This window comes from Neoarius graeffei, chromosome 2 (assembly GCF_027579695.1).
Source record: "Neoarius graeffei isolate fNeoGra1 chromosome 2, fNeoGra1.pri, whole genome shotgun sequence".
Classification (NCBI taxonomy): Eukaryota; Metazoa; Chordata; class Actinopteri; order Siluriformes; family Ariidae; genus Neoarius; species Neoarius graeffei.
In genome coordinates, this window is record NC_083570.1 from 11722334 (window position 1) to 11794422 (window position 72089).

The 72089-nt window shown below is 41.6% G+C and overlaps 2 protein-coding genes across 2 annotated transcripts in view; one reads left to right on the forward strand and one right to left on the reverse strand.

Moving 5' to 3' along the window:
* The window catches only part of xkr5a (XK related 5a), a 15654-nt gene extending 13009 nt beyond the window's left edge, over positions 1 to 2645 (reverse strand). The window contains exons 1-2 of the mRNA XM_060906568.1: positions 2534 to 2645; positions 993 to 1176 (exon numbers count right to left, since the gene is read on the reverse strand). Coding sequence (XP_060762551.1) covers positions 993 to 1176; positions 2534 to 2645 — 296 coding nt within the window. The remainder of the gene's footprint in view (positions 1 to 992; positions 1177 to 2533) is intronic.
* A 10997-nt stretch (positions 2646 to 13642) lies between these two features.
* prep (prolyl endopeptidase) lies at positions 13643 to 52700 on the forward strand. Its single transcript, XM_060913814.1, has 15 exons — positions 13643 to 13849; positions 20499 to 20573; positions 20718 to 20851; positions 25620 to 25750; positions 30208 to 30417; positions 30530 to 30651; positions 30747 to 30852; positions 37706 to 37897; positions 39471 to 39668; positions 39762 to 39865; positions 39982 to 40118; positions 40195 to 40289; positions 50193 to 50324; positions 50483 to 50639; positions 50826 to 52700. Exons 1-15 carry the CDS (start codon positions 13808 to 13810, stop codon positions 51118 to 51120), a joined length of 2130 nt encoding a protein of 709 aa, XP_060769797.1. The 5' UTR covers positions 13643 to 13807; the 3' UTR covers positions 51121 to 52700.
* The last annotated feature ends 19389 nt before the right edge of the window (positions 52701 to 72089 follow it).

Sequence of the window (72089 nt, forward strand, 5' to 3'; positions counted from 1 at the left end):
CACTATTACACACACACATGCAGACACAATTATATACACACAAACACTATTACACACACACACCAACATTATTACACACACACACACACACACACAATTATATACACACAGACGCTATTACACACACACACGCACACACAATTATATACACACAAACACTATTACACACACACACAGACAACTATATACACAGAAACACTATTACACACACACACAATTATATACACACAGATGCTATTACACACACACGCACACACAATTATATACACACAAACACTATTACACACACACACAGACAACTATATACACAGAAACACTATTACACACACACAATTATATACACACAAACACTATTACACACACACACAATTATATACACACAGACGCTATTACACACACACACACACACACATACACAATTATATACACACAAACACTTACACACACACACACAATTATATACACACAGACGCTATTACACACACACACACACACACACACACACAATTATATACACACACCCACACACCCACCCACACACACACAATTATATACACACAGATGCTATTACACTCACCCACACACACACACAATTATATACACACAGACGCTATTACACACACACACACACACACACACACACAATTATATACACACACACACCCACACCCACACCCACACCCACACCCACACACACACCCACACACACTTATATACACACACACACACACACACACACACACACACACACACACACACACACACACACACACACAATTATATACACACAGACGCTATTACACACACACCCACCCACACACACACACCCACACACACACAATTATATACACACAAACACTATTACACACACACACACACACACCTGTCCCACCACAACCTGCACATGCACACACACACGCACACACACACCAACATTATTACACACACACACACACACACACACACACACACACACACACACACACACACACCTTTTGAAGATGCCCAGGTGGAGTGTGTGTATCATGAGCAGGTGATATGTTCTCTGCTCTCCATCCGCCCGGTACCACATAAAACTCAACACCTGCACGATCGCCCCTGGCAACAACAGGGCAAAGGTCAGCCCCGCCCACAACAACTGCTCCTTCCACAGGTAGAAGGCAAAGCAGCAGATCACTGAGGAGAGAGAGAGAGAGAGAGAGAGATGATAATGCAGAACACACACACACAAAACATTATCTCACACACACACACACACACACACACACACACACACACACACACACACACACACACACACACACTATTACACACATTGCAGTCCCATAACCTGCACACACACCAACATTATTTTACACACACACACACACACACACAAAACATTATCTCACACACACACACACACACACACACACTATTACACACATTGCAGTCCCATAACCTGCACACACACCAACATTATTTTACACACACACACACACACACACACACACACACACACACACACACACACACACACACACCCTGACACTTCTTGGCCTAGTGCCCAGCGTCTAGCTGATCTACCTGTCCAGGTAAGCTGGTCATCTCTCTCCAACATGTGTGATCGCTATCCGTTACACGTCCTTTACATTTACACTCATGAATATTGAAACATTCCACAGCACTGACTAATGAATTCTGGATTCTGATTGGACAGTGGGTGTGGCTTTTCTAATTATCGTTTTTATAGTAACAGCTCTTTCAGAGGGACTTGTATTGGACGCTCTTAAAAAAGCGCCATCTTCGTTGTCGTTGTCACTGCGACGTTTTCTTTACTTAACCAGATGTTTATTTCACATTAACGGAAGGAGTCTCCGCTGTCAGACGCAAAGCTGGATGTTTGTGTTTTCCCACAGCGGCGTTTACACATTTTGCAACTTATTTCACGGACGTCCTACAACACTGAATGTAACTATAAACGGACAAAAAGCACAACGAATCTTCCGGGAACCCGAGGGGTAAGAGGAATAAAACGCTTCTGCATGTGCTGTTATAGGAAAGTAAAGTAATCAACTTCATCACAATGCACCATTGTTTATTATTATTATTATTATTATTATTATTATTATTTATTTATTTCCCCATAACAGCAATTCAATCAATACTGTTGTCACGACTCTATAAATGGTATCGATTTCCGACATCATTATCATATTCTAATGAACAGGAACCTTGCGCGCTATACCTACGTCACACACCCATGAGGGGTAGGGGGTGGGGTTACTCTCCAAGCTCAGTTTGACAACCACAACACGTGCAGAATACCCAGAATGCACTGTGTTGTAAGGCGTATGTACAACATATACAGTATATTTAGAGAAAAAGAAAAAAAGGTGTGCGATGATGATGATGATGATGATGTGGTGAGCTGGTCTCGTGCACACAGGTGATGCTTGGAACAACACCTGAACCTGCAACAGCTCACGTGCAGCAGAGACACCGTGAGTTACTATAGTATGTGTGTGTGAGAGGATTTTGCGGGGTCACTCACGCGCGGCTCTTTCCACCAGGATCACAAGCGCGGTCGAGCCAAACAGGAGCATCTGCCAGCACGCGCTCCCGCATCCTCCTCCTCCTCCTCCTCCGCACACCACTGCGGCCATGTTCACACTCTCTCTCTCTCTCTCTCTCTCTCTCTGACACCAGATTCACACGGAGGCGCGCGAGCAGCAGATCCTTTGCCACGCCGCTGTCATCCTCCGCACAGCCTCCATCACGGACACCCCGTTATACCCTTACCGACTCCCTCCCTCCCTCCTTCTTTCTTTCTTTCCTCCTGCCAAAAAATATCTGACGTCATAGAGCTGGAGTTTAAAGATACAGCACACAGTACAAACATACTCCAAGTTGACTTCAACGTGCGACCGGCCAATTTCATCTCATCTCATTATCTCTAGCCGCTTTATCCTGTTCTACAGGGTCACAGGCAAGCTGGAGCCTATCCCAGCTGACTATGGGCGAAAGGCGGGGTACACCCTGGACAAGTCGCCAGGTCATCACAGGGCTGACACATAGACACAGACAACCATTCACACTCACATTCACACCTACGGTCAATTTAGAGTCACCAGTTAACCTAACCTGCATGTCTTTGGACTGTGGGGGAAACCGGAGCACCCGGAGGAAACCCACGCGGACACGGGGAGAACATGCAAACTCCACACAGAAAGGCCCTCGCCGGCCACGGGGCTCGAACCCGGACCTTCTTGCAGTGAGGCGACAGCGCTAACCACTACACCACCATGCCGCCACTGGCCAATTTTTTATTTTAATTTTTTTTTTATTTCTTACTTGTACAGTGGTGCTTGAAAGTTTGTGAACCCTTTAGAATTTTCTGTATTTCTGCATAAATATGACCGAAAACATCATAAGATTTTCACACAAGTCCTAAAAGTAGATAAAGAGAACCCAGTTAAACAAATGAGACAAAAATATTATACTTGGTCATTTATTTATTGAGGAAAATGATCCAATATTACATATCTGTGAGTGGGAAAAGTATGTGAACCTCTCGGATTGGCAGTTAATTTGAAGGTGAAATTAGAGTCAGGTGTTTTCAATCGATGGGATGACAATCAGGTGTGAGTGGGCACCCTGTTTTATTTAAAGAAGAGGGATCTATCAAAGTCTGATCTTCACAACACATGTATGTGGAAGTGTATCATGGCACGAACAAAGGAGATTTCTGAGGACCTCAGAAAAAGCGTTGTTGATGCTCATCAGGCTGGAAAAGGTTACAAAACCATCTCTAAAGAGTTTGGACTCCACCAATCCACAGTCAGACACATTGTGTACAAATGGAGGAAATTCAAGACCATTGTTACCCTCCCCAGGAGTGGTCGACCAACAAAGATCACTCCAAGAACAAGGCGTGTAATAGTCAGCGCGGTCACAAAGGACCCCAGGGTAACTTCTGAGCAACTGAAAGCCTCTCTCACATTGGCTAACGTTAATGTTCATGAATCCACCATCAGGAGAACACTGAACAACAATGGTGTGCATGGCAGGGTTGCAAGGAGAAAGCCACTGCTCTCCAAAAAGAACATTGCTGCTTATCTGCAGTTTGCTAAAGATCACATGGACAAGCCAGAAGGCTATTGGAAAAATGTTTTATGGATGGATGAGACCAAAATAGAACTTTTTGGTTTCAATGAGAAGCGTTATGTTTGGAGAAAGGAAAACACTGCATTCCAGCATGAGAACCTTATCCCATCTGTGAAACATGGTGGTGGTAGTATCATGGTTTGGGCCTGTTTTGCTGCATCTGGGCCAGGACGGCTTGCTATCATTGATGGAACAATAAATTCTGAATTATACCAGCGAATTCTAAAGGAAAAATATCAGGACATCTGTCCATGAACTGAATCTCAAGAGAAGGTGATCATATGCAGCAAGACAACGACCCTAAGCACACAAGTCGTTCTACCAAAGAATGGTTAAAGAAGAATCAAGTTAATGCTTTGGAATGGCCAAGTCAAAGTCCTGACCTTAATCCAATCGAAATGTTGTGGAAGGACCTGAAGCGAGCAGTTCATGTGAGGAAACCCACCAACATCCCAGAGTTGAAGCTGTTCTGTACGGAGGAATGGGCTAAAATTCCTCCAAGCTGGTGTGCAGGACTGATCAACAGTTACCGGAAACATTTAGTTGCAGTTATTGCTGCACAAGGGGGTCACACCAGATACCGAAAGCAAAGGTTCACATACTTTTGCCACTCACAGATATGTAATATTGGATCATGTTCCTCAATAAATAAATGACCAAGTAAAATATTTTTTGTCTCATTTGTTTAACTGGGTTCTCTTTATCTACTTTTAGGACTTGTGTGAAAATCTGATGATGTTTTGGGTCATATTTATGCAGAAATCTAGACAATTCTAAAGGGTTCACAAACTTTCAAGCACCACTGTACGAATAACCTTCAAAATATACAGAACATGATATTCAAAATTACTTCCAAGGTGCTGACTGCAAAGTTGAATTCTAGTTCTATTTATATCGCTCTTGGAGTTTCGAGATTTTTCCCTGCTACACACACACACCTGTGTGTGAATGTTTTGTCGAGATAAAAAGCGTCCTGCATTTTACGATTTCGGAGATCGCCGAAGCAACTGAGCAGCAATATCACATCATGTGACCACCGTCTGATCTACTTTTAAGCAAAACAAGTTGGCATGGGCAAACATGGCGGACTCGGCTCTCCCGCCAGCGGACAAGAAAAAGAAAGCCTGCCTAGTGAGTGCAACTGCAAGATAGAGCAAGGTTAGATAACATGGACAGATAACTAAATCATTCTAGCTAGCATTTAGCCATCTTAGCCTTAGAACCCATGAACTCGACTCCACAGAAGTGAGTATGGCATTCTACAGCAAATGTTTTGATCTTACACAAAAAGAAATGAGAACACAAAAGCAGTAACAGAGAAAATATATAAATATTTGTCTTTTGTCTGTTTCACGGATCTATTCGCGAACATGAACCACGAATGATATCCCCGCGACTCAAAACTCTCCAAGGTCGATGTCGATGCGGAGTCTTGACATTTTGTTTTTTTTTCTTTCTGTACGTCACCATTTTGCTATGACGCAGTTCCATAGTTATGCTAATTAGTTAAAGCTCCTCCCTCACATTTGGCTAGTTCCTGTTTCATACTGTTTACCTCATGAGGTCCCAAAACGGAAAAAAAATGACCCTCAGGACATCAAAACACATGATTACATCTCATCTCCATGATATTGTTCTTGTGAGATGTCGGAAAATGGCATGCACAATAAATAATGTAAAAATTTCAGATGACTTTGCAGTCAGCACCTTTAAACCTTGACTTCAGGATAAAAAAGTATTACGTGGCTGAGAAAACCCGTTTGGAAAACTGACTTCCGCTCCGGAATGTCATTTATGTTGGATGCTCTGATTGGTCATTGTTAGAATATATGCATAAGCTGCTATGTTCTCGAGCCTGTGTACTAACCTTTTTTTTAACTGCTGTAACCTTTTGATGAACTTGCTGACAACTATGTCTGCACAACTGTTCCTGTTTTGCTGGAGGAAGTGCTAGCCCAATCCAGCTGACAGTGTCATAAGTAACCTATTGCACAATATATAGAATGCTCAAACCTTTCCATATAAGGCTAAACCCAGCTATGTGATATTTGCGACATCTGTATCCTGTCGCCTATAAAAATGTAACCTCTGTTCTTCCCTTTTGAGCATTGCTTCGAATAAACCAGATTTGATTTCATTCGTGTGGTTTATTCCTCGATGCTCCGGAGCGCTCCTATGACATCGACACATCAGGACACAGACGGGCCGTAAGAAGTCCCGTTTCTTACAGTCATAGACACCGTGTGTGTTTCTCAAGTCAAGTCAAGTCAAGTCAAGTCAAGTCAAGGATGTTTCTTTCTGTGTTGGATCCTTCAGAGGATCTTTCCGAGAATTCAGGGGACAGTCCACTAAGTGTACAGGTGTATTTTCATCTGTAGGACCAAGGTGTAATTACAAGCACGTTTAGTCATTGATTGTGTCTAAACTCAGCAGGCTATTTAACCCTCTGGGGTCAAGAGCTTCTCCGGCGAAGCTCGACAGGTTTAGAATGAGTAGGTCGTGTATTTAGATAAATATTTTTGCAAGTTTTTAATCATACAAGCATGATAAACGTATTGACAGAAACTTTATACTTTACACTTTCCTATGTGCCCACTGCCAAATAATATTATAGTTTTTAAATTCCATAAATTAGATTAAACATAAAACTTGTCAGAGTGCTGAGCGCGCACTTACGCATTCATAAAAGACTATTCATATGGTAATGGCATGATAATCACTTTCACTCTTTCGGTTTCGATTGGTTTCTCTTTCGCAGTGGGAACACCCACTGTAAACAGGATCGAATCTGTCAGCCACAGTTTAGGCTCCCTGTTTGGAGGTTGCGAGATGGCACGCAGATTCTATGCGCTTCAGATGATTCAAGACAGCGATTCGGTTCAATCTTGAGAACTGTGACAGTGATGATGAGCAGTGCCTTTTTTTTTTACTTCGACTCGATCCAGTTGAAGATCAACTCGAGTAAGTGTAAATATTTCTCCTATTTCTGATGAGCAGATTGGTTGATGTGCGTGCGCTATAGTGCAGACACAGGAAAAATGACTGAGCAATTTTTCCAGAGTTAAAAGTATTTTCCTCAAAAATAGTTTATTTTGCTCTATTTTGAGTTTAGAGAGTAAAATTGAGTTGGAGTGGGAGCAAACTTAGAGCAATTGTGTAACAGAGTTGGCTGTGGCTCTGAACTGAGTAAAATAGTACAAGAATTAATTTCAAGACCCACTGAATCAAGTCAAATACCAGATAAATGAAGATGTTGTAAAAAGCAGTTTTAGACCTGTGTTGGAATGTGTGAAAAAACATGACCTTACCCATTGGGACTTGACCTGATGGGATTAAGAGATGGCAGTGGGAGGTGTTTTCACTCTTCTCATTGAATGGAATGGAAATTTTTACACTTCTCATTGAATACCCCTCCCACTGCCAATCCTTTATCCCAAAACAATAGGACATACATTTTTTTGATGGCCAGTTAATTGTTCAAATCAGTGAAGCAGATTTAAGTTTTTGTGCTTAAGCCATTCCTCAGACTGAACAGAATCTCCTCAAGTGACCAAAACGGTTCGTCACAATGAGTAAGGTCATTTTTTCCCCCCACACATTCCAACACAGTTCTATAACTGCTTTTAACAACATCTTCATTTATCTGTTCTTTTTTTTAAGTACAATCATGACATACAGACTACAGAGATATTATTGTAGCTGAACTTGGGCTGAATACAAAAAAAGTCATATGACTTTGTTTGACTGCTTAGATTTGCAGAAATTGACAACAACTTCAGAGCACGGCAAAATCATTAGAGTGCCAGAAAATACCCTCAGACGCCAGAGGGTTAATGTCAACCTATAGATTTCACCACTTTATCTAGACCCTCTGTTTATTTTGTGCATATCCACTACATTCCAAAAAATACATTTCTGCACAATAAAAACATTTCCCAGACTGATGTTTTCCTATGAATCTTACTCCACATTTTCGTCTTGAGTTCCCTATACGCAGGTATGTTTGTGTGTCACTGAAAAGACCCAACGTTATACGTGCACATAGGATTGTGGGCGATTTAAGAACGCTGAGGATCCACAATGCAGCCAAGAAAAATTCTCTAAAAGAAAGACACGGTTGGTTCTTGGTGCAATTTGAAGCATCCTAGACATCAAGGAACAATCCTTCAGTGGCATCCTTGAAATCCAGCCTTTAAAGGCGTCACGCAGTGGCGATAAAAGTTGCATTATTCTGCACCAGAATGCTTTCGAGATTCGAAATAAATTGACCGTCGATTTTTCAAAAGCTTCCCGCGGTTGTAATCGGTCCTTATTTGGTCATGCCCATCACTTGAAATTTCCCGCGTTCACAGCGCCCCCTCTCGGTCAATGGAACAGCTGCGTGACGTCATACCAGTAACCACTCGGTGCAGTTGCAATGGCGGACACACCAGAAAATAGGAGCGATGCTGAGGAAATTAGCTTTGATTTTACCGATACAGAAGAAGAAAATGGCCCACAAGTAGAGATTTTGACAGCTGAATGTCCTGGTGGTATCCAGCCTTACAGATTTGAACCTGAGCGCTCATCTTCAGAAGAAAATGAGGACAGTTCTGACGACGACAGAAACGAAGACGAGAATGAAGAAGACCGGCGACTTGAAGACTTGTTTTGGTTGCTTTCTCTGACTAAATCACTACTTGTGTGTATTTTTAAAGACCATTTTCACTTGAATTAGAATGCTGTGTGATTAATCTATGATTATGTGTAATACTGATAGCTGTAGGGGGTGAAAGTATAGCTAGAAAGATTGAATTCTAGCAACTTGACAGCTTGCGATCTCGCGAAATGCAGTGGGCCTTCTGATACAGTAGACCCCTTGATATTCCAGTTTTCATCATTTTCCTTTTATTGCGGTTGATTTTAACTTGATATTCAGTATGTTATAGGCTGGGAGTATTGAGCTTTCTATTGTATTGCTTAGTAAACGTACAATCGTCAGTAATAAGTGATAATTATTAGTTAAAGGCAGCTCTGTGGCATAAATCTTTCAATTAATCTTCTGTCATCCATTTGCTAAAATTATGTGCCACATATGTTATCAAGACAACACTTCATGTGACAAAGAAAGATATGACAAATACATAAATGCATGAAAATCATTTTGTACAATTAATGATTGATACATAGAAACACTTAAAACATGTGTTTTTAAAAAAATATTTTTTTCTATCAATACCTAGCCATGACCTTGAAATCAGATCCATTGATAACAGTCACAAATAGTGTTCAGTGTTCGTTGTTACAGCCAAACACAATACACCGATTAGGCATTTTGTATCACAGAATATTAATACATCATTTCATAGTGTTTTGAGTGTTCAAAACTATCCACAAACTGAATAAATCCACAAAATCCGCAATGTAAACAACTCTGGTAAACGCACGCTATAGAGAAAACATGGGGACAGGCCAGCATCACCCAAGGGAGGTTACTGGTATGACGTCACACATAAGTTGACCTAGTTAACGGCTGGCTGCCTAAATTTGGCTGTGCGCGTCAACTTTAAATGCTTGTAGCGGGCGCATCGTGACACTGAGATCGCGGAAAACCGAGGGGCTTGAATAACCCACCAAACCCGACATTTTGACACATGATATAGCCTGATTGCTGAAATTACCGCACGACGCCTTTAAAGGAGCCGTCCTTCTCCGGGACACCTTGGATCCTGGGGGTGGAGCTTTATGAACATGGGCGGGAATGTGGGTGGGCTCAAGAAGTTGAAGAGACTTTAAAGAAATTGGAAGTGTTTCACAATTCTCAAGTTTTTCCGAGTGTGTTCACAGTAGCCTGCAGTTTCACATTGTGCAAGCAGAGAAAGAAAGAAAGAAATGTAAAAAAGCAGAAAGACCCAGATTGTCAGAGTGATAAATTCAGGTAGATTTAAAAAAAAAAAACAGAAACGGAAAGATGGAGAAAAAAATGAGAATGGTAAATTGAAAGAAAGAAAGAAATTACTTAAGCTGGGCATACACTGTGCGATTTTTTCAATCGCGGTATTCAGCTGCTGCTCACACTGTCTGAGTGAATCGCAGGGGTAAACAGCACGCAGCTTACGATTCCTGTTCTCACACTATACGATCCGATGCTCGGATGCGATGCTCAGGATTTCAAACAGGTTTGATTTTCATCCGATCGGTCGGGAGGAGGTTGTGAGGTGTTAATCGCTTGTCGTTACCCCATGTATACTACACGATCCGAGATGCACGATTGAGCCAAAACTCGGCCCGATCTCCAGAATAGTCGCACGAGTGAAAATCGTGTCAAAATCGGACCAAAAATCACACAGTGTATGCCCAACAGCAAGACCTGTGTGTAAAAACACTACAGTGCTGAATTATAATTCTAAACATGGGCGCCGCCAGGGCGGGAAAGGTTAGAACAATTCTAGGGGCCCAGCACTGCCATGGGGCCCTTTAAGGGGCTGATAATATGCTTTTAATGATTTTAATAAGACTTTTGAAATAACAACAATGCAATATTCCATCTGGTAAAATGAGCTAATTGAACAAGGTTGTCTATTTCTTGAGTTCTTCAACATATTGTCATTTAACCCTCCCCCTTTTGCGAAATGGTACGGTCCAGTTCTGGTAGAAGCGCGATGCGTTAAATCTGTGTGCTGATCAGTGCAACGCTACTTGCTGCTGTGTCGCGGTGCAGCAGCCAGCCAGCCAGCAGTGGAGTGCGTACAGTCTGATCGCTAAATATGAAGAGTGGCTGTCAAAAACGTAAAGAAAGGCAGCTGAAAGCTGAGAGGGGCCGGAGAGGCAGGCAACTGGTCACTCAGTTTTTCCTAGGGTGACCATTTCCATAACACCAAAAAGGAGGACATTATATAGACGTGGGGTCTGGGGGCCTTCCCCAAGAAAATTTTGTATTTCTTAGATGCAATTTCCTGCATTCTAATCAATTTTAGGTTGAATAATGGTAAATCCCATCTGATTCATAGCCCTCAAATTTTTATGTAAACCACAGTGGCAAGATTGAGAATGGATTATTTTTATGCAAGTCACTCAAGTTTGGTGAAATCAACATCGCAATTTTGTAGGGTTAAAGATTATGATTGTGGGGAAAAAAGAGTAAGGTCAAAGCATTCATAGTATTTATTATAATTCATGTATTAGCTCTTAATTGGCTAGAACACACAGTATTTATATTTATTAAAAACATTGTGGAGTTAACAAACCACTGAAATTAAACTTAAGGTAGATATAGTAGATGTGCATTTGCACTGTCATCCATATCCTAACAAGTTAAGTTGTGAGCAGCTGGTCTACCGGACAGACTCGTGTTTCCAAGTCCCAGCCAGGGGGGCAGGGCACTAGGCATGCGCCAGGAAGATCGTCAAAGGATAGAGCGCAATGCGTTCTAGAACGCAACGCCTCGCGGTGCGGAGTTGGCATTGCATGCCAAAAAACATCGAGCCATAAACTCTTTATTGTAGATTACTAGTGTGCTGCACAGATCTGCAGTTTCCCTACAAAACGTTATTCTAGAACTCTGCTCTTCCAGTCTGGCAAGTCGATATTATATAATTCCGCTCATCGTCTCTAAAAGGAGGACAAATGTGCGTCCGGCTTGATGCTACGCCGGACGCCGGACAAGACATTGAAAAGACGGACGGTCCGGCCTAAAGCCGGACGTCTGGCCACCCTAGTTTTTCCCAAAGAAAGGTCGCTATCGCTCACATGTGTGTTCAAAATATTAGCGAATGGTAAATGAACAGTATGAACGTGGTTGGATTAGCCTATCAAGAGAACACTTTTACAGTTTGTACAGTGACATTTTTTCCATTTTAATAACTGAACTGACTTGTGTGATAAACAAGATGAACTATTACGTTATGCTGGTGCTATTAACTAGTGCTAATAACCAGTTTCATAACTAATGGGGTGCTCTAAATATGCACAGATTCAGCCTCAGGGGGACCTCCGCCCTACCAAACCACTGAACCCCCCCTTTGGAGAAGGAGGTAAGCAGCAATACAACCCATAAATGCTTTAGGATTGAAGTTTTTAATGAGCGAGCGCCATATACAGTTTGCTAGATTAAAGTGTTGCTAATACACAAAGGACCTCACACCTCAGTTTGAGTATGAAATCAGGCATCTCAACACAGTATATTCTGACACTTTCCCATCTGATTGCACAAGCCTTGATCTACTCAATGCAATTTATAAAATGCAACTCCAGAGCACATAATCCATGGGATTTCCATAGGTATTTTGATGCTGGGTAGAAAACTTTTCCTATGATTTATTAGCAGTCACATCACACATTTCACTACCAATTGTCCTAGCACAAGAAGGCATGTGGCAAAATCTTGAATTTTCATTTGTGATTGTAAATGCACCAGAATTAGTCACTGACCAGTTTTCATCTAGTCCCTGGTAGGTTAATACATAAAATGTAATAACAAAGTCACAAACTCAAGGTCCATGGGCTATCAAAAGTCAAATAATGACAATGGTGCAATTGTGACAAGGGTGGGCAAAGTTGGGGGGCCCAAAATTCTAATCTTTCATGGGGCCCAAAATTTCTGGTGGCGCCCCTGATTCTAAATATGAACTTATTTGCATTAAATTTATTTATCTTATCTCATCTCATTATCTCTAGCCGCTTTATCCTTCTACAGGGTCGCAGGCAAGCTGGAGCCTATCCCAGCCGACTATGGGTGAAAGGCGGGGTACACCCTGGACAAGTCGCCAGGTCATCACAGGGCTGACACATAGACACAGACAACCATTCACACTCACATTCACACCTACGGTCAATTTAGAGTCACCAGTTAACCTAACCTGCATGTCTTTGGACTGTAGGGGAAACCGGAGCACCCGGAGGAAACCCACGCAGACACGGGGAGAACATGCAAACTCCACACAGAAAGGCCCTTGCCGGCCATGGGGCTCGAACCCAGGACCTTCTTGCTGTGAGGCGACAGCGCTAACCACTACACCACCGTGCCGCTCTTATTTATCTTATATTAAATTCAAAATGAATATCTATCTATCTATCTATCTCAAAGATCAGACTACTTTTGCAGACAGGAAAAAAAGAAAACACCACCATTTATTTTCTAGATTCATTTTCTGGATTTTTCCCCAAAAGTAAATCCTGAGTAGAAAATGAACATGCTAATTCAACATAATTATGCTGTTGCATATTCATGAGACAAATATGACACAACCTTGTAATTTAAATAAATTGAGAATTTAAATTTTAGAAAGAAAAAAAAACAGTGCAGTGCCTGGTTATAAACAGCAGGGGGCGCGGTGAAAATCCGCGGCGCTCCATCAAACCGTGTTTGTCACGTCTTTTTTTGTCGATTCCTCTCATCAGAAGCAAACTCTGGGGCTGAATACTAAATTCCTCTGCGCTCCCTATATAGGTGCACTTACACAGCCAAGGACTTAAAGGCTTTCTGAGCTATATTTAGTGCACTAGATGTTTAACAGGAAGGCTTTTCAGGATTGAGCCCGCGCCTCTGAGATTCATTGCGGTGGGGTGCTGAGGCGTTAGCTTGTGGCTAATTCAGTTTAAATAACTGCTGCTTTAGTGTAGTGTTTTGACCGTGACTGATATTTTTTATTTAAATATACATAAAATAAATAATAATAAAAAAATGCCTTTTCAGTATCCAAACGCATATCGAGATGAAGCTGTGGTAAGCCACTGACTCTCTAGTCGAGTTTTTTTTTTTTTTTGTGTGTGTGCTAATCGCTAGCTAGCTTAGCCATGCTAACAAAATGAATGGAGTCGTTAGCGAGTTAGCATTAATGAATGAACCGAAATGTAAGCAGCGACCTGTTTGTTTATTATTGATATCATTAATATCAGATTTAGCAAGAAAAGGAGAGAAAACCCTGCTGACGTTAGTTTGGTTTAATATTGGTATAATGATAGATAACAAAAATCTCTGCTAACTGTTAGTATTTCTATTGTAACTGAATTCTAACAAAAGAAAAAACTAAACCAAAAAAATCTTGTGTGGGGAAAAAAAAAGAACCTGTCTCAAAATACCAGGTGATGAAATGATTAAAAAAAAAGTAAAACACAGACAATTTCAATAACTATACGGTTTCATTTTGAGTATAAAATGTTAAATTATTTATTCTACAACCCCGATTCCAAAAAAAGTTGGGACAAAGTACAAATTGTCAATAACAACGGAATGCAATAATTTACAAATCTCAAAAACTGATATTGTATTCACTAGGGCTGTAACGATACACCGAACTCACGATTCGATTCGTATCGCGATTTTTGACCCACGATTCGATACGTCCACAATTAAAAAAAATTTTTTTTTAAAGTAGTAAATTTGACTTATTAACATTTACTTACTTACATTAACTATTTAATAACAAATAATTCAGACCACTGCAGAGAATGAGTAATATGTATGCAAAAACGAACAAATGTATATCCAAAGATTGTTTTATTTCTCAAAATAATACTGTTGAGCCGGAAGCTCCGTTTTTTTTCGGTTCTGAAAAAGTCATTTTTCCAAATCGTGTAAATCCGTTAAGATTTTTTTTTGGGTGGCTCTCTCACTGTCTCACTCTCATAGCGCCAATGATTTTCTGTGATCGCGGAAAACAGATGGAAATTACGGAATTTTTATGGTGAAACATTGCTCGCGTGTCAAAATGTAACTGCCGCAGAAGGCTTCCGCCCAAGCAGACATGTCTTTCCGGTCAAGTGATTGTGATTGGCTTGTGGCACACCTAGCCAGCCAATGAGCTGCTTGTTTACAGATTCGCTCCCCGCGTCGCAACCAGAATGGCGACCGCTTCAAAGAAATGAATGCTCTGCCAGTGGCGAGTGTGGACGTTGCGTGACTCGCAGAAGATTGTCGCAGGTCGGCGAAAAAACGACTTACTAATAGATATAAAAAAAATAAAAGTAATTTAAGTAAGTTTAAAATGTAATTTAAATAAAAAGTAAAGTATTCATAAATTGAAGTTTGGAAGCACCTCTGTTTTGGGGCTGAGGAGAAGTTTGAAAGGGTGTACCGCAATTCTGCCTTCTTGTATCGCGATACGGATCGTGGCTCTGCGTATCGCGATTTCGATACGCATATCGTTACAGCCCTAGTATTCACAATAAAACATAGACAACATATCACATGTCGAAAGTGAGACATTTTGAAATTTCATGCCAAATATTGGCTCATTTGAAATTTCATGACAGCAACACATCTCACAAAAGTTGGGACAGGGGCAATAAGAGGCTGGAAAAGTTAAAGGTACAAAAAAGGAACAGCTGGAGGACCAAATTGCAACTCATTAGGTCAATTGGCTATAGGTCATTTAACATGACTGGGTATAAAAAGAGCATCTTGGAGTGGCAGCGGCTCTCAGAAGTAAAGATGGGAAGAGGATCGCCAATCCCCCTAATTCTGCACCGACAAATAGTGGAGCAATATCAGAAAGGAGTTTGACAGTGTAAAATTGCAAAGAGTTTGAACATATCATCATCTACAGTGCATAATATCATCAAAAGAGTCAGAGAATCTGGAAGAATCTCTGTGCGTAAGGGTCAAGGCCGGAAAATCATACTCATGGTTTTCCCCAAAGTGTTTTAGCGTATCGGGCCCGATACGCTTAGTCGCTTTAGTTAAAATCCAATACGCTTAGATTTATACCGATACGTTAAAATTTCCTACCGACAAGTAACTAGATACATAGGAGAGCAAATAACAGATCCATTTACATACTGACTGATATTTGTGTTAAACAAGCGGCCTTTTTTTCCCAGTGTTTGTGTGGATTCTGTCAAAGTAATATGTCTGCGTGGTATGATGGAAACAAACTAATCTGTTGGCTACGTCAAGATCACGTGTTCAAACCATCCAGTAAAAACATCGAAAGAAAACGTCAGACATCCCGGAAGTTTCCGATTCATTATAAGCAATCTCATTGGCTGCCGATGTCGTCCCGCACCAGACGGACAAAGCCGACTGATTTTAATAAGCGAGGAGAAGACTCGCTGGACAAATTAATCCACATCAGCATGGATGGGCCAAGCAAAAGCCAGGGAGAATTAATCTGCTTTAGTTTGGGTTTGCAGAAAGATGATGTACTTATAAACACTCTCACCTAGTGAAGTTGTCCAAATGTGTCAAATATAGCATCATTTCAAATAATAATCATAAGCATTTTTGGCAGTGTGATGTCACTGGGATCCGTTTAACAAAAGGCAGCTCCGGATTATTCTTTTGTTAAAGGCTCACAGTGACATCACACTGCCAAATACGCTTATCATTATTATTCGCAATTATGCTACATTTGACACTTATTAACAAATTCCCTTCATGAAATATGTGTTTATAAGCACATAATCTTTCTGCAAACTTAAATGTATGAATTAAGTTTTCTTTTCCTTTAAATACATGTTTTAATCTTAATCTAGTCCATTTAATAAATTGCCAAAATTTAAACTTTATAATACGCAGTCGCCTTACTTTTCTTTTCAGTGTATCTTAGTTATACGTTTATTACGGTAATTGCATCCGAAACATTCTAAATCATTACAGTTATAGTAATACAGCAACTTATTTTAAGGTGGCAGGTCTTAGGTTCAGATCCCAACAGGAGGTCATGATGATCGATTCTCTTCATTGGATTGCATAAGATGGCGCAAACCACTGTTCATATTTTCATGCACATTTTTGTTATAACACTACTTGATCATAGATAATTAAGTGCAAGGGATCCCCATAGATTTTCAATCTATCCTATACCTCAGTAATCTAGAACAAAACAGTTTAACTTGCATGTTGAACTTTAAGGTGAAATTTCAAATGTGTTTACATTAATACTATTTAGGTCAGAAATCATTAAAGCACTGTTAAAATCTATCCTATAATCATGGATCTAAAACCTCTCAGAGACCCTGAAAATGCACCTGAGAGCATCGATTTTTAAAAAAATTTTCCAGGGGCTGCATGCCCCCACCCCCACCCCCCTAGTTTCGCTTTGCGCTGTTGGCGCTTGATTGTCTGTGTTTTATCATGCCAGAATTTAGAGCTTTAATTTTTTTCTGGGGAAAACACTGCATACTGGGTGCCCGTGATCTTCGGGCCCTTAGACGGCACTGCATCACATACAGGCATGCTTCTGTATTGGAAATCACAAAATGGGCTCAGGAATATTTCCAGAGAACATTATCTGTGAACACAATTCACCGTGCCATCCGCCGTTGCCAGCTAAAACTATAGTTCAAAGAAGAAGCCGTATCTAAACATGATCCAGAAGCGCAGACGTCTTCTCTGGGCCAAGGCTCATTTAAAATGGACTGTGGCAAAGTGGAAAACTGTTCTGTGGTCAGACGAATCAAAATTTGAAGTTCTTTATGGAAATCAGGGACGCCGTGTCATTCGGACTAAAGAGGAGAAGGACGACCCAAGTTGTTATCAGCGCTCAGTTCAGAAGCCTGCATCTCTGATGGTATGGGGTTGCATTAGTGCGTGTGGCATGGGCAGCTTACACATCTGGAAAGACACCATCAATGCTGAAAGGTATATCCAGGTTCTAGACCAGGGGTGTCAAACCTGATCCATAAAGGGCCTTGTGGCTGCAGGTTTTCATTCCAGCCATGCAGCAGCACACCTGACTTGGCTCATTCAATCAACTAAACTGTCTTCACACAGTCAAATACTTGCAGCCACACCCACCCTTGATTAAAGGGTGGGTGTGTCAGTTGATTGAATAAGCCAAATCAGGGTGCTGCTGCATGGCTGGAATGAAAACCTGCAGCCACACGGCCCTTTATGGATCAGGTTTGACACCCCTGTTCTAGAGCAACATATGCTCCCATCCAGACGACGTCTCTTTCAGGGAAGACCTTGCATTTTCCAACATGACAATGCCAAACCACATACTGCATCAATTACAGCATCATGGCTGTGTAGAAGAAGGGTCCGGGTACTGAACTGGCCAGCCTGCAGTCCAGATCTTTCACCCATAGAAAACATTTGGCGCATCATAAAACGGAAGATACGACAAAAAAGACCTAAGACAGTTGAGCAACTAGAATCATTAGACAAGAATGGGTTAACATTCCTATCCCTAAACTTGAGCAACTTGTCTCCTCAGTCCCCAGACGTTTACAGACTGTTGTAAAGAGAAAAGGGGATGTCTCACAGTGGGAAACATGGCCTTGTCCCAACTTTTTTGAGATGTGTTGTTGCCATGAAATTTAAAATCACCTAAATTTTCTCTTTAAATGATGCATTTTCTCAGTTTAAACATTTGATATGTCATCTATGTTCTATTCTGAATAAAATATTGAATTTTTTTTTAAATCGTAATTTGTTACTCGTGGGTCATTGATCGAGATATCGGATTGCTACTTGTTCTTGAAACTGATTGTTACTTGTTTTGGTTAAGTTAAATCCTTGAGATTTATCTTCGCTTGTACATTCTGTTCTCTGCTTAATGAAGGTTATGTTGACCAGTAATGTCTGTCTTCTTTTTATAAGACTATGATCCTGACGGGTGATGTAATGGCACATAATGTCTCTCTTCTTTCATACAGTAGTGTCATTTAAACCAGGGATGTAAAGCTTCATCACCCGTTGACGTTATAACTTGGCTTCGTCAATTAGATCATCATCCAATCACGTCGCTACAACACACTCTTTATTTGTCACTATTTAAGCTCTATATACTCACATTTGTCCGACAGTAAACTGAGAAACATCTGTAAGCAGCTGTGTCTGTGTGTTTGCTCCCGGATCGATCCGTGAGGCAGAATCTCTGAGGTGCTAGAGGTCTACGTTCCTTCATCATACTTTGCCAATTCAATCTCCTTCAGTACAGACAGACCAAAACCTGACAATCAGAAATATGAATATATCACTCGATATCTGATATCAACCCACTAAACTGGAAAGGTTTTAAAAAATCAGGGGAAAATATGGATTTTTTTTTTAAAAAAATGTTGGTTGTTGTTACTTCGGGCTCGTTTGCTGTCTGGCATGGCTCGTTCTTCTTACTTCTGACTCGTTTGTGGTTTCTATGTATTATGTTTAAATTTTTTGTTTTCTTTTTTTTATTATTTTGGTTTTCATATTCGAAATAAAACACTTCAATCAATCAATCAAAAGTTTGCTGCTTGGCGTGGCTTGTTGTTAATTATGGCTCGTTTGCTGCCCGGCGCGGCTCGTCCTTCTTGATTGTGGCGCGTTTGCTGCCCGGCGCGGCTCGTCCTTCTTGCTTGTGGCGCGTTTGCTGCCCGGCGCGGCTCGTCCTTCTTGCTTGTGGCGCGTTTGCTGCCCGGCGCGGCTCGTCCTTCTTGATTGTGGCACGTTTGCTGCCCGGCGCGGCTCGTCCTTCTTGATTGTGGCGCGTTTGCTGCACAGCGCGGCTCGTCCTTCTTGCTTGTGGCGCGTTTGCTGCCCGGCGCGGCTCGTCCTTCTTGCTTGTGGCGCGTTTGCTGCCCGGCGCGGCTCGTCCTTCTTGCTTGTGGCGCGTTTGCTGCCCGGCGCGGCTCGTCCTTCTTGCTTGTGGCGCGTTTGCTGCCCGGCGCGGCTCGTCCTTCTTGCTTGTGGCTCGTTTGCTGCCCGGCGCGGCTCGTCCTTCTTGCTTGTGGCGCGTTTGCTGCCTGGCGCGGCTCGTCCTTCTTGCTTGTGGCGCGTTTGCTGCCCGGCGCGGCTCGTCCTTCTTGCTTGTGGCTCGTTTGCTGCCCGGCGCGGCTCGTCCTTCTTGCTTGTGGCGCGTTTGCTGCCTGGCGCGGCTCGTCCTTCTTGCTTGTGGCGCGTTTGCTGCCCGGCGCGGCTCGTCCTCCTTGCTTGTGGCGCGTTTGCTGCCCGGCGCGGCTCGTCCTTCTTGCTTGTGGCGCGTTTGCTGCCTGGCGCGGCTCGTCCTTCTTGCTTGTGGCGCGTTTGCTGCCCGGCGCGGCTCGTCCTTCTTGCTTGTGGCGCGTTTGCTGCCCGGCGCGGCTCGTCCTTCTTGATTGTGGCTCGTTTGCTGCCCGGCGCGGCTCGTCCTTCTTGCTTGTGGTGCGTTTGCTGCCCGGCGCGGCTCGTCCTTCTTGCTTGTGGCTCGTCTTGACATTGAATGAGAATAGTCTCGTTTGTCTTGATGACCCGCCCCCTAGTGGACAGATTTGAATTGTACAGGTTTACGTCCCCACACATGAAGTATGACCTTGGCTGGTGACAAAATAGAGACTCATGGGTAACTTTCGTAACCAGGCAGTGCAGTTGTGCAAAAGCACCATAAATGTTGTTTGTTTTTATTTGTGTTCAAGAAAACAGGAAATAGTTTTAAAGGTTTTATTTGGTTGATGTGCTGGTGTGTTCTCAGGTGGACAGTTACCATGGACACAAGGTTCCTGACCCGTACAGCTGGCTGGAGGATCCAGACAGCGAGAAAACGCAGGTAAAACCCTCAGAGACTTCCTTCACCTTTTAATAAACATCACCGTGATTTCGCACCGTTTGGAGGAAAAACGCGAGACGCTGGTGTGTGTTTAAGCACAATTGTGTCAGCATGAGTGAATTTCTACATCCGTCTTCCTCTCAGGCGTTTGTGAACGCGCAGAACCAGCTGACGTTACCCTTCCTGGAGGAGTGTCAAGTCAGAGAGGTTTTTAAAGAGCGCATGACTGAGCTCTACGATTACCCGAAATACAGCTGCCCCTTCAAACGGGGTAACAGGTAAGGGTGGGGAGGATGTTCTGCATCCAGATGGAAGGAAATTAACAAGCAGTTTGGCCATTAAAACGGGATATTGGTTAATTATTCAGCACTGTATTTTTATCAGTTTCTTTCATTACTTCCTGTTCTCAAAACTAGAGATATAATCTATAATTCTGTAAAGTGGCAGATTCTACCGTAACTGGATCCATTAACCACTTGCCCACAAAATAATAAATTTTTCTTGTCCTTTTTTCAGTGAGGTAATATTTTCAAGATTGAAAATATGGTATTTGGTCTTCTAAAACAGCACGTTATTTAAAAATACACCGAGTATATCAATAAAAGATTTTTAAAGAATAAAGTTCTATTTCTTTGACATATCTGACAGACATAACTCCCATTTTAAAAAATCCCTTTCATTATCCCTGTTGCTATCGTCAGTGAATTTCTGTCAGATGACCTGACGAGGGGCGGCACGGTGGTGTAGCGGTTAGCGCTGTCGCCTCACAGCAAGAAGGTCCTGGGTTCGAGCCCCGTGGCCGGCGAGGGCCTTTCTGTGCGGAGTTTGCATGTTCTCCCCGTGTCCGCGTGGGTTTCCTCCGGGTGCTCCGGTTTCCCCCACAGTCCAAAGACATGCAGGTTAGGTTAACTGGTGACTCTAAATCAGGGCTTTGAACCGGAATTTTTTTCCTATTGGTTCGTTCCGAACAGAAACGGAATTTTAACGTTTCCGGTTTTGGGTTCCACCATTAAATAGACGTTCCCGAACCGGTTAGAACAAAAAAATTTTGTTCCCGAAACGGTTAATTACGTTCCCTGTCAGCTGTTTAACAAATGGCTATAAAATTATGTCTCTGTCTCATCCAGCTTAAGCCAAATGTAGGCTAATTCTATTACAACCTTCATTAAATAAGACAAGAAATAATTCAAAACAATTATTATTTCAAATGTTGGCGATTTGGATTCTCAGTATGTCTTCCCATCTACACAGACAGGAAAAGTGCCAAAAATGAAAGATAATTCGTTTAGTGTGTTACCAAAGGCTAGTCAGGCCCTATAGAGGGCTACCGCATGACGTCACCGCGCCGCGAGATTTTGTTAGGCGCCATATTGGAAGACCAAGTACACATCTATGCAAGTACATACATACATAAAACAAACTACACCTGAAATGTAGCCAGGGCCGGTTCTGCCCTAATCTGGACCCGGGTGCAACATCGCGCAACCCCCCCCCCCCAAAAAAACAGTCTAAATCAGGACAACCATCACATAACTATAACTATAAACATTTTATATCAACTATTTTAACTAAATGGGCTATAATAAATAAGGCTGCAGGCAGCCACGGCGGGCTGCCTCAGAAAAGTAACCATTCAATGACACCAACTGAAAGCCTGCAGCCACGGCGGGCTGCCTTAAAAAGTAACCATTTGTCCTACCTTAAAACTCGTTTTGCATTTTCTGCCTCCTTTTTTGTATTTTCAACCCTCCGTTTATTTTCTTTCCTTTTCTGAAAACCCGATTTGTATCCAGACATTTTGTTCTGCTACCAACGAACTAACTCGTCAGGTCTCGTCTCTCGAGCCCGCGATGATTCCCGTGGGAGGGGCAACAACTGATACATTTTTACAAACAGCCAATAGGGAGGCTGCAACGTTCAGGCTCTTCTTTGCTCAGACACTCAGTAATGGAGACGTGATAGCAGTCCACCTTCCCGCTCTCTCCATTCAGTCAGCGAACGTCACACAGGAAGTGAACCCCAGCGGGTCATAGAAACTTGCGCAGGAGAAGAATGACTTTTATTTGTAGGCTACAGAAACTTTGAGGAACGAAATAAAAACCGGTATTAACCGGTTACCATTATTTTTAATAAGCGTTTCTGTTCCGGAACATAAAAAATAATAAAGTTTCTGGTTTCGTTTCTGTTCCATGTGAAATAGAAAAAGTTCCCGGTTTTCGTTTTCGTTCCTTGAACCGGTTCAAAGCCCTGCTCTAAATTGACCGTAGGTGTGAATGTGAGTGTGAATGGTTGTCTGTGTCTATGTGTCAGCCCTGTGATGACCTGGCGACTTGTCCAGGGTGTACCCCGCCTTTCGCCCGTAGTCAGCTGGGATAGGCTCCAGCTTGCCTGCGACCCTGTAGAACAGGATAAAGCGGCTAGAGATAATGAGATGAGATGACGATAGACTCAGCCATTATGGATCTTTGGTAGTTATCGTGTGGAAGCAGGCTTTATCATTTTTGGGTGTCAACAGATAGAGTTGAAATAGATTAACAGCGAAAAAACTATTTTGTTCACGACGAGAAGCCCACGGTTATTTTTAAAAAATGCTAGCGTCAGTCTGTCAGTCAAATGCACCTGACGATAGCAAAATTCAAGCCCTCACCACGCACATGTTGACTGACGCAAAGAGGAAATTCTACTGCGCATGATTTTTGTGACAGCAGACATTTACTTCCGGGCAAGACTTGGAGTTCTGACGGCTAGATTTCATCAAATAAATCAAGGTAAGATTTTCAGTCAGCTATCCTGACGATAGACATTTTTGACGATAGAAACATTGAGAATAGACAGTGCCTTGCAAAAGTATTCATACCGCTTGAACTTTTTCACATTTTTCCACCTTACAACCACGAACTTAAAAGTTTTTTATTGAGATTTTATGTGATAGACCAACACGGAGTAGCACATAATTGTGAAGTGAAACGAAAATGATAAATGGTCTTCAAAATTTTAAACAAATAAAAATCTGAAAAATGTGTGCATTAGTATTCAACCCCCTGTACTCTGATACCTCTAAATACAATCCAGTGCAATCAATTGCCTTCAGAAGTCATCTAATTAGTTAATAGAGTCCTACTGTGTGTAATTTACTCTCAGCATAAATACACTTGTTCTGTGAAGGCCTCAGTGGTTTGTTAGAGAACACTGAAGAACAAACAGCATCATGAAGACCAAAGAACTCACCAGACAGGTCAGGGATAAAGTTCTGGAGAAGTTTAAAGCAGGGTTAGGTTATAAAAAAATATCCCAAGCTCTGAGCATCTCAGGAAGCACTGTTCAATCCGTCATTCAAAAATGGAAAAAGTATGGCACAACTGCAAACCTACCAAGACATGGCTGTCCACCTAAACTGACAGAGCGAGCAAGGAGAGCACTGGTCAGAGAAGCAGCCAAGAGGCCCATGATCACTCTGGAGGAGCTGCAGAAATCCACAGCTCAGGTGGGAGAATCTGTGCACAGGACAACTATAAGTCGTACACTCCACAAATCTGGCCTTTTTGGAAGAGTGGCAAGAAGAAAGCCATTGTTGAAAGACAGGCATAAGAAGCCATGTAGGGGACACAGCAAACGTGTGGAAGAAGGTGCTTTGGTCAGATGAGACCAAAGTTGAACTTTTTGGCCTAAATGCAAAGCGCTATGTGTGGCGGAAAACTAACACGGTGTATCACCCTGCACACACCATCCCCACTGTGAAACATGGTGGTGGCAGCATCATGCTGTGGGGATGCTTTTCTTCAGCAGGGACAGGGAAGCTGGTCAGAGTTGATGGGAAGATGGATGGAGCTAAATACAGGGCAATCCTGGAAGAAAACCTGTTGGAGGCTGCAAAAGACTTGAGACTGGGAAGGAGATTCACCTTCCAGCAAGACAATGACCCTAAACATACAGCCAGAGCTACAATGGAATGGTTTAGATCAAAGAATATTCATGTGTTAGAATGGCCCAGTCAAAGTCCAGACCTAAATCCCATTGAGCATCTGTGGCAAGACTTGAAAATTGCTGTTCACAGTCGCTCTCCATCCAATCTGGCTGAGCTTGAGCTATTTTGCAAAGAAGAATGGGCAAAAATTTCAGTGTCTAGATGTGCAAAGCTGGTAGAGACATACCACAAAAGACTTGCAGCTGTAATTGCAGCAAAAGGTGGCTCTACAAAGTATTGACGCAGGGGGGCTGAATACTAACGCACACCACATTTTTCAGATTTTTATTTGTTTAAAATTTTGGAGACCATTTATCATTTTCGTTTCCCTTCACAATTATGTGCTACTCTGTGTTGGTCTATCACATAAAATCTCAATAAAAAACTTTTAAGTTCGTGGTTGTAAGGTGGAAAAATGTGAAAAAGTTCAAGGGGTATGAATACTTTTTCAAGGCACTGTATTTGTGCATTCATATTTACATTTTTTCTGGAGGAAAACTATCGTAAGTTGAGCTAAATCAGAGCCGCTTGCGACCCTTTCAGCCGACAGGCCATTTCAATGTGTTATTTCCCCGCGAAAGTGACCCAGTCGTGTCTATCGTCACTGTTCTGACAATTATTGTTGATATTTCAATTTTTAAAATAAATTTTATCTTTTTTATTTCAATATTTTATATTATTATTTGGTTCTAGTGATGAGGTATTTAATATTATTACTAAATTTGTCAGATTAATAATGTAAGAAACAGTTTTGTTGCTATGAGTGTCTGTCAGAATATGATGGTAGACGTTAGTTTGTCGGTCAGATTTTGATGATCGAAACCGATGTGTTTCTATTGTCATTTAGCATGTCGGTCATGTCAGGCTTTTATTAATTAGTTACCAGGACTACTGTCCTAAAATTTACTGTGAATGTCCAAGACCCCAAATGCTACTAGAAAAACTTAATAGAATGATCAAAACAATCAATTCAGCAATTTAAGGAGATGGGACTTAACTGGCCTCTGTTATGGTAGAATCTGCCAAGTGTTGCTGTAATGTACGGCTGTTAAAGGACATTCCTCTCTTTTCTTCCCTGGTAGGTATTTTCACTTTTATAATTCGGGCTTACAGAACCAAAGCGTTCTCTATATACAGGAGAACCTCGAGACGGAACCCAGGGTGTTCTTAGATCCGAACACATTCTCAGATGACGGAACTGTAGCATTACAAGGTGGGTGTGCGTGTGTATAAGTGTACATCGAGATCCTACCATATATAAATGGACTATCCAAAAATTTGAGTTATATTAGCATTGCATATATGCCATACTGGAGTGATGACGACCTATTAAACTTTTTTTTTCCTCTAATTAAGGCTACATCCACACGACAACGGCAACGAGATGTTATTTAAAAATATATCGCGTCCAAATGGGCAACAATCAGTAAAATATCAGGGGCCACATTACAGAAACTTCCTAAGTGTAAAATCCTATCTTATCTTAAGTTAGGAAGGCATTTAGGAGTTTTGGTATTACAGAAGGTTTCCTAATGCCGCTTTTCCACTACAAACGCGGCTGAGTCGGGCTGAGCCGTGCCGTGCTGAGTCGAGCTGAGTGGGGCTGTTGGAGTTGCATTTCGACTACAACCGCGCTGAACCGTGCTGGCTGGAAGTGGGTGGACACATTGGGTGGAGTTAGCGAAAGTGGGTGGATGTCAGGTGATGTCGTTAAGCAGCGCAAACAGTGACATCAGTGAGCTTTTAAGCGGTAGTGTCACAACCTGGATAGTAAACAATAAACATGGAGGACATGGAGTCGTTAGTGTTGCTGGTCTTGGTGCTGTGGCTTGTTGTCACCGACAACGCGGACAGATACTGGCAAGAGCGTATAGATGAGGCGAGGCGCATAAGGCTTCAGAAATTCTCGTAATTCGTAATTCTTCTCCTTCCGGGTTTGCGGTGTTTACAGATCCCAGCGCGCTCGCGGGGCATGTGTGGGCATGTGAGGACACTCCTCCTCACCAATCAGTGCACAGGGGAGTGTCTGCTCACGCCCCCAGCCTCACTCGGCACGGTTTGGCTCGCTTCAGCCCCACTCCAAAACCGTGCGAGTTTTAGGGGCTAAGCAGGGCTGAAACGAGCTGAGTCGTGCTGGTTTTTGGTAGTCGAAACGCGAGCCGTGTCGGGCTGAAGTGAGCTGAAGCGAGCTGAAGTGAGCTGAGAAAGGGTAGTGGAAAAGGGCCTTAACTTAACTTAGGAAGAAATCCTATCTTAAGATAGGAATTTAGCCATTACAGAACCATCCTACGTTAGGAATATCTTAAAGAGGCATTCCACCATTGGATGTACTCTTTGGCATAAAATACAATATACTTTTATGACAACATGACTAGACAGAGAAATCTTTTAGCTTCAAAATGATATATCAAACATAATTTTTTGATGACAAGTATATTAATTTTGCGACCAAAGTCACCTACCCTTTTAATTTCCGCGCGGTAGTGAAACGTGATGTCATCGGCAGGTGCCCCTTCTTGTGTACCACGTGTCGGTGTTCTGTAAAGTTATCCCACCTCTTGGATTTGTCCTACCAAGCCTACTGCGCATGCGCGAAGCCTACTGCGCATGCGCAGAACACATGACGCCATTACAATTAGCAAGTTCTCATGCAGACCGTTTTATTATTCACAACAAGTCATTACAAATCATTTGACTCGGCCAAAGACTCGACCACTAAAAATCGGCAAATGCGTGAAATACTCACCGATTTTCTATCAGCCCAGCTGATCGGTAGGACAAAACTACTGTTTAGTGATGTCGGTTGCGAACAATCCGGTTCAAAGAGCCGGCTCTTTGAAGTGAACGACGGGAGCCGGCTCTTCGGTGGGAGCCGAGTTGGGGAGCCGAATTAGTTTTTTGTCCTTAGGTGCCTCAGAGAGAGAGAGAGAGACTTTCACAAAAAAAGTTGCTGTCCGATTGCGTCTTTGTGTTGTCTATTACCATTCAAAGGAGCCCCTGTTACAGCGAAACGCAGACCCACTAAGCTGGTGGGAGACCAAGGCTGCACTCTATCCACGGCTTACACACGTGATGGCACGGAGGATGTGTATAGTGGCAGCATCTGTCCCCTCAGAGAGGATCTTTTCAAAAGCAGGACAGATTATAACTGAGAGGAGAAATAGAATCAGAATTAACTAGTTAATTGCAGCAATTAAATCAAAAATAAAATCTCAGGAGCCGTTTGGGAGTGAAAGAGCCGGCTCCTTATAGTAAGAAGAGCCAAAAGAGCCGGCTCCCGAAAAAGAGCCGAAATTCCCATCACTACTACTGTTGAATTTTCCTACCCTCCTGGATTTCGCGCATGCGCAGTAGGCTTGGTAGGACAAATCCGAGAGGCAGGATACGTCACGTGGTACACAAGAAGGGGCACCTGCCGATGACATCACGTTTTACTACCGCGCGGAAATTAAAAGGGTAGGTGACTTTGGTCGCAAAATTAATATACTTGTCGTTGTCAAAAAATTATGTTTGATATATCATTTTGAAGCTAAAAGATTTCTCTGTCTAGTCATGTCATAAAAGTATATTGTATTTTATGCCAAAGAATACATCCAATGGTGGAATGCCTCTTTAAGTAAGGATGCCTAAGTTACAAGGCCATACACTCTGTCTTAAAATTCAAATTTTCAGCTGTCAGTAACTGAAAAAATGGCAGCAGCACTGCTAGTAGGTCTGTATGAGGATGAAGAGAAAAGAAATGTAATGGTTGAAAGGCTACTGAGACCACATAATGACATGTTGAATTTTTCGGATCGTGTTTTGATGTCTTTTTATCGCCTGCCAAGACATTTAATTTTGAATTTGGTGGAGGAGTTGCGTTCTTGCTTTCTTAATCATCATCATTGTTGTTGTTATTAAGACGCAAACTTCGACATCGGCCGCTAGCTAAGCTAGTTGGCTAATTGAAGGCAACTTACCTTCTGTATATAGTGCACCCATTACGGCCAGGACCTTCTCCTCCAGCGATGTCAGCGGCTTTACCTCCGACACACCAGCCCCAGTCTTTGCCTGGTCCCTCTTTAACAAGGCCCCTTTCGCCTTGGCCTCGCTGGAAACGGCGGACCATTTCTTTTTTATGCTGTCTGCCGTCCTCTGTACACCGCAAACCGCTGACACTATTTCGGCAACCTCCTGCCACTTTTTTTCCTTTACTTGGGATGTTAAACTCGCCGAAAATTTCCCAAACAAGGTGGACTTCCTCTCGTCCACCGCCACAACTAAAGCCTCCAGTTCGTCGTGCGCAAAATTAAGGCCCTGTCCACACGGCAACGGATTCAGGTGAATTCGATACAATTGTTTATCATTTCGGCCTGGCGTCCACACGGCACCGGCATTTTGGGTGCCCCAAAACGCAATCTTTTGAGAACGGGTTCCAGAGTGGAAAGATCTGGCAACGTTGCCGTTGCGAAGTTGTCTGGATGAGTAGAACGGATTTGTTTGTGATGACGTCACAACCACATGACTGTGAGTGCTTCACGCCGGGTAGAAGTGTAACAAACTCGATGCGAGTTGTCAACAAATCCTATAACTTGGTTCATGAAACGCGCTTACAAAATATTTTCACTGTGAATATTTATTGTGTAATGGTGCAAAGTGAGAGAGAGAGAGAGAGAGAGAGAGAGAATAGCCCTTAGGGCAGAGTCAATCCCGCCAGCAAAAATAGGGAAAAAAAAGGAGCGATCTCACCTCTTCAGATGTTGGTTTAAGTCCTACAATACATTCCTCAAAAAGGGCGTAGAAGAACAAATTAATCCATCAACATGTAGCATTCAATTTATTCCGGACCAAAGCGGAAAGAAAAGCACTTTACAAGCTAAGCCATTTCAGGGCTCTCACACTAGCCAAGCAATAGCTAATGTATTCGAAGACATGCTACAGATCTGGGGCATCTCAAAAAGCTCCGTCCACGTTGTGCTCAGAGATCTCATCTCATTATCTGTAGCCGCTTTATCCTGTTCTACAGGGTCGCAGGCAAGCTGGAGCCTATCCCAGCTGACTACGGGCGAAAGGCGGGGTACACCCTGGACAAGTCGCCAGGTCATCACAGGGCTGACACATAGACACAGACAACCATTCACACTCGCATTCACACCTACGCTCAATTTAGAGTCACCAGTTAACCTAACCTGCATGTCTTTGGACTGTGGGGGAAACCGGAGCACCCGGAGGAAACCCACGGGGAGAACATACAAACTCCACACAGAAAGGCCCTCGCCGGCCACGGGGCTCGAACCCAGAACCTTCTTGCTGTGAGGCGACAGCGCTAACCACTACACCACCGTGCCGCCGCAGGACAATCACATCCGCCTAATTTTGATGTGGTGAAATAGGCCTAGTCCACTGTTGAGTGGTATCGGTGCATGGTATCGGCAATTTACGTACGAGTATTTTAACGAAGTATTGGCCCGATACCCGACACTGGTATCGGTGCATCCCTATTATTTTTCTGGGAAAAGTCCAAACCTGGGTTCAACTTTCTTCATATTTTATTCATTTGTTTATTTTTGCTTCTGTTCACGCCATAACGACTCGGTCGACCAAGGCATGTTTGTTCAGAGATTACTGGAGTGTCGAGGCTGTGCTATCCTCCGCTGTTTACTTCCTCACTCTTCCATCATTCTGTGTCAGGTTACGCGTTCTCGGAGGACGGCGAGCACCTGGCGTACGGTGTGAGTGCGAGCGGCTCTGACTGGGTGGAGATCCGGTTCCTGCGCGTCGACAGAGCCGTAGCTCTGGAGGACCGACTCGAGAGGGTCAAGTTCAGCTGCATGGCCTGGACTCATGACGGAAAAGGACTCTTCTACAACTCGTATCCAGAGCAGGAGGGAAAGAGTGACGGTGTGCACGCTCACTTAACTTCAGATTTTATTAAAAAAAACCCCCAATCATTTGTTGTTTTACTGTGTTCAGATCTGCTGTACAAAAACAGGAAAATCTCTTTCCGTCTCAGGGACGGAGACGTCCACCAACCTGAACCAGAAGCTGTACTATCACGTCTTGGGGACTCCGCAGTCCCGGGATACTCTGTGTGCTGAGTTTCCTGACCAGCCCAAGTGGATGAGTGGAGCTGAGGTCACACACACACACTGTCCTCCTACAGATCATACACATGTTATAACAAGCATGCAGACTGGATGTGTGATTTTTCCCGTGACGGTGTGTGGTAGGTTTCTGATGATGGCTGCTACGTGCTGCTCTCCATCAGAGAAGGGTGTGACCCGGTGAACCGGCTGTGGTACTGCGACCTCAACACCGTCTCGGGCAACATCACAGGTAGAGCCCTGCACTCCCACAGGACCCGACGCAAAGCAGTGCGGCGCGGGACAAATTTTGAAAGCTCATTGCGGGCGGGAGGGGGAGTGCACAATGCGGGCGCGGGCGGGAGAGGTGATAAGCTGCAGTCCCGCTAACTAAAAACGTGTTTAAAATAAAATGTATAAATTATTAATTTATGTCTATCGTATATAATTTGTGCTGGATATTTTATTTGGCATTAATAAAAACCTTTTAAGATGCCTAAATTTGCGGATGTGGTCTAATCTCGCGTACGTTTCCGATTCCTTTCCGCTCTTCCGTGTTTGAGATCTCCGATCATGGCAGAAGAGCAGAGCTCCTCTAGTGAAGCTCGCAGTGCTTCAGAAGTAAGTGCTGCTTTAAAAAGAGGTACATTTACCGTTAAAAAGTCAAGAGTATTAGTCCTAAATATTAAAAAAAGTATTAACCAGGGCTTTGAACCGGTTCAAGGAACGAAAACGAAAACCGGGAACTTTTTCTATTTCACATGGAACAGAAACGAAACCAGAAACTTTATTATTTTTTATGTTCCGGAACAGAAACGCTTATTAAAAATAATGGTAACCGGTTAATACCGGTTTTTATTTCGTTCCTCAAAGTTTCTGTAGCCTACAAATAGTCATTCTTCTCCTGCGCAAGTTTCTATGACCCGCTGGGGTTCACTTCCTGTGTGACGTTCGCTGATTGAATGGAGAGAGCGGGAAGGTGGACTGCTAGTGAGTAAGTGCATTACTGAGTGTCTCTGAGCAAAGAAGAGCCTGAACGTTGCAGCCTCCCTATTGGCTGTTTATTGGCTGTTTGTAAAAATGTATCAGTTGTTGCCCTTCCCACGGGAATCATCGCGGGCTCGAGAGACGAGACCTGACGAGTTAGTTCGTTGGTAGCAGAACAAAATGTCTGGACACAAATCGGGTTTTCAGAAAAGGAAAGAAAATAAACGGAGGGTTGAAAATACAAAAAAGGAGGCAGAAAATGCAAAACGAGTTTTAAGGTAGGACAAATGGTTACTTTTTAAGGCAGCCCGCCGTGGCTGCAGGCTTTCAGTTGGTGTCATTGAATGGTTACTTTTCTGAGGCAGCCCGCCGTGGCTGCCTGCAGGCTGATTTATTATAGCCCATTTAGTTAAAATAGTTGATATAAAATGTTTATAGTTATAGTTATGTGATGGTTGTTCTGATTTAGACTGGTGTTTTTTTGGGGGGGGGTTTGCGCGATGTTGCACCCCGGTCCAGATTAGGGCAGAACCGGCCCTGGCTACATTTCAGGTGTAGTTTGTTGTATGTATGTATGTACTTGCATAGATGTGTACTTGGTCTTCCAATATGGCGCCTAACAAAATCTCGCGGCGCGGTGACGTCATGCGGTAGCCCTCTATAGGGCCTGACTAGCCTTTGGTAACACACTAAACGAATTATCTTTCATTTTTGGCACTTTTCCTGTCTGTGTAGATGGGAAGACATACTGAGAATCCAAATCGCCAACATTTGAAATAATAATTGTTTTGAATTATTTCTTGTCTTATTTAATGAAGGTTGTAATAGAATTAGCCTACATTTGGCTTAAGCTGGATGAGACAGAGACATAATTTTATAGCCATTTGTTAAACAGCTGACAGGGAACGTAATTAACCGTTTCGGGAACAAAATTTTTTTGTTCTAACCGGTTCGGGAACGTCTATTTAATGGTGGAACCCAAAACCGGAAACGTTAAAATTCCGTTTCTGTTCGGAACAAACCAATCGGAAAAAAATTCCGGTTCAAAGCCCTGGTATTAACTAGTATTAAAAAGGACTGTGTATCGCACAGATTGTTCAATTTAAAGCTAGAAATAGACAGTGTATAATCTGAGGAGCTGGTTGTGGTTGCGCAGCACTTCATATGAGAGGAGAATGAAATCGCGGTTGGAATCATAACGCCACAGACTCGGGAGTGCGAGTGCGCAAAGCGAGAGCTGTCAATCATGAGCGCATGCAGCGCTCAACTTGGAATGTGTCAGCAGAATGTCAGAGTCTAAACAATAAACTTACAATAAATGAAGGATCGGTCAGTGGAGAGCTCAGCTAAGCTCAGCATGTTTAATTCCCCAAGCCAATGACAAGAACTTTCGTGAGAAATAACGCGAACGTCTGCATCATGCGGGATTTGCGGGCGGGAGCGGGACTGAAATTCTGTCCCGCGCAGACCTCTAATCACAGGTGATCACCTCAGCAGCTTCATCCCTAATCACACACCACCACGCTCGCATTCCTCCCCTCCTCCACCCGTCTCCATAACAACGAGGCCCTGAGACCGGCGCCACTTCTAAAGATTTCCCTGTAAATCCCGTGACTGACCGTTTCTCAGGAACTTTAGGTGCTTTTCCACTTAAGAAACGCTTTTCAGATAATTTTTTTTTTTTCCCCACAACTTTTGAATGTTTAGGCTCATTTCATCTTAAACCTTTTCAGGAACCTTTGAGGGAACTTTGATGCATTTTATCTTTGAGAATTGGACTCGAGGTGCAGCTTCCTTCAGAAACATTTTCAGAAATGCATCATTTTGTGCAGAGATGTATATTATACTTAAAAAAAAAACCCCTTTCCGAATGTTTCCATATGAGGAACCTTATCAGGAACTCAAGCTGTGTGTCAGCTTCAACTTATTTATTTAAAATAAAGGACCGGTTTAGGTATGGGTCAGTCCATGAAATGGGGTTACCAAAATGTGACATAGAGGGAGTCACTTAAAACAATTTACAACTGAAAACAACTTTTATTTCCATGAAGCATTGACCATATAAGAAAATATAACATAGTTGTTAAGATAACTCCTGCTCTACAATGTATGATAAAATCCATAAATATTTACCCGGTTGCTAATGTAACAAAGACACGACAGCGAATAGTGTCTGAAAACATAAGTCAAAATCTTCCCGTCAAAACAGGCGATCAGATTGTCGGCGTTGTGACATATGTTTAGCTGTAAGATGATATCGTCGTGTTATACAAGTCACAATAACATAGTAGACTTCCTTATCACATGATATCACCAACTGTCCGTCGAACGCAACATGGTTTTAAGCGTAACTTTGCTGGACACGCTGATAATATCACCTACCTGCTCTTGCTGGCCGCCATTTTGATGCCATTGATGGTGACGAGAGCACGTGTTGTGGTGTGCGAGATCCCGCGAGAAGTTCTCGCGTCAGTTCAGCTGACCTAGATTGAGTAAATAGGTCTCGCAGGTTGTGAACGAACCAGGAAGTGAGTGGACGCTAAGTTAGGATGTGAGAAAAAACATCGATAATTTCTTTTATTGCCGTTTGTTTAAATTTCTTTCTACCTGCATCGTTTTATAGTATATTCTTCTTTATATTAAAAACATCAATCATGATTTCAACTCGTTTTATCATTTTTTATAAGCCTGGTTTCTAACGTAACACGGTAGGACACCACAATGTTACGTTCACAACCTATTTTTAGTGGATGAATTCGAAGCTAAATAGTTTATAGAACCTTAACTTTATTATGTGTAAAACTAAATTGCAAGTACCATGAAACTAATTTTATTGAAATTCTCAGAAAGTAATGAAGGTTTATTTAAGCTCAAAGTCAGCAAATATTCCATGTCACACAAAACGTGTCATCCGTGTCCAGTCACGGGGAAGAAAATGTTTCATATTTCTTTATTTCAAAAGAAAACTTCATTTTTTTTATTTATTTCTTCAAACAATATTTATGGATAATCTGCTAAATATTTCTTTAAATCATGGAAATTAAAGATGGAATGATTATGTAAACCCGGACCAATGAAAAGTAACATCATTTCATGGACTGACCCGTATGTTTCGATCTGAGGAATTTTTTTTTTTTTTTAGAAATTAATTTCAGAATGTTTAGATGTGTGTTAACTAGAGGAACCTTTTAATACCTCTGGAATCTTGGGTGAGTTTCCACTTGAGGAACCTTTTCAGGAACTCAGTTTAGATGTGTCTCCGCTTGAAATTAATTAATTAAAGGACAGTTTTAGGTATGTTTTTCGATCTGAGGATTTTTTTTTTAAGAAATTAATTTCAGGAACTACATAACCCTTTTCCACCAAATCAGTTCCAGGGCTGGTTCGGGGCCAGTGCTGGTTCACAACTCGTTCAACTTGCGAGCCAGCTGAGAACCAGTTTGCTTTTCCATAGCTCGCGGTGCTAAGTGGAGCCACGTCATTACGTCGCTGTATACGGAAGTTACGGTGCTATGTTTACATAAACCTTGGCGCGAATATCGAAGCAAAAACAACACGGAAGAAGCAGCAGCGGCAACAACAACAATAATAATGGCTGACTTCGCATTTGTACAGCTGCTGCTTCTCGCCGCTTAAAAATGGCGATCTTTCACGGTCTTGTTGTTGGTCTTAACAACTCCGCTCCTCCGCTGACGTAAGCGGTTCTTTCCTCTGGCCCAGCAGAGAGTTGGTGCTAGCCTGGAACCGGTTTTTCTGGCCCCAGAGCCAGTTCTTTGCCAGTGGAAACAGAAAACCTGGTTCCAAACTAAGCACTGGCCCCGAACCAGCCCTGGAACTGCTTTGGTGGAAAAGGGGCATTAGATGTGTGTTAACAAGAGGAACCTTTTAATACCTCTGGAATCTTGGGTGTGTTTGCACTCGAGGAACCTTTTCAAGAACTTTTGGCACATTTTTACTTAAACCCTTTTAAGAGACTCAGGATTTTATGTTGGGTATTTTTTTTCACTTGAGGAACCTTTTCAGGAACTCAGGAACCCTAGGTGTGTGCCCTTATTTATTTAAAATAAAGGACCGTTTTAAGTGTTTCGATCTGAGGAATTTTTTTTTTTTAGAAATTAATTTCAGAATGTTTAGACGTGTGTTAACTAGAGGAACCTTTTAATACCTCTGGAATCTTGGGTGTTTCCACTTGAGGAACCTTTTCAGGAACTCAGTTTAGGTGTGTCTCTGCTTGAACATAATTAATTAATTTGCATGAATCAAAGGACAGTTTTAGGTATGTTTTTCGATCTGAGGATTTTTTTTAAGAAATTAATTTCAGGAACTTTAGATGTGTGTTAACAAGAGGAACCTTTTAATACCTTCTGGAATCTTGGGTGTTTCCACTCGAGGAGCCTTTTCAAGAACTTTTGGCACAATTTTACTTAAACCCTTTTAAGAGACTCAGGATTTTATGTTGGGTATTTTTTTTTTTCACTTGAGGAACCTTTTCAGGAACTCAGGAACCCTTGGTGTGTATCTGCTTCAACTTATTTATTTAAAATAAAGGACCGTTTTAAGTGTTTCGATCTGAGGATTTTTTTTTTTAGAAATTAATTTCAGAATGTTTAGATGTGTGTTAATTAGAGGAACCTTTTAATACCTCCTGGAATCTTGGGTGTGTTTCCACTTGAGGAACCTTTTCAGGAACTCAGTTTAGGTGTCTCTCCGCTTGAAATTAATTAATTAGCATTAATTAAAGGACAGTTTTAGGTATGTTTTCCGATCTGAGGATTTTTTTTTTAAGAAATTAATTTCAGGAACTTTAGATGTGTGTTAACTAGAGGAACCTTTTAATACCTCCTGGAATCTTGGGTGTTTCTACTTGAGGAACCTTTTCAGGAACTCAGTTTAGGTGTGTCTCCGCTTGAACATAATTAATTAATTTGCATGAATTAAAGGACAGTTTTAGGTATGTTTTTCGATCTGAGGATTTTTTTTTTAAGAAATTAATTTCAGGAACTTTAGATGTGTGTTAACTAGAGGAACCTTTTAATACCTCCTGGAATCTTGGGTGTGTTTGCACTCGAGGAACCTTTTCAAGAACTTTTGGCACATTTTTACTTAAACCCTTTTAAGAGACTCAGGATTTTATGGGGGTTTTTTTCACTTGAGGAACCTTTTCAGGAACTCAGGAACCCTTGGTGTGTGTCCGCTTCAACTTATTTATTTAAAATAAAGGACCGTTTTAAGTGTTTCGATCTGAGGAATTTTTTTTTTTTTTTAGAAATTAATTTCAGAATGTTTAGATGTGTGTTAACTAGAGGAACCTTTTAATACCTCCTGGAATCTTGGGTGTGTTTCCACTTGAGGAACCTTTTCAGGAACTCAGTTTAGGTGTGTCTCCGCTTGAAATTAATTAATTAATTAGCATTAATTAAAGGACAGTTTTAGGTATGTTTTTCGATCTGAGGATTTTTTTTTAAGAAATTAATTTCAGGAACTTTAGATGTGTGTTAACAAGAGGAACCTTTTAATACCTCCTGGAATCTTGGGTGTTTCTCCACTCGAGGAACCTTTTCAAGAACTTTTGGCACATTTTTACTTAAACCCTTTTAAGAGACTCAGGATTTTATGTTGGGTATTTTTTTTTTTTTTCACTTGAGGAACCTTTTCAGGAACTCAGGAACCCCAGGTGTCTTTGCACTTTAACTGTTTTTGTTTTAGAGATTTTTAGAAGAGTTTTTAATCTGAGGAACGTTTTTGAAAACGAGGAGTAACTTAAGTTTGGGGAACTTTTTTTTTTTTTTTGTAGTGTTTTAGGAACTTGAGGAACACTTTAGGATCTCCGATGTCTCCACTGAAATCTTTTTCAGGAGCACATGACCTTTTGATGCGTTTCCGATTTAGGAACCGTTATGTGACTTCAGGAACTTTAAGTGCGTTTCTGTTTTCAGCCAACTTGAGGTTCTGGGATACAGAATCCTTTTTTAGCTCCTCCTCCTCCAGAACAAGTATGGACAGTGTCTGTGGATTTGACGCTGTTGGGGGTGGAGCTTGCTGCACTGAATGTCACGTGCAGGCTCTTGCGTATGCTTCTGATTTTGCAGTGCGACTCATCACCACCTGTATCACCACAGGGTTGTTGCCGTGGGTGAAGCTGATCGACAACTTTGACGCCGAGTACGAGTACGTGACGAATGAGGGAACCGTGTTTACTTTCAAAACGAACCTGGACGCGCCGCGCTACCGTCTCATCAACGTGGACTTCGCTCATCCAGCACCCAGTCAGTGGAAGGAGCTCATCCCACAGCACGACAAGGACGTCCTCGGTGAGATATATGTGGCAGATCACAGAATCCAGGGACACATGTCCGCCCGGGGGCATTTTGAGTTATTGACAGATTCAGAAAGTACAGTTTCTAAGCTTTCCAATGATGCCTTCCATGTGGAGATCTAACAATATTTGAAGAATGTGTGGCCTTTTGAAAGTGCATACCTCTTAAAACAGAAAAGGGAGAAAATCGCCCTCAAAGTTTTCCATCTCAGCTACTCTGGGTGCAGGGCGGGTACATAATGGTGCTCATCTGCATGACATTAAGGAAAGCTCTACCCCCTATGAGCTAGCACGATACTACTTTCATGTAAACAAAGATCACCACGTCAATTTTCCTTCCATGCAAAGTATGCCCAACACAATTATGAAGTACAAAAATAAGTCCTAAAGTATACTTTAACGCTTTGTGGTTGAAAAATTACTCACACCGTAAGAAAGAAAGATAGCACGATGATGACACAACTAACACAACACTAGTTTCATGTAAAGCCTCGGTCACAACCGGCCGTACAGTACGTGCTCCTACGGCCGGTCTACATGCAAAAAGTGCAAGAAACGCACGAGAGCGCGCGCATGTGTGATGTGCTGATTTTCGAGCCGCAGACCGGCCGCAGAGGTTCTTTGTCATGTCAAACAAACTCTACGGGCGCTTACGGTTTTTTCAGGTTGCAAGACAAACTTACAGCCAACGCGCGTCTTTCTCCGTGAAAAAAAAAAAAACGCAGCGATTTGGGAAACGCCAAAAATCACACGGCCAAAAAATCGTACGTCCGGTTGTGACCTAGGCTTAACCAAACCAAAACACACTCCGTTACATGCAAAAATAACCACACAGCCTTAGATTAATAAACTTACCCCATCAGAAAGAGAAACGGCGCCTTGCACACACCAGTGCCTCCGATGGAATGTAGTCCTAGAACGGTCCGTGTATCATCCGATCATTCAAGTATTCCATTCAATCTGGAAAACGAGGTCGCGGGTTTTTTTTGCTAGAAATGGTGATCTCCGATGTAAATACCGTGCGTCTGTTTGCTTCGTGGTGTGTCAGCTCCTCTGCGCTCTGTTTAGTAACTCATTCCATAGTGAAATCACACGCCTCTATGCAGGTTAAGTAGCCATGCGCTTAGCCCGTATCATACAGCTGATTCGTGGAAAAAAAAACCCAAAAGACTTAAATCATCATGTGAATGGCCCATATGGTAATTTACCCACACCCCCCAGCAGGCTACAGTCCTGACAAAACAAGACAATTTGCAACAAAAAATGTATGCTTTTCCAACCAAACAATCTATTATCTGAAATACTGATTGCATTCTTCAAGATCTCAACTTGCACATGATGGAAAAAAACAAAAATCACAAATTTCGAAAAAAAAATGCTTCTTTTGCGATTATCTCGGATTCGTTTCGGCCGACATGTGTCCCTGGATTCGGTGAGGGGTCACATATTTAAAAAAAGAATCTCTAGGATTCAGCGATTTTGAGACGTGCTTAGAGACAACGTGGACACTGATTATGGTGATAATAGCTTTTGTTTCAATATTTTATTATTATCTCTTTACCCCTCAGTGTTTGCTGCGTGCACATACTCCAGCTTCTTGTGTGTGTGTTACCTCCATGACGTGAAGAACGTGCTGAAGATGTACCAGCTGGCGTCAGGGGAGGAGGTGAAGACCTTCCCGCTTGAGGTGGGCTCCATCATGGGCTTCACTGGCCGAAAGAAGGACTCTGAGATCTTCTACTACTTCACCTCCTTCCTCGCTCCAGGTGGGTGCGGACTGCAGGACTTTTACTTTCTGATCTTTTGTCTCTTTTTAAACAAACTTTTTCTATCCTTTTTTTTTTTTTTTTTCCTGGCAGCCATCATCTACCACTGTGACCTCACCAAAACTCCTCTACAGCCGCACGTCTTCAGGGAGGTCCAAGTGAAGGGCTTCGACCCGACAGAGTACCAGACCACACAGGTACCGCTTATACACGCGTGTGCGCACACACACACACACACACACACACACACACACACACACACACACACACACACAGACAAGCACACAGCCTCATCATAAGTCCTCCTGTGCAGGTGTTCTATCCCAGTACAGACGGCACACAGATCCCCATGTTCATCGTGCACAAGAAGGGCCTCCAGCTGGACTCCTCCCACCCGGCCTTCCTCTATGGCTACGGAGGATTCAATATCTCCATCACGCCCAGTTACAGGTAACTGTTCACTCAAACCCTGGCACCTTCAGCGTTCTGGTAATGAGGCTTGAGTGTGATGTGTTTCCGGACACAGTGTTTCCAGGCTCATCTTTGTGAGGCATCTGGGAGGAGTTTTAGCCGTGGCCAACATCAGAGGAGGAGGGGAGTATGGGGAAACGTGGCACAAAGGTAACGCGTACACACGGAAGGAACAAGTCGTTCGGTTTAATGTGTGTGCCCGACAAACAGAGGCTTGAAAATTTGGACGGATGGATGTTCAGTAGATCTTGGGAATGAATTAATACGCGATAGAGAAATGGATGGAAGGGTCTGGAGAGCAGAGGTGGACAGTAACTAAGTACATTTATTTGAGTACTGTACTCAAGTTAGGGATGGCGAAAACTAAAAAAAAATCTTGACCGACCACCGAGCCTCATTAGCCGGTTAAAGTCGGTTAACCTATGAGTTTAAACAGGGATGCAAACGGCGCGCCTTTTGGCGGATGCCGACTTTTTCACGGCTGAATCGTGCAGATCCGATTTTTTTTTTTGGGGGGGGGAGCGTTGGAGTGTCTGAATAATTTCATCAGAGTAAATTCTGTGTTAAAATGACTAAATAAGCAAATGCCGTTACAGTCCATGAAACATAGGAAGTATAAGTATGAGAAGAAAACAGTAAATCAGAAAGCTGCGCACGTTTTCGCGGAAGCTGCGCAAATGTGCGCGGCTTTCTGATTTACTGTTTTCTTCTCATACTTCCTGTTTCATGGACTGTAACGGCATTTGCTTATTTAGTCATTTTAACACAGAATTTACTCTGATGAAATTATTCAGACACTCCAACGCCCCCCCTAAAAAAAAAATCGGATCTGCGCGATTCAGCCGTGAAAAAGTCGGCATCTGCGCCTTTAGTTTGCGTGGAGAGAGATGATCTGCAATAACATGCATTGTCGGCTACAGACCGAAACATACTTTCAGAATGCACTGGCCAAGGCAGGACTAAACTCCATGTGCCTTCTAATAATAATAAAAAAAAAAAAAACAATAATAATTTGTAAGCTAAAAAGCCTGTGTCTACACTTTTCTTTCGCCGAGTGGCAGCTGTCACTGGGGCGGGACATGACTGAATGGGTGTTTCTGATTTGTCAGCTGTCGTCCTTACACCGCATGGCATGCCCCAAGCGTTTACAACACAGAATCAGCGCTCGAAACTAACGGTGTCCCGACGTCCCGGGGACCATAAAAAATGTTATCGGGACACAAAATTATCATATCTGGGACAATCCCGGGACAATGGAAAAAAATTAGATCTAGAAAAAAAGTTCTACATTAAAGGTGCAGTACGAGATTTTGGAATAACGGTTCCCGCAAGCCATATTTTGAAAAGAAACACTCCCACCCCCCGTGTCTCCACCCCTCCTCCCCCTTATAAAGCCTGAGAAATTCCGGCTTTATAATGGGTGTCTATTGCGTTACACACCAGTGGAGCTCGTTAAGTTAGAGTGTAGAGAGCTTGGAAAAATAGCTCAAACTTTCTCATTTAAACTGTGTTTTCAGCCCCAATTTTCACTCCACACACATAATTTTCTCAAAAGTAGTAGCCACACTTGTCCTGATTCACACAATGTGTCTCCCTGAGCGATAGGATTTACAGTTTTTGAATGAGAAGCCTGAAAGTAACGAGAGCACAGCCGCGCAGCCCCATAGACTCCCATTATAAACGTGGCAGAAAAGTCACTCGTTTTTAACTCGCTCTAGTGACCTCATTTTTTACACTACAGACAAAAAACTACAGCGCTCACTGTGAAAGAATTTTGTGAATATCTCCTTCCGTTTTCGTGTAAATCCCCGTTGTTTGGAGGGAGCGCACTGAAAGAATCCTGCGCTCTGTGTGACACTCTACTCGCTCTCACACGCACACAGAAGGGCCGGGCTGGTCGCGGGCTTCAGTCTGATTGACGTGTCGGTATCCAATCATTTTGAGGTGGTACCTCGATATGATTGGATGGCGTTTTTCCTTTATTTTACACTGTAGACTGGATTAAAATATTTCGTTTTTTGGGTCAAACCTTCTCTTGTACTGCTTGCAACATGGGTGTGCATTTCATCCATTGATGGTATGGCTGATGGCTTTCAAAACATCTCTGAATGGGGCAACAGGTATATTACATAAAAATGGATAACGGTAATGGTGAAAATGATAAGTTGGCCTTATAAGTGCCAACAGATATTCAAGGTATAAGTAGATGAAACGAACATAAAAGGGGTCTTATTTTCCACTAAAGTGTACTGCAGATGTAGGGAGTTGAAACATTTTCTGAATGAGCTAGTTGGCCCCTTTAAATAAACGGGTATCTATTCATACAGTGAGATCGCCAAAGTTTAATAAACTGAAAATGCAATAACTAATTTTGAAGTAGATGATGTATAGGACATGTGTCGCTTGTGTCTTGTGACTTATTGTAAAAATGATATAAAGGGTTCAAAATCGCATAGTTACAAATATAATAGTAACTTCATATGATAATATTAACCACTGGTTATTTCAGAGAGGAAAAAAATGGGGACACTATTGCTTCCATTCGGGACAATACAACACAGAATTCGGGACCACTGGGGGACACAAAGAAAAAAAAGTTAATTTCGAGCCCTGCACAGAATTCCAGGTTCTCCGCTCCAAAATCGGCAGCTTCAAAACGATTGATTTTTTTTTTTTTTAACCGACAACCAAAAAAAAATTAACCGGTTGATGTTGATTCGGTCAACCATCGGTCAAACGGTCATCGGTTAACATCCCTAACTCAAGTACACTTTTTTTTTTTTTTTGAGTATTTTTTGGAAACTTCACTACATTTGAAAGACAAATATCGTACTTTTCACTCCACTGCATTTCTATCAAGGTCCTCGTTACTATGAGGTGGCTTAGAAACTGGATGCTTTTTCTTTTTCTTTTCTAAATCGTGGTTTGGTTTTTTTCGCAGGGTCACGTCATGTCCATAGACTGGATAAAGTCAAGATCAATGATTTCTCCGCAGCATTATTTAACACGATCAGTTGATGGCAGAATGGAAGGAGGCGGTTCTATAGCTAGAAGCCATGTTTCAGTCTTCTCAAAGGATTAAAGATTCGTTTCGTTTTAAATGTTTGCCAAAAACGGAGCACATCACGGCCTACAAAAACTTGCCATCCGACCTGCGGAAGCATATTGAGGGATATAAACGTTTTATTCCAAGAGAAAGCTTGCAGTGAAGTTGTCTGTGCTTTAGAGTTAGCGATAACGTTGCCATAGCTACACAGTCTGATTAGTCAAATGACTTTCTGTGGATTTACCCGCCAAGTTGCCGTCGCCTTGTCCACGGCTAACGCTAACACACAGCTGGTTAACTTGGACACTGTTAGTTAGCATGTAAAAACGGAGTTACGCTAACACAGGGGTTTTCAAAGTGTGGGAGAGTCAGCCCCCCCTCAGAGAGCAAATAAACAACAGCGCCCCCCCCTTACAATTTTTGTTGTTGCTATACTTAATGTTCCATTCGTATTTTAAAAAAAAATGGTTATTGTACACTTTTATTTTTTTCTTTTACACATTTTAAACATCTGTGCTTTTTTAAAACCTTTTTTTTTTTTACACATTTTAAACATCTGTGCTTTTTTAAAACCTTTTTTTTTTTTAACACATTTAAAACATCTTGTTTTACACATTTTAAACATCTCATAGCATCGTTAGCTAGCACCTCTTGGCAGACAACACACTGTGGCAGTGGAGCATCTTCAGATCCAGTCCATGAAAATCCAAACTTTAAATAATCGTGGTCATACTTCCTTCTTTTTTTGCTTGGCCCAGACTCTGTCTCCTCACTCACTGTAGCTTTAGGTACTAAAAATCGATCCATTTTGTCTCTGGCAAAGGCTAGCTGAAGTTCGCTAAATGTCCGCAATAGTAACTTATTCTGGTTTATTTTTCCTCACGTTGCGCCCCCCTGAAGAACTCTGGCGCCCCCTAGGGGAGGTGCGCCCCACACTTTGAAAAGCCCTGCGCTAACATGAATAACGTTCACTTATCAGAAGTGCTTTCGGAAATGTGTTTTAGCATAATCTTGCCAAATAAACAGAATGTAGAAATGATTCTTTTCTAGTAGCGTTAGCTACCCAATATGATTCCGAGTTTGAAAAGGGTTTGCTAGCATGTCGGATGGAGCGTCACTGACTAGCTCGTAATGTTAAACCACCATGACAGCACAGCATGCGTTCATTTTGTAAATCCAGTCAGTTGCTTCAGAGGCGTTAGGTTTTGTAAGCGTTGTGCCAATAATACAACAATGCGCTGACAGAAAGTGTACTTTTAATACTTAAAGGTCTCCTTGTATCGTTTTTTAATTAATTGTGCGGTGGTCTCTAGTATGAATGAATGCCCTGTGAGCCGGTTTTGGTGAAAAAAAAAAATGCTGTGGTTCTCCTGTTTCTGGGGAGAGAACGACAGGATTTCAGCTCTTACTCATTAATATTCATGACATGTAAACATATCGCTTCAGATTGGCTAACAGCACTCAGTGCGTTTACATGCACATCCAAATCGAGCTACTGTTGGTAATCGAGCTAAGGGTCCCAGCAGGGGTGCCAGAGAAATCCAATCCTACATGCACACAAGGAAATCGAGCTATTGTGTGAGGTACATTGTGCACCCGAGTCACAGGTGGCGCTACACGCCCCATCGTGTTGGTACACTTCCGGTTGTCGTCATGAAGAAGAGCTTTTCAAGACTATAAACAAAGTTATCAGCAGTGTTGCCAGATACTGCTGACGTTTTCCAGCCCAAAACATGTTCAAATCCGCCAAAATGCACTTAAAACCGCCCAATCTGGCAACACTGGCAGTTCCGTGTTCACAAGTTCCGTGCTCAAGCTGTTAGGCTTGCTCTAACAGACTGTATGGCTACAAACTGTCCTGCGCAGACCACTGTTTTGTAAGACAACTTATTTTGCACAATTGTATATTTTTCTAAAGTCCATTTTTTGCTTACAAAAATTTTTTTTTTTTTTGCTTACAATTTAACTTATGTCTTAATCAACACAAGTTCAGTTGTTTTGTTTTTATTGACATTCTTCAGATGTTGGACATATATATATATATACACACACACAAATACAGTGACTTGTTTATGTACACAATTCACAGCTATGCAACAGCTGTACAGATGTATTTGGTGATACAGTAAGTGAGCTAAATTTTAACAGTGCAAACAATGCCACAAAAAGAAAAGATTCATGCCGTTGTCATGATTCGTTGTCATGCCGACCGAGGCTGTTGTGTTTCCCGCTTGTGGTCTCGTCACTCGTCACTTCCAGAAGGGGCAGTGCTGAAGTAAGCGGCTCGACTACGTAGCTCGATAGGGTTTACATGCACTAAGTAGCTCGGCTACAATCGCATAATCTAGGCCCAATCCCAATTCTAATTTCTACCCCTCCCCCTTCCCCTCCGCCTTCCCCTTGGCCCTTCCCCTTGAAACTGAGCTACAAGGGATAGGGCTTGAAATTCAACCCTTACGTATTGGGATAGCCCTTCAACGATCGCATACGTCATCGCGTACCTCCGTCAGCGTTTACGTTAGCAAAACGCAACCAAATGCGTCATTGGCTGCGACCAGCCGCTACAGTCAGAGCCAGAAATCTCTGCTGGCAGGGTGTGATTTGTTAACTAACACCACTGAATGGGATATCTTTGGCGCTTCGTGCACCACATCCGACAGAATGAGGTGTCAGAACACTCATGTAAACAACAAAAGCGAGAATAACAGAACAAAACGTACGCAGTAAAGCAACCGAAAACAATACTCACTCCCAAAGCTTTTTAGCAGCAGCTTGGATTTCAGAAATCGCTGCTCATTCTCAGCTCGAAAGCGAATCAAGCGGCGTGTTTCCTCTGGATAACAACTTAAAACACGTAAATAATGGAGAAAATACATTTATGACAATCTTTCGCCGCGGGAACCGCCATCTTTCTGAAATCCGCATGAAATCTCGCTGAAATCCGCATGGCATTGTGGGAAATCACTCAAACCCCTTCGTTCGGAGTCTGCTCCAGGAAAATCTCCGTTTGGAGGGGTACAGAAGCCCTCCCCCTTCCCCTACCCCTCCGCGTTAACTGGGATTGGGATACCCCTACCCCTTCACGTGAACGCGCAAAATGGAGGGGAAGGGCCAAGGGGTTGGTCCAAGGGGTGAAATGGGATTCGGCCTAGGTCGTGTAGCTCGATTACGAGAAATCAAGTTCGGTTCAATTTCAGCTGAATTAAGGTGTATACATGGCATTTTGAACTTCGATTTCAGTCGAGCAACGGCAGAAATTCGATTCTCTCTATGTGCATGTAAACGTGCTCTATGTGACTGTGACGCTCCCTCCAGTGGGTTATGGGCGAGGCCATGACTACTAATTTTCGAAGTGACGTAAGTTCGTATGGCTTTTTCTGATTTGCTCGTTTTTCCGTCTATTTTCTTTCATAAGCTAATACAGGGAATGGGGGTAGAAGAACATTTTCACGTGCAGCATGCATATGCAACTCTGAGTGAACTATGGTATTTCAAAAAGAGCCAGTATTAAACGGTTTGTCATGGAATGACACCTTTAAGTATTTTTAAAAGCGAGTACTTCAGTACTTAAGTAAAAATTTGACTGGAGAACTTTCACTTGTATCAGAGTAACATTTGACCAGCAGGATCTGCACTTTGACTTAAGTCATGAAGTTGGGTTCTTTGTCCACCTCTGCTGGAGAGATACACTACCGTTCAAAAGTTTGGGGTCACCCAGACAATTTTGTGTTTTCCATGAAAAGTCACACTTTTATTTCCCACCATAAGTTGTAAAATGAATAGAAAATATAGTCGAGACATTTTTCTGGCCATTTTGAGCATTTAATCGACCCCACAAATGTGATGCTCCAGAAACTCAATCTGCTCAAAGGAAGGTCAGTTTTATAGCTTCTCTAAAGAGCTCAACTGTTTTCAGCTGTGCTAACATGATTGTACAAGGGTTTTCTAATCATCCATTAGCCTTCTGAGGCAATGAGCAACACATTGTACCATTAGAACACTGGAGTGAGAGTTGCTGGAAATGGGCCTCTATAGAGGATGTGCAGTCACGTGACCCGTCCGTGTTTACTCCGCCATATTGGACGGCTTCAGGATTGTTTACCTTGCGCGAGTGTAATGGATCCAGGGAATAATCCCCAAGAAAATTCGGAAAATACCCCATCTACATCGCGCGATTACTTGTCTAAGTTTGTTTAGCATCTTGAAGGTGACGTGAGGCAGCGTTACGTGGAAAAGTGTTCCAGGTTGGGGATTGCAGATCCGTACAACTTGCCGCAATCCTTGTTCAGGGAAATTCGGAGCTGCGGTGCCGGCGATTTGCCCGATCTGGCCTACCACGACATTTACAATTGTCTTGTTAATCGTGAATCGTGTTACACTGGCAAAGCCCTCAAAGCTTACAAGAGCCTGGAAGCTTATAAATATTTTGTTGCGGGATGGGTATCGCAACTATACCTCTGGAAGGTTCCGAAGAAGAATGTCTACTTGATAACCTCACGGGTAAGTGGCATTAAGACGTTTATCATAAAGAGACTATGCAGGACGTTTTATCGTAAGAATGTTCGAAATCCAAACTCAGTTCCAGATAATGACAGGGTTGTAAATATGTATGTTTTTGTCTGAAAAACAGTAAATCTGCGCAGCTTCCGCAAAAACGTGGGCAGTTTTCTTCTCATACTTCATATTTTTCATGGACTGTAAGGCATTTGCTTATTTAGTAATTTTAATACAGAATTTACTCTGATGAAATTATTCAGACACTCCAACGCCCCCAGGGCTCGAAATTAACTTTTTTTCTTTGTGTCCCCCAGTGGTCCCGAATTCTGTGTTGTATTGTCCCGAATGGAAGCAATAGTGTCCCCATTTTTTTCCTCTCTGAAATAACCAGTGGTTAATATTATCATATGAAGTTACTATTATATTTGTAACTATGCGATTTTGAACCCTTTATATCATTTTTTTAATAAGTCACAAGACACAAGCGACACGTCCTATACATCATCTACTTCAAAATTACAGTTATTGCATTTTCAGTTTATTAAACTTCGGCGATCTCACTGTATGAATAGATACCCGTTTATTTAAAGGGGCCAACTAGCTCATTCAGAAAATGTTTCAACTCCCTACATCTGCAGTACACTTTAGTTGAAAATAAGACCCCTTTTATGTTCATTTCATCTACTTATACCTTGAATATCTGTTGGCACTTATAAGGCCAACTTATCATTTTCACCATTACCGTTATCCAGAGCCCTGTGATGACCTGGTGACTTGTCCAGGGTGTACCCCGCCTTTCGCCCGTAGTCAGCTGGGATAGACTCCAGCTTGCCTGCGACCCTGTAGAACAGGATAAAGCGGCTACAGATAATGAGATGAGATGAGACCGTTATCCATTTTTATGAACTTTCCGTTATCCATTACCGTTATCCATTTTATGAACTTTCGCTGCCGAAACGTGGGTGGAACATCAGCATAGTGCCAGGTCCGAGCCTAGTTGTGCTGCTGACTGACTAAACTTTCTGAACTAGAAAGACACCAAGAAAACTCGCTTATTCTGTTGAACGGTATCTTCCGTCAATATCATCCACATCATTCCTGTTGTATTTTATAACGTGTCTAACAGTGTTCATTAAGTTCATTCAGTTGCTAGCGTTGCCTGCAGACCAGGCGATGACACTTTGGATCCTGAAGGTCCCGGAGACGTTATGTCTGGGCTTTCAGTTTCTTCCCCGCGGTCGGTCCGCTTCAACCACTTCAGCATTTTTGTTCTGGCAAGAGTCGGCGCAGCGTGTGCGGTAGCGATTCCATTCCAAGTCCATATAATGCGGACACCGGCCGAAGATTCTAGAACAGAATGCGCTGCTCTGTAGCCTACGGATGCAGGTGCATCGAAAGTGTAGCTACTATGTATTTTTCGCTGTTAACGTTTTAAAATTAAAATTGACAAATTAGGTGAATGTCTACGTATGTGTTACGGCTTTGTAAATAATATTAATGTAGAACTTTTTTCTAGATCTATTTTTTTCCATTGTCCCAGATATGATAATTTTGTGTCCCGATGACATTTTTTATGGTCCCCAGGACGTCGGGACACCGTTAGTTTCGAGCGCTGAACGCCCCCCTAAAGAAAAAAATCGGATCTGCGCGATTCAGCCGTGAAAAAGGCGGCATCCGCCGTTTGCATCCCTGTTTAAACTCATAGGTTAACCGACTTTAACCGGCTAATGAGGCTCAGTGGTCGGTCAAGATTTTTTTTTTAGTTTTCGCCATCCCTACTATGGATTGGCCTTTCAAAGGCATATATGAGCCAAAAAGACAAAACATTGTCATAGACTAGGCCAGGGTAGTAGGGCTAGGCATAGCCATTTTAAACGTTAGAGACTGTCTAGTTATCATTCAGTCCGAAAATCAACTTAACAGATGTACTAGGAGTATTGAATTAGAAGATTACACCAAATACTGAACAAGATCTAACCATTCTCGAAAGATCTACTCCCACACACTTGATAATTAGAACGGGTTCGTCTAAGTTCTATGCGCGGCCTTGCTGTCCAAAATGGTGGATAACGAATATCACGTGACCTCGTGACGTCACGTGCACGCTGTCTTGCACCAAAAACCAGACGACATGTGCAGCTAGAATAGTCATTTACCACATTAGCAATGTATAGAGTGGATTTCTGATTAGTTTAAAGTGATCTTCATTGAAAAGAACAGTGCTTTTCTTTCAAAAATAAGGACATTTCAAAGTGACCCCAAACTTTTGAACGGTAGTGTAGATAGACGGGTGAATGATTGAGGAACGGATGGACCAGTGGATCATTTGACTGATGGATGGAATAAGAGAGTAGGATGGATGGATGGATGGATGGATTAATGGTTGGGTTGAAAAGAATATTGCAATACTGATTCACTTTGCAGCAGGTATTCATTGTGCAAGTAGTATTAAATCAGGATCTCTGTTGATTCCCACGCCTGCGTTCTACCATTTTTATTTCTCTCTGTAGCGGGGATGTTGGAGAACAAGCAGAATTGTTTCACTGATTTTCAGTGTGCAGCGGAGTATCTGATAAAGGAGGGCTACACCTCCGCAAGCAAACTCACCATCAATGGAGGCTCCAACGGGGGCCTGCTAGTGGGTACGACACACACACACACACACACACACACACACACACACAGAGGTGTAATTTGAGTTTCATTATAACGTAATGTAACTAAGTCACCACTATGTTCAAGTTCATCAACAAAACATTGCAGTTCTATCGTGTGTGTGTGTGTGTGTGTGTGTGTGTAGGGGCATGTGTGAATCAGAGGCCGGACCTGTTCGGCTGTGCAGTAGCTCAGGTTGGCGTGATGGACATGCTCAAGTTTCATAAGTTCACCATCGGCCACGCCTGGACCACCGACTTCGGCTGTTCTGAGATTGAGGAGCAGTTTAACTGGCTCATCAAGTGAGCGCACACACACACACACACACACACACACACTGCTGGCGAATTGTTAAATTTGTCAACTGGGTTTTTACACATCAAACGGAAAAGAAAGAGTTTTCTCCACAGCATTTTATCACCCAGCAGGAAGCTTTGCCCATATAAGGAAAGCAGAGCCGTGAACGTCCCTCTCTCTGTCTGTCTAAGGTACTCCCCTCTACACAACATCCAGGTCCCCGAGGGCGACAGCGTGCAGTACCCCGCCGTGCTGCTGTTGACTGGGGACCATGATGACCGTGTGGTGCCTCTGCACTCTCTGAAATACATCGCCACCCTGCAGCACGTGATTGGTCGCTGGTCCGGCCAATCAAATCCTCTCTTTATCTATGTGGACACAAAGTCGGGCCACGGGGCGGGAAAGCCCACCAGCAAGGTGATCCAGGAAGTGGCAGATACCTACGCCTTCATCGCCCGCTGCCTGGACCTCCACTGGATCAATTAACACCACACACACACACACACACTTCATTTAGCTGCTGATTCCCTGGTTTTCTCTTCCCCCTATCCCTCACTCTCTCCTTTTCTCCTGCATTCCTTCAGCGATCCCGTCTTCTCTTTATCTTCTTCCTTCCCTGTCTTTCTCGTCACTTCTCTCATCCTTCATCTCTTATTCTGGCTCCCCTTCTTTTTCACTCTTTCTTTCTCTTGTTCTCTCTCCTGCTATCTTCTTTGTTTCCTGCTGTCTTTCCCTCTTTCTTTATCATCTCCTTCCTCACACATCACTCAGTGTGTGTAATGGTTTTTATATTATTCACATTTCTCTCGTGTTTTTCCGGGACGTCCCGTCGATGCCCGTAGCCTGTAAAACACTTTGTACAAACTCTTTTTATTTATTAGCAGGTTCAATACTCCTCAGTAATTCTTTCACTAACGATTAACTGCACAGTATAGAGGAGTGTGAGAGTGTGTGTGTGTGTGTGTGTGTGAGAGAGAGAGAGAGAGAGAGACGGTGAGTGTATTAAGGTGTCATACGTATGTATACAGTATATATTCAGTGGCTGCTTCTACCTCCAAACTTATGCAGATTGATTGTTTTTATCTTTTAAAGGGAATAAATGTTCGCGTAATGTGGAGAAAAAGAACTGGTGTAATAAAAAGGATGGCGTTTGGAACGACTGCGCTTTTATTTATTTGTTTATTAATTAAAGCTGGACGGTCTTTTGATTTTCGTAAAATCAGTGGAATTTAGTTCTGTCTGAAATGTGGTCATTGTTTATTTCTGTAAGATCTCACAAAATATCAGGCCATTCTGTGGCTGGGAAGTTATTTAATTCGAAGGGATTAAAGCAAATAACGTGCATGAAATCGCTCGCTTCGCACAGTCAAGCAGACAGAGGAAGTCCGTGTCCTCACTCTTCTTCAAAGGGCTGTTCGAGGGTTAAGACTTAGTTTAGAATGAGGTTCAGGTTCGGGTGGGGTGTTTAGTTGTGGTGGTTAAGGTTAGAGTAAGGGACTCGGGGACTGTATTATGTCAGCGAGTCCCCACAACGTCAGAATTACATGAATGTGTGTAAAATATAGCAGTCAACAAGTCTGTGTGTATATTTTCCCCCTCTTTAGCACAGTCGTCCTTTTCCCCCCTCTGCTGTCTGAAACTCGTCTCTTATTTATTCTGAAAATCCAGATAAGTAAACACTAAACCGAGCCGGCCTTTCGATTTCATAAAATCTGTGAAATTTAGTTCGCTCTGAAATGTAGTCATTGTGATTTGTTCTGTAATATCTCACAAAATATCAGGCCATTCTGTTCTGTGGCTGGGAAGTTATTTAATTTGAGGGGATTAAAGCAAATGTGCATGTGCAGGTTTACCTTTGAGCGTGCGCTGACAGTTCCATCATTCTGTCGCTAAACAAACAGCTGATCACGCCGAGGTGCTCGCTGCATGCCGATATTTATTAGTTTGATCCTGCGTTTCCTTTCCTTCGTATAGAACATAACGTCTTTTCTTCTTGCTTTCTGTTACTGTAGTCGGTCTTTCACATTTCATTCCTCCATTTTTCTCTCCTGTTTCAAATTTGTATCCCACAATGCCTTGCACGAACGGCGAAAGCCCACCACGTGATGTGATACATGATGTAGTATCTTGTATTGCGTCATGGTGAAGCAGGAAAAAATAGCGGAGAATTTAGAGCCACGTGGAGATAAATTCATTAATTGTTCTATTTTTAAAAAAAAACTAATAAAATTGGAAGTCTGTGATTTGAATTCAGTAGCTTTTGGTCACTAAACAAAAGTAATGAATTGGGTGTCGGGGAAAATTCCTTTTATAACCTACACTTGAAAAATCTGAAAGGCAGTCAGTCTTGCTGAAGGTTCTTTTTCTTCTCCTGTTCTACCGTGCTTGGTTTTAATCCAGCTCTTGTTCTGAGTCAAGTCTCATGTCTCGCCTGGATCATAATCTTCACTTCACTTTATCACTCAATCATTAGCAATAATTGCTTTAATAAAAAAGTTTCATAATTATAGTGGGTTTTTTTGTTGCATAAATGGAATGTCAATCCAAATATTGTCACAATAAATAAATAAATTAACTTTTGAATTATTTAGTTCTTTATGAATTCTCCTCCTACTACTACTACTAATAATAATAATAATAATAATAAAAAGGCGGCCAAACTCTCACTTTATTTCATTAAAATTTAATGGCTCTATTTCCGTTGGCTGGTGCACTTGGCCAATTGTTTATTCATCTTCCAGGTTTGGGAGAAAAAAAATGAGAGGAAATGTTTATAATGAGGTAGCTATCAAGTGTAACAGACAATTGACTGAAAGGGTCAAGGCAACAAATATAAGTCCGTTTTTATATATATATATATATATACACACACACACACACAGTGGGGAAAACAAGTATTTGATCCCTTGCTGATTTTGTTGGTTTGGCCACTAATAAAGACTCGATCAGTCTGTAATATTAATGGTCGGTGTAGTCTAACATGCTGAGACAGAATATCACAAAGAAAATCAAGAAATCGACTTTAAAGAATTTGTATTAATTTATTTGCATTTTATTGAGGAAAATAAGTATTTGAACCCTCTTGCCAAAAGGACTTAGTACTTTGTGGCAAACCCCTTATTAGCAAGCACAGAGGTCAGACGTTTTTTTGTAGTTGATGACCAGGTTTCTGTACATATTAGGAGGAATTTTGGTCCACTCTTCTTTGCAAATGACCTCTAAATCATCAAGATTCCGTGGCTGTCGCTTGGCAACTCTGAGCTTCAGCTCTCTCCATAGATTTTCTATAGGATTCAGGCCCAGAGACTGGCTGGGCCACTCCATGACTTTGATATGTTTCTTCTTCAGCCATTCCTTGGTTGCCTTGGCTGTATGCTTTGGGTCATTATCCTGCTGGAAGACCCATCCACGACCCATTTTAAGCTTTCTGGCAGAGGGAAGGAGGTTTTCACTGAGGATTTTACGGTACATGGCTCCGTCCATCCTCCCATTGATACGGTGAAGTAGCCCTGTGCCCTGTGCAGAAAAACACCCCCAAAGCATAATGTTACTACCTCCATGCTTGACAGTGGGGATGGTGTTCTTGGGGTCATAAGCAGCATGTCTCTCCCTCCAGACACGACGGGTTGAATTGATGCCAAAGAGCTCAATTTTGGTCTCATCTGACCATAACACCTTCTCCCAGTCACTCTCCAAGTCATTCAGATGTTCACTGGCAAAGTTCAGGCGGGCCTGCACATGTGCTTTCTTAAGCAGGGGTACTTTGCGAGCACTGCAAGATGTTAGACCATTGCGGTGTAAAGTGTTACCAACTGTTTGCTTGGTGACTGTGATCCCAGCTGCTTTAAGATCATCCACTAACTCTGCCCATGTTGTATTAGGTCTATTTCTCACCGTTCTCATGATCCTGGAAACCCCACGAGGTGAGATCTTGTTTGGAGCCCCAGACCTAGGTCGATTGATGATCATGTTGTGAGTCTTGTACTTGTGCACAATTGCACCAACAGTTGTCACCTTAACGCCCAGCTTCTTGCTAATGGTTTTGTAGCCCATACCGGTCTTGTGCAGGTCTACAATCTTCTCCCTTAAATCCACAGAAAGCTCTTTAGTCTTTCCCATGTTGGAGAGTTTGGAGTCTGACAAACTGATTGATTCTGTGGCCAGGTAGCTTTTATACAAGTCATTAGTGATATCAGGTGTCTTCAATTTAGGTGACAAGGTAATTTGGAGAGTCTAACTTGTCTGTATTAACAAGAACTCTTGATGGTTACTAGGGGATCAAATACTACTTTTTCTCAATAAAATACAAATAAATTAATATAGATATTTAAAAGTTATTTTCTTTTTGATATTCTGTCTCCACATGTTAGACTACACCTACCATTAAAATTACAGACTGATCAAGTCTTTCTTAGTGGGTAAACCAACAAAATCAGCAAGGGATCAAATACTTGTTTTCCCCACTGTATACACACACACTAGTGCATCTCAAAAAATTAGAATACCATGAAAAAGTTCCTTTTTTTCATAATTTAATTCAAAAAGGTAAACTTTCATATATTCTATATTCATTACATGTAAAGTGAAATATTTAAAGCCTTTTTTTGTTTTAATTTTGATGATTATGGCTTATAGCTCATGAAAATCAGAAATCCAGTATCTCAGATTATTAGAATATTCCCTAAGATCAATCAAAAAAAGGATTTACAATACAGAAATGTCCAACTTCTGAAAAGTATATTCATTGCACTCAATACTTGGTTGGGGCTCCTTTACCATGAATTACTGTATCAATGCGGTGTGGCATGGAGGTGATCAGTCTGTGGCACTGCTGAGGTGTTACTGAAGCCCAGGTTGCTTTGATAGTGGCCTTCAGCGTATCTGTATTTTTGGGTCGGGTGTTTCTCATCTTCCTCTTGACAATACCCCATAGATTCTCTATGGGGTTCAGGTCAGGCAAGTTGGCTGGCCAATCAAACACAGTAATATCATGGTCAGCAAACCATTTGGTAGTAGTTTTGGCACTGTGGGTAGGTGCTAAGTCCTGCTGGAAAAGGAAATCAGCATCTCCAAAAAGCTCGTCAGCGGATGGAAGCATGAAGTGCTCTAAAATCTCCTGGTAGATGGCTGTGTTGACTTTGGACTTAATAAAATACAGTGGACCAACACCAGCAGATGACATGGCACCCCAAATCATCACAGACTGTGGAAACTTCACACTGGGCTTCAAACACCTTGGATTCTGTGCCTCTCTACTCTTCCTCCAGACTCTAGAACCGTGATTTCCAAATGAAATGCAAAATGTACTTTCATCTGAAAAGAGGACTTTGGACCACTGAGCAACAGTCCATTTCTTTCTCTCCTTAGCCCAGATAAGACACTTCTGGCATTTGTCTCTGGCTCAGGAGTAGCTTGATATTAGGAATGCGAAAGTTGTATCCCCTTTCTTGAAGATGTCTGTTCGTGATGGGTCTTGATACACTGACACCAGCCTCAGTCCACTCCTTGTGAAGCTCTCCCAAGTTCTTGAATCAACTTTTCTTGACAATCCTCTCAAGACTGCGGCCATCCCTGTTGCTTGTGCACCTTTTCCAGCCACCCTTTTCAGCAATGACCTTTTGTGGCTTACCCTCCTTGTGGAGGGCATCAGTGATCATCTTCTGGACAACAGTCAAGTCAGCAGTCTTCCCCATGATTGTGGTTGTGTGTACTGAACTAGACCGAGAGATACACTGTGTTCAGACTGTTTTACTCAAACTCGAAATGAAATATTCTAATATTCTGAGATTTTTTTTGTACTGTATGCCATACTGATTAAAATTAAAATAGAAAAATGCTTGAAACATTTTAGTTTATGTGCAATGAGTCTATAATATATAACATTTTCACTTTCTTAAATAACTGATGGAAAATATTGAACTTTTTCACAATATTCTCATTTTTTGAGATGCACTAGTATATAGTTTAGCTAACTGATTTGCCCGTAACTTTTAAAATTGTCCTCAGTGTTACCATCAGATACAAATTAATCAAAAAACAAAACTAACATCAATGAAACTAATACAATAGTGGTAATGATGTAAATTTATGCAAAACCTGCTTATCTTTAATAAATAGAGAGATCTATTTAAAAGTAAATTAAAAACCTTCACGAAGAGTTCATGTGTAGTTTCCAACTCTGACCACATGGTGGCAGCAGCTCTGTGAGAAAGACAATGAAATCACTGCAGCACGACAAAACATCCAAGTAAACATTTTCTCTCGGACGAATATCAGGTTTTGATTTCAATTTTTTTTTTCTCGTTTGAATTTTTTTTGTCTCTTAAATAGATTTACTGATAATTAAATACTTGTATAATAAAATTAAATATGAAAGCCTTGTAAACAAAAAAATACCAAAATTATATTTACTGCATGTACTGTAATTAGAACTAAATGTGAAACTCCAGTGCCTAATTAAAATGCATTTTGCATAATAAGAATGATGATTGCTCCTCCTTTTCTTATTATTATAAAATACATTTTATGCTAGGCGGCACAGTGGTGTAGTGGTTAGCGCTGTCGCCTCACAGCAAGAAGGTCCGGGTTCGAGCCCCGGGGCCGGCGAGGGCCTTTCTGTGTGGAGTTTGCATGTTCTCCCCGTGTCCGCGTGGGTTTCCTCCGGGTGCTCCGGTTTCCCCCACAGTCCAAAGACATGCAGGTTAGGTTAACTGGTGACTCTAAATTGAGCGTAGGTGTGAATGTGAGTGTGAATGGTTGTCTGTGTCTATGTGTCAGCCCTGTGATGACCTGGCGACTTGTCCAGGGTGTACCCCGCCTTTCGCCCGTAGTCAGCTGGGATAGGCTCCAGCTTGCCTGCGACCCTGTAGAACAGGATAAAGCGGCTACAGATAATGAGATGAGATGAGATTTTACGCTTATTTGATGAAAACACTGAAATGCATTACTCTGTTTCGCCCCTAGAGGGCGCTCCTAACCCAGAGGAAACCCATTATGAAGAATGTGCTGCTCTTGTGTTCGACTAAACCTTCTAACCTCCATCTGGGATAAATCCCAAAGAAAACGCCGGTCAGCTCTGAGTTCATCAAGTGACGTCAAATCAACATGGCTGCTCAAAGCATCGACGGTAAACGCGGTCGCGCTTCTTAACTTTAAATACTGTGTCTACAAGTATTCACTTTCGACCAATCAGAATGCAGGCGTATTGACTTGTTAAATTGATAATGCTGACTATAAACACACGAGGAAAATATACATCACTCATAAATAAAGAAAATATGCAGTATTGCGTATAACAAGTCTAGCTAGTCATAGCTAGCTAGCTGGACTTTTCCTAAGAAACGACGAACGTGAAGGTGTCCGTGTTTTTCCCTCCACTTTGTAGCTGGAATTCAAAGCAATTCCAATCCTGAGTTTTGACTTCCTGGGGGTTTCGTCAAATGCGGAGTTACAAGTTTCCATGGTAACTATGCTGCTTTTTTTCTCGTTCGCAGTGTATGCGATGCTATTTATATATCCCCTATCGTGACATTATTCTTGTGCAAAGGAGAAAGCGTAAACCCGTCTGCTTTAAAGGAGCAGTGTGTAACGTTTAACGCCCTCTGCTGCCCAAAAAACAAAACTGCAACTGTAATCAAACATCATTCCTTTTCATTCCCGTGTCCTCTGGTACGCTACTACTGATCTATCTGTTGCTTTTTATTAAAGAAAGGTGCCAACGTTTCATCAGCGGGCAGGGCTACAAAAATATAATCAGGAGCCGGGAATAAGAATATTGTTAAGATGTATTGCGATGCGATCAATCAAACCACCTTTTGTTCCTCCTCGAACACACTTGCTCTAAACTGACAGGAGCAGGAACCACATTCAGATGGAGGACTCGCTCTTGCTTCGCGTCAGCATGAACTTGCGGTGAAAAGAGCTTCCTGGTCTTCAACCGTACAGTTTTGGTGCCTCAGATTCCTGTTCTGATGTGTTCTGCTGCTGCTGTTGCTCGTCCACCTTCAAATAATGCGTTTTGAGATGCTTTTCTGCTCACCGTGGTTGTAAAGAGTGTTTATTTGTTTGCCATTGAGTGTTGAGCGTGTTACCAGGTGCTGCGTTACGTGAACACCGAACACCAGCAGGTCCGGCTCTTCGAAGACACATTTTCTCTCCCCTGTCTGCTATTCTCACACACTCTTCTTATGTTTCACTGCCGTGATTAAATATTAATCGTTGGAAAATTCCTCGATAAAAGAAAAGCGCCATTGCCTCTGACCTTGCTCGCTTGATTATGTGAGACGCTGTTTGGTCGATTGTAAATAACAGAACCCTTCCAAAACCCTTCATCTCGTCATCTACATGACCCTCTGTGGGATCTCTTCTGGTTTTATAGGTATCTTATGAGGATACACACATCATGGCTCTTCGCCCTCTTTCAGGTGAGTCTGACTTTCGACATTTGAAGACCTTCGTTAAGGCGTGAAACGAGTTCAGGAAGAAGAAGAATCCATGTGACCAGAGGATGCTATCTCCTCAGATTTATCCATCAAAGCAAAAGATCTCACTTCCTGCGGATCTACACGTAAACCAGGAAGAATTCCATTCACACTACTGAAATGTCTCTTCCAGAAGTTCCAAAAGCCCTGGTAGATCCCACTCATGGAAGTGTGTGCTCACGTTTTGGTTCAAGTTCACTTTTAATTGCGAAGTTGTGATTGTAAACACCGTTATTTCACCTCGGAGGTATATTATTGTGCTCAGGGCCATTAGTTGAACATATCAGGGCTCGAAACGTACTCAAGGGCCCCATCTACGGTACACCAATCATATTATTTTACCTGCAAGAACGGAAAGAATTAATACATCTTTATCTTGGATGAGTCGACAGACTACTGTTGTAGCAACGAGCGAGCAACTTGGTGTGCCTTAGCCAAACGTTTTTTTTTACTCTGGACAGCGAGCGAAAGCGACTTTTCACATTTCAATCAACAAACATGAGAAAGAAAGCAGACAAATTGTCTTAATCCAAGCGATTATCATTACTGTCTTTGCGCTTTTTTTTTCCTGCCTTGTGTCCATGTTAATGATTCATGCTTGGCGTGCTTTTTCGTGATTTTCTGACCTCGGTTACATTAGTTACATCATTCGTTTACGTAAATTGTAATTTTTATTCTTTTCACGCCACAAGGTGACCCACTGCGACAGACATAAACCGTTTCGCCAAACGATCTGAATTGTGCTTTTTTTTTTTGGTGTGTGTGTATCTATTTAAAAAATTATAGCACCCCCTGGTGGTCTGGGGACCCTAAACAATATATTGACTTGCGAGTGATATCAAAGCAAAATAGAAACCCGGATGTCGGCCATGTTGGTGGATATACAAATGCAGGGTCAAGCGGCATTCCATACAAAACATAGCCACGTGTGCGCGACTCTCTTTGTTTTTCCACTGCTTTAAGCGTTCTTTTAGCTCTGCCATATCTCTGTGCTGTATATGGTTGTGGATGCTACAGTACTTGTGGCCGTGGCACATTCTGATTTTTTTAGAATTCTGTCCATGATTCGGAAAGTGGACGAAGAAACTCTGAGGCTTAGTACGGAGAGGAGACGAAGGGATCAGGACACTTCGTCCAGTGACCATTTCATCCAAAGCCTTTTTCATATGCGCTATCAATTATTTTACATTTCAGGTATTCCTGTGTTCGCGAACGAAGCCCCCATTAGAGCGCTGCTTTGCACCTAAAGATTTAACACCATCCAGCCGGGTTTAAAAATTAATAACTCCTCCTCCTTCGAAAGAGCACGGTCTTGGGTCAGTAGGACCGCGCCTCGGCCCGGGATTTGTGAACGAAGCCCCTGCAAGAGCGCTGCTCCGTGCCTTAAGATTTAAAAGAGAACTGAAGGCAAATTTTTTTTATCATCAAAATTCTATTTCTCATTTTATTAAATATCGGAATGCATTTTTGATCGCTATTTTGTCGCTGCTATAGCAAGTTATGAGTGTTTGAAATATGCTCTGTAATATAATCAGTCCATATGTCAAAGCGACGGCTGTAAACGAGATTCGCTGAGACCTGTGCGAGACATCGTAGGATGGAAGTAAAACATACAGCGGAAATCAAAGCGACCGACATCTGCCAACGTTCCCCGTGTCCGAAATCGCTCACTCGTTCACTACTCACCACATAGGGAATTACTCTATAGAGGACTATACAGTGAGCTCATTGGTAAAATGAAAAAAAACTCTTTCGGACACTAGTCCGTCGCGCTGGTATTTACATCATTACTGTCGCACAATTAAAACGTGCCAGATCAGTCGGCTGGTGGGTTTCAAAATAAAAAACACACGCATGTGTTTTGTGATAAATCCATATTATACTGAGCGCATTTCCAACATTAATCAATACAAAAAACCTGCAGCTTTCAGTTCTTTTAAATCAAGGCTGAATCCTTTCTTTCTTCCTTGCTGCCGCTTTTTATTAAACCAAATTTGAGACTTTTAATTTGATTTCTTTCAGCACGACCACAAAGCGTGATGGGATATATTGCTTTGGTTAGTGACCATCGTTGTACACTACTTTTCATGATGCATTGTGGGATACTTTGAGTGCACGATATAGGGTGTAAATAATCCTCACTAAGGTTTCGGACAGCGCTACAAAATGGCGTCCTCACTATATAGTACCCTGTATAGTGAGTAGGGAACGATTTTGGACACGGGTTGTCAAAAGATGCGCGCGCTCTCTTTCGAACGCTGATGTAATCAATCCGGAAGTTTTGTTTGTTTTGATAGCAGTCAGGAAAGTTTGAAAAAAGTAGGCAGTAATTGTCATTTAAACTTGTTTTTGTGCAATATTTCGTTTGGAAAACAGTTTTCAAAATGGCGGCACTGACACCTGGCTGACACGTCACGTTTCGAAGTCTTGCACAAGTCTCGTGAAGATCGCGCGGGTAAGCGACGCCTGCCGTGGACCAAACGAACTAAATTCAACACGGCTAAAAACCGAATACGCCGATAAGTATCATATTTAATTGCAATTAGTTGCCAATACGAGTCACGATATAAGGTTACTAAAACCGAAAACGTCATTGAATAACACGTTAATTAAGAAATAAAGCAAGTTTAAAAATGACTTCAGTTCATCTTTAACATGATCCAGTCGGAAACATGGATATGCAAGCAAGCAGCCTGCAATGACAAGGGAGTTAAACTCATCCCAGGGTCAGCAAGTGGCACAGACCGACGTGGTTACGCCCCTTTTGTACGCTCTGTAGTGTCGAAGCGCATGTACTATGGCACTCATTTGCTTTGCAAAAATGTTTTTGCTTCAATCAAATTCCACTGAGAATTCCTCCTTTTTTCAAACAAACGCCTGAAATATAAAATAATTGATGGCGCATACGGAAAAGGCTTTGGATGAAATTACCTGTATTCGTACTCGATGGTCGGTAGAAGCGTCTTATCTTCAGAAAAGTCTGACTTTTTGAAATAATATGGGTCAAAACCCACACATATCTATCTTGTCTCGATTGTTCAAATCGTGGTAATACTGACAGAATTCAGCATTGTTTACAGACACGCTTTCAGCGGCCGTCGTCCTAGTTGCTTTGTATATCCACCATGATGGCGGATGCTCATGACGTAGCACATCAAGTCATCTATAACAAGAAATGTCCCTGATTCCATCAATTCCTCATGTTCGTTGAAGAAAATAAATCTTCATGTTGGAAAATGTACTTTCCATAACTATAACTCTGGTACGTCCGGCCCCGGCCCGTGATTGGGCCTCAGGTTACTATGTGGAGTTTCACATGTTCTCTCCATGTTCCTCTGAGGTTCTCCGGTTTCCTCCATGCAATGTAGACAGGTGACGGTGAAATTATACAGGGTGTCCCTAAAAAAAAAAAAGTACTCGCTCAGGACCGTCTTCATTTAGAGCGTGGATTAATGTTGGAATGTAACATTTCCAATGAACTCGCTTCAAAATGCGATGGCCGCTTGATTTTGGGATTCCTGTCTCACGAGCTGTTTGTCGTACAGACTTCTATGAGGATTGGTTGAGGGTTTCCAGCAACTGATTTTCCTTTGCGGGTCTGGTTGATGACCGTGGTCTTCCTGAACGCTCCTTATGGACGTTGTGCACAGTTCCGTCTGATTCAAACTTATCTCGGATGCGAGCGATGGTGCGCCATGTTGGTGGATCTTCGTAAAAATGCCTTCTGAATTGTCTTTGCACTTCTATGATGTTTTCGTGCTTCCGGTAGCATTTTATGATAAATTTTCTTTCTTCGAAACTTAGTCATACTTCTGCCATTATTAGGGTTCATTTGATCTGAAAAGAAATGAAAAATCCAATGAGTTATGAGGAGTCAAGATGTGAGTACGTTTTTTTTTTTAGGACGCCCTGTATATAACTTGAATAATATGAATGACGGAGCGTATTCTTATCTTGTGCTGCTCCAGAATATTCCGAATATGAATCCAGCTCCGAATGCACCGTGAACGAAGGAATAAACTTCATGTTGGTTTTGATGTAAATGGAACTCACAGTGCCGAGGAATCTTTGCTTCCTTGGGTTTCTCCCTTCATTTCTTTTTCTACGTCGATACTATATAGCCTATCAGTACATTTACCTACTCTTCATTATATACTGAACACATCCATCCATTATCTGTAGCCGCTTATCCTGTTCGACAGGGTCGCAGCCAAGCTGGAGCCTATCCCAGATGACTATGGGTGAGAGGCGGGGTACACCCTGGACACGTTGCCAGGTCATCACAGGACTGACACATAGAGACAAACAACCATTCACACTCAAGCTAGTATCTCACTGGGCTGTGACAGCTTGCAAACGTCATTCGCGAGAGAGTTTCAAAAGTGTCTTGAAACATTCGCGGGGCTTCTCAATTTCCTCGCATGAGTCGCAAAGTGTCACTCCTTTCTTCGCTGAAATTTTGAACATGTTCAAAAAAATTCGTGCGACAAAATTTCTCAAAATAGCTGCAAATGTGTCGCTGGTGTCGCAAAGCCGTCGCGAACCCTTCTCAAGTCAGTTTCCGTGAGGCTTCCTCTACTTCCCTGCCTGCTGAGGGAAAGCCGGGCTGCGACAGCCTGCGACTAGTTGGAGACACAACAATTGCGGGAAAATATGCGAATATCAATTCAGTGTGATTCCAAGTGAAAATTGTCGTTAATTCGCATATTTTATCGCAATTGTTGTGTCTCCAACTAGTCGCGGGCTGTCGCAGCCCAGTGAGATACTACCCTTACGGTCAATTTCTCATCTCATCTCATTATCTCTAGCCGCTTTAGGGCAATTCCATGTAAATGTCAACCTCACCATGCAAAAATAAAGCAACATGTAATACATCAAAACCACTCCCAGAGATATCACCTAGGCCTGTATTTTACAGATGTGAATAAGTTGAACCAATTTGTAACCAACCTAATATGTCACTGCCAGTCTTTCTTTCTTATAATGTAAAACCCAAGCTAAAATCAACTTTGATCATGTACAATTCTATATTATTGCCACAAGCCACAGAAATGTATGCTAAAATCCACAAAACAGCAAAACAATAGTCATCCTAAATATTATTTAAGAACTTTGATAGTTTTAGCTGATATTTAGAGAGTTTTTCAAAGGGTTATGGTGGTTAAATTGCTGATTTTCTAAACATATGCCATGTCTATTTCAGACGCGTCACATCCATAACGGAATTTCGTCACATCCATAACGCTGACTTTTCCTTCCGAAACTCTGCATGAAATACAAAATATTTTAAACAAAGATTTTTTAATATTCACCTTGGACCCCTCTATCAAATGGATATCTCCATTTCGACATTAGGTTTACAATTTCACAGAGTTTGATAAAAATGTACAGTCACCCAAGAAAAGTGATACTTTTTCTGTCACATCCATAACGCATCTTTTATTGGCGTTTTCTGGCATGCCCTAGATGTACTATGGGAATTGTTCTTGTTCTATCACTTCTCCAGTATGGTACAGCCTTAAAATATGCAACACCTGTTTAAATACTGGGAGACAATAAAACATGCACTGGGTCATTTGTTGCCATTTTGAGTTCAAGTGTCACGTCCATAACGCTGGAATTGCCCTTTATCCTGTTCTACAGGGTCGCAGGCAAGCTGGAGCCTATCCCAGCTGACTACGGGCGAAAGGCAGGGTACACCCTGGACAAGTCGCCAGGTCATCACAGGGCTGACACATAGACAACCATTCACACTCTCATTCACACCTACGGTCAATTTAGAGTCACCAGTTAACCTAACCTGCATGTCTTTGGACTGTGGGGGAAACCGGAGCACCCGGAGGAAACCCACGCGGACACGGGGAGAACATGCAAACTCCACACAGAAAGGCCCTCGCCGGCCACGGGGCTCGAACCCAGACCTTCTTGCTGTGAGGTGACAGCGCTAACCACTACACCACCGTGCCGCCTACAGTCAATTTAGAGCCACCTAACCTGCATGTCTTTGGACTATGGGGGAAACAGAAGCAAACCCACGCGGACACAGAAAGGCCCTCATCGGTTGCTGGGCTCGAACCCAGGACCTTCTTGCTGTGAGGCAACAGAGCTAACGACTACACCACTGTGCCGCCCATACTGAATATATATTGAACATAATTTATTACTATTATTTAATTAAACGTCCATGTTGTTGCACATTTAATAACCATTTAACACACATACACACACACACACACACTTCTCATTGAGAACTCACTACACTACAGGTCCAGTGAGCACAGGTGAATTTTTGCACTGGACCAGGCCGTGAACCGTCGCCATGGTTACCGCTGCGTTCCCTTCCTACTTCCGCTTACGTCACAACTGCGACGTCGCGCCCTGCATTGTACCGGTCTAAACAATGCGACAACAAATCAGGAGCTGATGATCAGGGTAACTAGAGCAACTTTTATTTTTATCTTTATTTTAAAAAAAAAATCAGAGACTGTTTAATGTTATACCTATTTTGTTGTTTAAGGTTTTGGACAAGACTTTTCTGCGGCGCAAAATTATTCTAATAATAATAATTATTATTATAATTATAATAATAAGTCTGATATCTATTAGAAGCTGGTGTTAAACTAATTTCTGAGAACAGCCTCGCCTAAAAAAAGGGAAAAAAAAGATTTAATCCCATCAAATAACTGTTATTTAATTAATTTACGTTTTTAAGTCCAAATATCAGACAATAAACCGGTTAAAGTAATTTATCAGTCCAGTGTTTTGTTTTGTTTTGAATGAACAACGAAACGACTTCTTGCTGTGATTAAATGGTTCAGAAGAATACCGTGGAGCATCCCGAACAAACACTATCCTGAGAATAAAACCCATGCCCTCCCGACATTTTAAAAAATAATATTTAATCTCGGATAGTTTTCCGGTTTAAATGGTTCACGTGATAAATCTGAGGCTCAGCAGCCTGGACAACAAAATCCAGCTTTTCAGTAAAATTCACAACAAGCAACAGTTTGGGATTCAGCAACTCATCACACCGACAGGGAGAACTCACACTTCAACACTTCTTAAATCGAGATGTGTTTAAAACATATCTATCTATCTATCTATCTATCTATCTATCTATCTATCTATCTATCTATCTATCGGGAGAGATATAAATAAATATAAATGTAAGAAATGTTCTGAGATCAGATCCCTCCATGATTAGAGAAAGCAGGCAGTGGGATTAGACCATCGCCGGATATTAAAAAAGTGATCCCAGGAAAGTGTGAGAGCGCTTTAAACACTCACTTCTGGGAGTGAGGTGAAAATTGGTGAGTGGTTGGAAAGAGAACAAAAACCAAACCTGCAAGGAAAAAAAACAAGAAAGAAAGAGAAAGAGAGAGAGGTGGAGGAAGGGAAGCAGTGCTGGTGTTGGGTGGGTGGATGGGTGTTTGTGGGATTCTTCAGGTCCTGGGTGGGGGTGAAAATTAGCCTCGGGGTGGTTGGGGTTGAGCACAAAAACCCCTCTTCAATCTGCTAAAAAAAAAAAACCCCAACCCTTCCCTGTGAGTGATATCCGACTCTGAGAGTCCGATCTGAATTATTGATCGATCGCAGCGGCGGATGGAGTTTAATAGCCGTCCCGAGGCGTTTAAACATGGAGCTGAGCTCTTAAGTGACTTCCTGATGTTTAGGAAACTACTTTAGTGTGGAAACCACAAACCGACCATCTTCAATCAGTGCTCACTTTACACACACGAACCCTCACACGCCTGATTTATCACCAAACGCGAGCTGTTAATTCAACACTGGCAGATTTATTTATTTATTCATTCGTTCATCTATCTATCTATCTATCTATCTATCTATCTATCTATCTATCTATCTATCTATCTATCTATCTGACCAATAATTGAACAAAAAAACATACCCTCCCCCTAAAAAAGAAAAAAGTTGCAGTAGAGATTTGACAGAAAATAAATAAATCTATCTATCTATCTATCTATCTATCTATCTATCTATCTATCTATCTATCTATCTATCAAATTTATTTATCAAATCTATCTATCTATCTATCTATCTATCTATCTATCTATCTATCTATCTATCTATCAAATTTATTTATCAAATCTAATCTATCTATCTATCTATCTATCTATCTATCTATCTATCTATCTATCTATCTATCTATTATCTGACCAATAATTGAACAAAAAAACATACCCTCCCCCCAAAAAAAGAAAAAAGTTGCAGTAGAGATTTGACAGAAAATAAATAAAATCTATCTATCTATCTATCTATCTATCTATCTATCTATCTATCTATCTATCTATCTATCTATCTATCTATCTATCTATCTATCTATCTATCTATCAAATTTATTTATCAAATCTATCTATCTATCTATCTATCTATCTATCTATCTATCTATCTATCTATCTATCTATCTATCTATCTATCTATTATCTGACCAATATCTATCTATTATCTGACCAATAATTGAACAAAAAACATACCCTCCCCCCAAAAAAAGAAAAAAGTTGCAGTAGAGATTTGACAGAAAATCTATCTATCTATCTATCTATCTATCTATCTATCTATCTATCTATCTATCTATCTATCTAACCAATAATTGAACAAAAAAACATACCCTCCCCCCAAAAAAGAAAAAAAGTTGCAGTAGAGATTTGACAGAAAATAAATAAAATCTATCTATCTATCTATCTATCTATCTATCTATCTATCTATCTATCTATCTATCTATCTATCTATCTATCTATCTATCTGTCTGACCAATAATTGAACAAAAAAATACCCTCCCCCCAAAAAAAAGAAAAAAGTTGCAGTAGAGATTTGACAGAAATTCTATCTATCTATCTATCTATCTATCTATCTATCTATCTATCTATCTATCTATCTATCTATCTATCTATCTATCTATCTATCTATCTATCTAACCAATAATTGAACAAAAAAACATACCCTCCCCCCAAAAAAGAAAAAAAGTTGCAGTAGAGATTTGACAGAAAATAAATAAAATCTATCTATCTATCTATCTATCTATCTATCTATCTATCTATCTATCTATCTATCTATCTATCTATCTGACCAATAATTGAACAAAAAAATACCCTCCCCCCCAAAAAAAGAAAAAAGTTGCAGTAGAGATTTGACAGAAATTCTATCTATCTATCTATCTATCTATCTATCTATCTATCTATCTATCTATCTATCTATCTATCTATCTATCTATCTATCTAACCAATAATTGAACAAAAAAACATACCCTCCCCCCAAAAAAGAAAAAAAGTTGCAGTAGAGATTTGACAGAAAATAAATAAAATCTATCTATCTATCTATCTATCTATCTATCTATCTATCTATCTATCTATCTATCTATCTATCTATCTATCTATCTATCTATCTCTGTCTGTCTGTCTGTCTGTCTGTCTGACCAATAATTGAACAAAAAAAATACCCTCCCCCCAAAAAAAAGAAAAAAGTTGCAGTAGAGATTTGACAGAAATTCTATCTATCTATCTATCTATCTATCTATCTATCTATCTATCTATCTATCTATCTATCTATCTATCTAACCAATAATTGAACAAAAAAACATACCCTCCCCCCAAAAAAGAAAAAAAGTTGCAGTAGAGATTTGACAGAAAATAAATAATATCTATCTATCTATCTATCTATCTATCTATCTATCTATCTATCTATCTATCTGTCTGTCTGTCTCTGTCTGTCTGTCTGACCAATAATTGAACAAAAAAAATACCCTCCCCCCAAAAAAAAGAAAAAAGTTGCAGTAGAGATTTGACAGAAATTCTATCTATCTATCTATCTATCTATCTATCTATCTATCTATCTATCTATCTATCTATCTATCTATCTATCTATTTGACCAATAATTGAACAAAAAACCCATACCCTCCCCCCAAAAAAGTTGCTGTATAGATTTGACAGAAGTTCTGCTCAATCAATCAATCAATCAATCAATCAATCAATCAATCAATCAATCAATCAATCAATCAATCAATCAATCCCATCTATTCTAACAGTATAAATAAACTCCTGTTTGCTCAAACCTCCTAAAAAAAAAGTCCCCTGTGTTATTAAGTTATTAACGACTCCTGACTTCAACTACAAATTCACTTGGACTCTAAAGCTCAACTAACAGAAAATACTACTTTTGAAAAAAAAAAGAAGAAAGAAATTGTAAGGCCTTTCCCCCTGTCAGCGATAAAAACGTGTTCTCGAGCGCAAAACTATGCAACCAGGTTTAGATTCTCCTTCATCTTGATTTCGTTCCTGTTTATCAAACAGCGTTCCTGCTTTGCGAGTCCGTTTGAGTCCTTAATGCACTGATGACTTATAGACCTTTTGATAATCGTAATATACAAATAATAAACAAATACAGGGTGTTTCAAAAAAAAAATTGATATCGTTTCCCAGTTTCATAACTTTGCCAATTCTTCAGTTGACCTTGAATTTTAACAGCATGTGTGGAAACAGGTCAAAATTTTATGTTGGATGCTTTTAAAAAAAATCTTTTTAGGCATAGAAATGCCATTCAGTGGAAAAGAAAAGTGTGTGTGTGTTAGAGTACGCTCAAAGACAGTTGAACAAGACTGTACAGCATGCACTTAGGAGAGAATTCTCTAAAAATACACCAACTGCAATGCAGATTTGGACACGGGACAAAAAGTTCAAAGAGGAAGGCTGGGTTCGGGTTCAAGCGTGCATAGTGAAAATTTGTGAAATCGTTCATGGAATCCACATACCTTTGAATTTCTCATTCAGATTTTGAGGAATAAATCTTATATCGCTCAACATTCAGCCTGTTCAGTTTCATTTGCCTCGACTATGTAGTTTCTGGGATATTTACATCTCAAATAACATCACATTTTTTTGTGATTTATATATATATATATATATATATATATATATATATATATATATATATATATATATAATGTGTGTATATATATATACACACACACACACACAACCCCGATTCCAAAAAAGTTGGGACAAAGTACAAATTGTAAATAAAAACGGAATGCAATGATGTGGAAGTTTCAAAATTCCATATTTTATTCAGAATAGAACATAGATGACATATCAAATGTTTAAACTGAGAAAATGTATCATTTAAAGAGAAAAATTAGGTGATTTTAAATTTCATGACAACAACACATCTCAAAAAAGTTGGGACAAGGCCATGTTTCCCACTGTGAGACATCCCCTTTTCTCTTTACAACAGTCTGTAAACGTCTGGGGACTGAGGAGACAAGTTGCTCAAGTTTAGGGATAGGAATGTTAACCCATTCTTGTCTAATGTAGGATTCTAGTTGCTCAACTGTCTTAGGTCTTTTTTGTCGTATCTTCCGTTTTATGATGCGCCAAATGTTTCTATGGGTGAAAGATCTGGACTGCAGGCTGGCCAGTTCAGTACCCGGACCCTTCTTCTACGCAGCCATGATGCTGTAATTGATGCAGTATGTGGTTTGGCATTGTCATGTTGGAAAATGCAAGGTCTTCCCTGAAAGAGACGTCGTCTGGATGGGAGCATATGTTGCTCTAGAACCTGGATATACCTTTCAGCATTGATGGTGTCTTTCCAGATGTGTAAGCTGCCCATGCCACACGCACTAATGCAACCCCATACCATCAGAGATGCAGGCTTCTGAACTGAGCACTGATAACAACTTGGGTCGTCCTTCTCCTCTTTAGTCCGAATGACACGGCGTCCCTGATTTCCATAAAGAACTTCAAATTTTGATTCGTCTGACCACAGAACAGTTTTCCACTTTGCCACAGTCCATTTTAAATGAGCCTTGGCCCAGAGAAGACGTCTGCGCTTCTGGATCATGTTTAGATACGGCTTCTTCTTTGAACTATAGAGTTTTAGCTGGCAACGGCGGATGGCACGGTGAATTGTGTTCACAGATAATGTTCTCTGGAAATATTCCTGAGCCCATTTTGTGATTTCCAATACAGAAGCATGCCTGTATGTGATGCAGTGCCGTCTAAGGGCCCGAAGATCACGGGCACCCAGTATGGTTTTCCAGCCTTGACCCTTACGCACAGAGATTCTTCCAGATTCTCTGAATCTTTTGATGATATTATGCACTGTAGATGATGATATGTTCAAACTCTTTGCAATTTTACACTGTCGAACTCCTTTCTGATATTGCTCCACTATTTGTCGGCACAGAATTAGGGGGATTGGTGATCCTCTTCCCATCTTTACTTCTGAGACTACATCCACAGGACAACAGCAACGAGATGTTATTTAAAAATATATCGCGTCCAAATGGGCAACGATCAGTAAAATATCAGGTCCATATGGCAACGCAACGCTTGCTGAAAACGATGCAATACACATGCCACACCTCTAGGGGCGCTGTAAGACGGTCCCTTCGGAGACACCAGAACAATAGAAGTAGTAAGGACACATGCGCATAAACTATTATGCGCGAGACTTCATATTAGCCACAAAGTCAGGAAAATCTGTTCGTAAAATTACGTTATAATGACCAAATACAATGAAAAGTATTTTTCCAGTCTCACCTGTGAAAGGTAATCCCATGTGATCTCGTTTGGACAGCAAACCTGTTGGTACAGTTAAACGCAGCTAATCTTTATTCTCCGCTTTGACCTCTCCAATATGGCGGCGAGGATGACGTATGATTCTACGCGGAAGGCGGCGTCTTTAATGGTCCGGAATAAATTGAATACTACACGTTGATGGATTAATTTGTTGTTTCTCACCTGTGAAAGGTAATCCCATGTGATCTCGTTTGGATGGTAAACCTGTTGGTACAGTTAAACGCAGCACATGAATCTTTATTCTCCGCTTTGACCCATCCAATATGGCGGCGAGGATGACGTATGATTCTACGCGGAAGGCGGCATCTTTAATGGTCCGGAATAAATTGAATGCTACACGTTGATGGATTAATTTGCTCCCCTACGCCCTTTTTGAGG

What these genes read in the sequence shown, in the direction of transcription:
- prep (XM_060913814.1), top strand. Translation starts at nt 13,808, where the DNA reads ATGCCTTTTCAGTATCCAAACGCATATCGAGATGAAGCTGTG. An exon ending in TCCATCACGCCCAGTTACAG is followed by an intron (nt 40,119 to 40,194) that starts GTAACTGTTCAC and finishes TTCCGGACACAG; the next exon opens with TGTTTCCAGGCTCATCTTTG. An exon ending in TGGGGAAACGTGGCACAAAG is followed by an intron (nt 40,290 to 50,192) that starts GTAACGCGTACA and finishes TTCTCTCTGTAG; the next exon opens with CGGGGATGTTGGAGAACAAG.